This window comes from Xiphophorus maculatus, chromosome 7, assembly GCF_002775205.1.
Source record: "Xiphophorus maculatus strain JP 163 A chromosome 7, X_maculatus-5.0-male, whole genome shotgun sequence".
Classification (NCBI taxonomy): domain Eukaryota; kingdom Metazoa; phylum Chordata; class Actinopteri; order Cyprinodontiformes; family Poeciliidae; genus Xiphophorus; species Xiphophorus maculatus.
This window is the reverse complement of record NC_036449.1, coordinates 21,074,954-21,147,042: the sequence shown is the minus strand read 5'-3', so window position 1 is coordinate 21,147,042 and position 72,089 is coordinate 21,074,954. Positions and strand designations below refer to the sequence as shown.

The following is a 72,089-nucleotide window of genomic DNA, read 5'->3' as shown; positions in this document are numbered from 1 at the left end:
GCTAAATAACAAAATGAGAGAATTCTTTTAAATAATTTAATTTTCTTCAAATTAAACATTTTCAGACTCATTATGTCAAGTTACGTTCATTTGTACAGCACATTTCAGCAACAAGGTAGTTCAAAGTGATTTACATAATAAAAACATGATATGGTAACCAATTATGAAACAAGCAATAAACATTACTTTTTGTTACACTATTATCAAAAATGATAACTGAATTACTTTTGAATGCCAACCTTCTCAATAGTTTGCTGAAATTTAGTCTCTTCCTTCTGACAGAACTGGTTTCAAACAACCTGTGATCAATTCTTTGTGATGGCTTCTCAAAAAGTAAACTTGTTGTTCACACAACAAACAGTATTCAGGGTTTGTCTTAATTATGCATCAACAGGTATGCCTGCATTTAATGCAGATGTTATGAACTGAGCCTGTCAGAAGCATAAAAACTGTCCCCAATTGTCAGCCTGGTCATTGAATTCCCACGCAATTCCATACGATTCTCATTTCCCTTCAGTGCTCCGTTTCTGATTTCTCCCGTTAAGCTTGACTTCTCCAGCTGAATGTCAACCAGGTCCATCAGCAAACACAGAAAGTTATGAATGATGACTCACGTTTTGTGTGCTGTTTTAGAATTGTAGTTTGACTAAATGAGGTTGTAGTTTGGCAAGTTTTGAATGAAGCCATTCAGTCCATGTTGGCCATGCTTCCAAATATTGCATTAATATTAACAGCCATCTTGTTCAACCTGGCTCTTGCCTCTTCACAGTGGAGGACGGATGTTTACCGAAGCTTACAATTTCCCGTAAGCTTCATGGTGTCAAACTGGCACATTACATAAGTTACAGCCAAACATTAGCTATTGGGTGAAATAGAAAACCTTAACAGAGTCCATGCTTTCAGCAAGCAATCATTTCTCAATTTTCAAAGGTCCAGATCCTTTGTGGACAGCAAAGCATAGAACAAAGAGCTGGTTTTTCTCAGGATACCACATTGTCTGAATTTTCAAAATTGTTTGAATGCATAGTTTTTTCATGCATGCAATAAAAAGTAATAAAAAGATTATCTCTCATTATTCTCAAATTTAGCAAATAGAGAGGATCCTATTTGACCCTTAGCAGGAAAAATCTAGTCTGATTCAATGTCAGACAGTGAGCAAAAACGGTTTGTATATATTTGTAACATCTAAGTCAATATCTGGTTTCAACTATAAATGTTTTATTCATATATCCTTTTCATATCGTCCAGATATTACAAGCGGGCTAAAGGCCAAATCTTTCAAAGCTTCCTGTTTTTCTCCAAAGACTGACATCAATAATATTGTTGGACGTTTTTTGAGTTCACCCCTTTTTTTTTTCAGGTCATCTCATTTCCCGTCCAAATAAAGCTCCTGGACCTTCTGTTAAAATGAATACTTGAAGGCCCTCTCATACCAGGAAATGTGTTTGCCTCCAGAGGTTCAATTCAGTGAAAGATGCCTGAAGGTGGTTTGTTCAGTGCAGTTATCGATTCAATTTTGAGCTTTTATTGCAAAGTTGTTCCAATATAAAGTCTTCTGAAGTCTGTTGTTGATGTCACAATTTCCTGAACAAGAGCAACAAATAATGAGACATAAAATTGAGATTATGTCCATGAATTTCAATTGTTTCTTTGAATGTTGCCATTATTAGCTGATCAGTTTCATCATGTACCTAACCTCCTCCACATTTTCCACCTCATTTATAGGCTTTGAGATCTTTGAACAGTAACTGTCAGGTAAAGAAAAAGATTTCTGTATATAACTCAACTTTTTAAATGGTAAATGGTCTGTATTTATGTAGCGCTTTATCAACTCTGAGGACTCCAAACTGATTTACACTCTTTTGTCATTCACCCATGCATACACACATTCATACACCGATGGTGGTAAGCTATTTTAGCCACAGCTGTACTGAGGAAAAACTGCTCAAAAAAATAACACTTATTCAAATTCTGTTGACTTGTGCTACAAGGATTTACTGTAACAATAACCAATGACAGTGGAGAACATTAGCTGGCATTTTGCATTTAAACACAAAACATAATTTATGTATCTTTATGACATATTTTGGCCATTTTAAAATCACTAAAATTGTGTCAGTCCATTATGGTAATTACTTTAGTGGCAACAATATGCATCATCTTAAGTTTATAGTTTAATACTGAAAATTGTACTCCTAAAATATAAAACCCATTTGTATCATTTTATAAGTTATCTGGTTGAAAATCTTTGTTCTTTTGATGAGAGCATCCCTTTTTCTTGTTTCTTTTTCCAGGTGGTTTTGTTGGGAAATTGCACCCTCCTTTGTTCATCCATGTAACCACTGTACATCAGCATTTGTTGATTGAGGTTATGTTTTACAATTGCTTCCCAATTATATAATTAAGGCTACATTGTAATTTCTGTGCTGTTGTGAGGACCAAATGTTAGCATTCAGTCTATAACCCCCATACTGCACTTGTTTTTCATTGTTCCAGTCTCTGTCATGGATTAGTGTCCAGATTTCTTCTGCTGCCCCAGGCCACAGCCTCTGTTTAGTCCTGGAGTTTAGTCCTGCAATCTGGAGGTTGTTTTTCAAGTTATGACATTTCTCCCAAGGCTTGAGGTTAAACTGGAGTTATTTGCTTCCTTGTTGCTGCAATTTGTGTTCCTTTCAGTGATGAAAGCCAACCAGCACCAGGCCAAAATGCGTAGATGGAATAAGGAAGATGATTTTAGGTCAAAGGGCTTTTGGGAACCAGCTGGGGAAAAGGAAATGGAAGATGAAAAGTGGAATCTTGTTTATCTCCAAACCACCAGCGCCACATTGCTTTGGAAATCCAGATCTCTTTGATAATAGCTCTGGTTCAGTGCATTGTTTTATTAGCTCTGACAGTCTGACGAAGTCTCTCGTTGGCTTCCTCTCAGGTAAACTTATATTCCGAGTGGAGATATTTGATGATTTTTGAAATGGCCTTGATATTTTTCATAGTTAATAGCAAAAGAAACAGAGCATAGAAGCCCTTTCCCGGATATTGCATTTGGTCTTTGTTTCCCGTGCATTTCTGACATCCCATATTACATTCTGCCACACTGTGCCAAACTGGAGAACAATTTTTATTCCTACAGCAAAGCTAGCATTGCTGCAGTCCAGCAATTAAAGCCTTTAGACCTTTCAGGACTTTCCCCCTTTCCCAAAGTGGGTGTCATAATCACGTATTCTTTCCAATCTCATTTTTTCTTACATATTCACAGAAGGACACTATGGAGCAAAAATTTCAATTTATTAAAGCTCTAATGTAAGTAGAGCTATGTGTTGAATGTCACAGGATTTCAGCTGTGCTATTAGTGACTGCAGTGATTGTTGGCTATATAATGTTGCAAAATTGAGCTGGATTGTTACTTATTGAGTTCTGGATTATACTTTTAAGAACTTTGGTCATTTAAGTAATAGGAGTATATGCTTTTTCCTCACAAAAATATGTAAAATAAAAGTAAACCTTGTTGTAAATAGTTTTGTTTTATTATTATTTTGAAACATAATGCAAATTATCTACTCTTCAAAACTAAAACATACAACAAATAACCAGGCAATCATAATTAATAAAACAAATTGGAAGAATATTTTCTGCAAAACCAAGGACTCCATTATTACTTCCATCTGACAAGTACCAGCCAGGTTCTCTTAATCAAATGCACTTGATTTACAAGTCATCAGCAGGTGTGCATACTCCAGTAAAAGTAGGCATTTGAGCAGTTTTCTGAAGTCAGCTAGCTATATTAAGTCATTTTCAGACTGTCATATTGTGCAATATGTCTCTTGTGGCAAATGCCATCCATAAGTACTTGTATTGCTTGTTTCTTTCCTTTATCCTCTTTTCAGCATCTCACTCTAATAATAAAAAAAGAAAATACATAAAATCACACACACACGTTAACACCAAATACTTGTTGGGAACTTTGTTAGGCATAATGTGTGTTGGATCTTTATGAAACTGACATTTCCAAGAGGTTGCCAGGAACTCTATGTTCTCATTGTTCCATAACAGGTTGAAAGGTCAAAGGATAAAATGAGTAACTTTACTGTACTTTGTTATGACTTAAAAGTATCAGTCTCTGTCCTGGTTTGAATGAAGAATTGTTGATATCCAGAGATGTTGTAGAAAATGTTGCAGACGATACGGTTTCAAGCAAAATAGCTTCTTACATCACTCCCGTTTCCTTTAATTTCACACCACAGTGATTTTCTTGCAGTAACAACTTCCACACTGAAGAGCATTGTTGATAATGCTCATAGATAGATAGATAGATAGATAGATAGATAGATAGATAGATAGATAGATAGATAGATAGATAGATAGATAGATAGATAGATAGATAGATAGATAGATAGATAGATAGATAGATAGATAGATAGATAGATAGATAGATAGATAGATAGATAGATAGATAGATAGATAGATAGATAGATAGATAGATAGATAGATAGATAGATAGATAGATAGATAGATAGATAGATAGATAGATAGATAGATAGATAGATAGATAGATAGCATTAAGCTTAGATACCAATATTTATATTTCTTCAGTGCTTATTTTATGCTTACTTTATCTAATCAAATAGTGCCAAGTTGTGTACATCTATTGTGTACAAAGAATGTTTATTCTCAAATAAAGATACATGTGGAGAATTGTATCTTAAAACACTGAATAATTCGTCAAACTTTTTGTTCTCTTTAAAAAGAAAGTAGAATGATATTTAGATTAGACAATTAAAGCTAGTGCCCAAGTAATGCAAAGGACTTGAATTCCCCTTTGAAAAAACAGAAACAGAGCCAATTAAATCTGAAAATTTTGCTGTTTTGCAATGACAATTGCTCTTTTCATCTGTTGCATTTTGCTTCTGTATGACTTGACTAATGTTAATATACACAGCTTATCATTGCCTACATTTAATTTTGTATGCCTCAACTATTGTGTGGTTCTGTTAGTCATTTTGTTGGAAGGTCCAGACAGAAATGTTTGTCATAAAATTTCTACAGACAGGTTACTAAACAAAGCCTAACTAAGACCATGAACACGATAAACACACATGTTAAACATCAACATGCTGACACTGTAATTTGGAGCATATTGGAACACCCACTGTTGTACCACCACAGTGTTTACACACTCACTATGGATAATCAAAATTAAAGTTTGGAAACTCACTAGCCCAAGAAAGACATCCCACAATTGCCAATATTGATTATGGTTTGAACTGAGGAAAACCTTCAAAAAAAGTTAGTAATAAGAAATGGAATTGACATCCAGCGGTTTTATTCACAGGGCTTTACATTGGTGCAGCCCAATGTATAGGGCTGCACCAATACATTGGTGCTAAAGGTTTCTGGGTTCAAATGTTGACCTGGAGGGAGTTTGCATGTTTTCCCTGTGCATGACTTCTCCACAGGTAATACAACATTCTCCCCCAGCTCCAAAAATTATTTAAGTTGCTTGTTGTTTCTAAATTATCCTTAGGTGTGGGTGTGTGTGTGCGTGTGTGTGTGTGTGGGTGTGTGCGTGTGTGTGTGTGTGTGTGTGTGTGTGTGTGTGCGTGCGTGCGCGTGTGTGCGTGTGTGTGGGTGTGTGTGTGTGTGCGTGTGTGTGTGTGTGTGGGTGTGTGTGTGTGTGTGTGGGTGTGCGTGTGCGTGTGTGTGTGTGTGTACATGATTGATCTCCTGTGTATCTCTGTTATCATGGACCGGCGACCTGTCCAGGTGCACAATGAGAGTAGGAAATAGGTACCAGACCATTCAATGCAATCCATACTCATCCATATACAATGAATTGATGGGAGGGTTTTATTCACAGCCAGGCTAAAAGCCTTATTCAGCAGCTTGCCTGCATTTACATTTCAAGCCTTATTCCATTGTGAAATGTTGAAAAATGGCAGAGTGTTCCTAGTCCAGATTCCTTTTTGCTCCATGACTGCCTGCATTATAAATCTCAGTAGACTCCTGTGATTCACCCTACACACCCTGACATATTTTATAGAGCCCTCTGCTGTAGTAATCTTCCATATGCTTTCAATACCTCACTTGATATGTCTATATGGACTTTTTTGTTCTCAGGCTACTTTTCAGGTTGCTCTGCTGTCCTCCTGAGGTTGACAACTAACTGAATGCGGTCTAATTTGGAGATGGTTGAACTTCTTCTTATTAGCTGACTTTCTTAAATTAATACCAGGTATAATTTCAAGATGAAGCCCTAGTTCAGACCAAAAGGCAAAACACAAAGTGAAGCTTTGCTTTATTACTTGTCATATACATAAATCAAGCTCCTCTGGATATTTGAGATATTCTGATTTATACAAAACAGGATATAATTTTAATTCAAATAGGAGAGAGTAGGGAAATGGCAGCCATAAGAGGCAGAGTTCAAAGGAGATGGATGAGACCTCATGTGGATTAGTGGATGAGTACCAAAGACAAGGGATTTGGAAGCACTGCTCTGTGCACGTATAAATTTCACATAGCTGCTCTCTCGGAGGTCCAGGTGTACTAGTGCTCTCTGTTGTAGAGGTGGCTTCTTGCCTTTATATAAAAACGAAAAAAAGAAAGTTGTTTGGCAGCACTGCCCTTTAACAATTTCTGCTGCTCAGCATGAGCGAGTGAGATTTCAGCAGATAACATTAGGCGTGAGTGGAGAACCGCACATTTACACTAATCCTTTCATCATTCAACTTCTGTCTGTTATTGAACATCATTTTGGTTAGAATCTACATTGTCCTGGGAATACTCTACCAGCTCTGCTGGTTTTGTAATTCTATCCACGCCAATTACACAATTACAAATACAGGGTGTCAAGCACAAGTTATCTTTATTCAACGTACTGAACAGTCTTGTAAGAATATTTTGTTCTAATAACAGTTAGTATTTCTTTTTTATGATTGTGAGTTTAGGAACATTCAGTACAACGTAAAGACCTGATATGTGAAATATTTGGCAGAGTAATTAGCTCTCAATTTGCTGCAAAAACCCTCTAAACCAAAATATGCCTATCTCGAAACTGAGTAAAACACAGATTCAAAATTTTATGGAGTTAAATGACAACATTTAAAAAAAGGTCTTTACTAAGAAAGAGCTGAAAATTACTCTAAAATGCTGTATATTTTCTTTGGGTATAATAAACAAAATTTAGATTGTAATAGAGATTTTTGTTTTTCACATGTTCTCAAATTTGAGAATTGTCATAAAAAAATGTAAGCAGCAAAAATAGCAAATGAAAGGCACTGTAATGTGACAAAATGTGGAAAAAGTAACTAACTATGAGTAGTTTTGCAAATCAGTATTGGCTGCATAACTACACATATACATAACTAAGTAAACACAATAACTGTTTGTCTAAGAAATCCTGCATTGTTTATAAATGATAATTGTAGTCATGCTAAAACAGCTACAGAACAGTTCAACCACTGAGAAAAATCCAGTTTTATGCAGATCTGCCACAGTTCTCCCACTTTTATTCCTTCAAATTGTGTGCTTCACTTTCTGTGGGGAAATTGTTTGTGAGTGACATCGCCAATGTGTTCCCTATTGCACGTCAGATTTATAGAGTGTCCTGACTATCACTATTTACTTCAATCAATCCCAGCCCCTTTACTGTTTCACTCTGTATCATCCCCATATGAAAACCACATGTGATAAGTAAGGTTTTGTTCAAACTCACATCAATCATAAGTGCTGGTCAGGCAAAAAAAATTGGAAGTTAGTGCCTTAAAACCTTGAACTTTTCCCTCTTTCTGCCTGTTTCATGGGAAGGCTTGATGTAGGTGGATGAGGTTTAGATAACATCTGCAGTTTGTTTTCATGCAAGTTAGAGATCTGAAGGATTATTAACCGTATAATTTTAACAGCTATATGTTAATGCAAATCACAACCATCTGCCAGAAGCAATTGGAGCTTGAGCTGCGTGTTTGTGTGTTAAAGTGAAATCTAATAAAGAGCTTTGGTAATTATTATGTTTTGCCAGTAGTACTGAATGGGAAATTGGAAATGGTTGAGTAGCAAAGGGACAGAGACTAACACCTAAAGGCTTCCAGCTCAACAGAACTCAAACTAAGTCTAAAACTATAAAACTATTTTTAGAAAGTATCAACTATAACACATTTCTTGTAAATTCTACATTTTAACATGGAATAAAGCAGTGGACAACCCAGGATAATATGGTGTCCTACCAGTTTTGATTGATTCTTGGTAAACAATACCTCCCTTAACTGTGAAACTGCTTCATGCTGCAGATTTGACTGCTGGGGTCATTGAAACTGGCCTGTGTGTGTGTTTGTTTGCATTCTTTCCCGGCTTGCAACAGTAGAAACATCTTTGGTTTGTAATAATTATGGTGTAGACCTCCCTGAATTGATCATATCAGGCTTTCTAACTTTTTGTTTTTTTAGTCCCACAACATCCTATTGTTGCTTGTTTGTGTGTGTGTACATTGCATTGAATGGGAAGAATTCAAGGGCCAAACAGGGTATGAGTACTGCTGACCAGCACAATATACCAGTAGCTGTAAAAGAAAATGTATGCAAAGATTGAAGAACATCTTGGACACACTTTTGGATAAATTGAATCTTTTTCTCACTCTTTTCCCACTTTATTAGTCATCAAAGCAATGCATGGATGACACAGCAAAGACCACATATATCTTAATTTATAGTGATATAGTACAAATATTAACAGCATTTCATTCCTGATATGTTTCTATTAGCTTGCGCACAATTGATTTGGGGTATTTCCATCCTTATCTACAGCTGAGGTTTAAGGTTCAGGATGGGTGGTCTGTCCAATTTGAGACACTCTGTAGCATATTTTCTTGAACAATTGCTCTACACTTGGCAGTTGTCATCTTGCCATCTAAGTTGATTGCTCAACCAGTTACTGACGCAGAAAAACATCCTCACAGTATCATGGTGACACCACCATGCATCACAATACAGATGTAGTGCCTATTCATCTCATGTATAATTCTTGAAGTTCTTTCAAAGAATTAAATCTTGGGTTCAGTAGAATTTATTTTTCCCCTGTTCTGACTATCTTTATCGTGTTAAATACAAGCAAGCTGTCATGTTCATTTGGGGACTCCACATGAACATGGTGGGTTTGTGGATTCCCTTAAAATTGGTTGACCTGGGTCATTCTTCAATCTCAACAAACACTGAAATTGTGCCTTAGTTACTATTTAGCCCTTGGTTTCCTCTCTGACCAAAGCCCATTCTTTCCTGATTACTCAGTTGGCTCTGGAAGCAAAATCTTTTGAGATTACTATTTCCAAATATTGAAGACAGTACTCATTTCGGTATTGGTAATATCGTCAAATTAGATTTGTATTCTTACCCAAATTTGATTCTTTTTAATTTCCATCTTTGAGATCTACAGACAGTTCCTTCAAAATGCTTGGTTTACTCTTTTTTATATACAAGCATGAATCTAAAAATCTGTTTTTATCAAAGACATAGACATCGAAAATAATGTGACTAAATTAAGAAAAAGATAAAAATATAATCTAAACTTATTTCACTTGATTTTGTCCCCTCTGTCAAATGAATGATTGAAATAGTCCAGTGAATCCATCATGTGATGGATGAATGCTCTGTGTTGTTGGAGGGGTGACCTCAATACCCTTACGCTCTTAAATATGAGGAATGCCATAGATGTACTCAAGTATACCTTCATTATTTATATTTGTTTTGTTCAAGAAAAATATATAACCCACTTTTTATAATCTTTGTTAATGGGCCAACCTTCAGCATTTTAAATTGTAATAAATTTATTTTAATTTATATTAATGGTAGTTAATTTCCATGGATTTAAAATAAGGATAATTTTGCTACTCTATAAGGAAAAGGAGTGACTGAACTATTTTTGATCCTTAATCATTTTATTCGTTTTCCACATTTTCTCCCCGTTCCATTCATCTGTTGTGATTTGGTGCTGACCAAGCTGCTTTACGAGACTAAAAAGTCACCCTCTGCTCTTCTGAGTGTATTTTATCCCTGACAGGCCTGGTTTGGAGCAGGAGTAATTTATTTCTTAAAAGAGCAGGAATGTGACTTTAGCAGAAACAAATGTTTGTTTATGAGTAACTAACTTTATGTGAAGGGTTCATAACCTCCACTTTTGCTGCGACTGATTTGAGAAATGCATCTACCATCTGTGTGGAATGATGATGCTGTCCCTCTATTTTTATTCCTATGAATGCATGTGTTTGGGCTTAGGATTTGTCGATAGGAAGGTCAAAGTTAGAATTGTGGAAAAACATCCAAGTCCAATTATTGCAACACTGATCTGACCATCTGTGGCACACCTTTTCAGTTTGTTTGAAAAATCTGTCTAAAAATATTGATTTCTACAAATGGTTGAACCGTGGCTGAAAAATGTAGTCTTAGTTTCACTTGACCAAAGCACACAGCTCCAGTTAAATGCTGCAAACGTTATGCATCATGCTTTGAAATGGGGTGACTGTGGCTCTGTGGGTAGAGGAGTCGTCTTCTGATCAAGGTTGTAGGTTCGATTCCAGCTTCCTCCTGCCACATGTCCATGCGCTCCTAGGCAAGGCATTTAACTGCAATCAGTGTTGTGTGTTTGTGAGAGCAAATGGGTGAATGTGACTCTAGTGTAAAGTGCTTTTCTTTGAGTGGTCATGATGACTGGAAAAAGTTTGATCCATTTAATGGATTAAACCATTAATGCCTTCAACCATTAAATGGTTGTTGTTACGGCCCCTGGCCTCTTGAGGCTGTGCAGGCTCCTTGTTTTTTTCTGTTATGCAGGACCAGCTGTGCGGGCACACCTTTCTGATTGGCAGCCTAGAGGCTGCAGGGGAGCAGCCACCCCATTGGATCAGCAAAGCCAATCAGACGTTGATGAGGCCCACCTGCACCATATAAAAGACATCTGAATTCATTCCTCCAGTGGGGCAGCTAGCAGGAAGAGGTTGTGTGAAGCTGGCCCCCACCTTCTGTGTTTGGTAACTGTTTTTGGACAGTTTGAACAATTTTGTTCTTGCTTATTTTGCTAAGTGATTTGAATCTGCTTTAGATAAATCTCAAACAAGCTAGAGGCTTGTGTTTGGGAGGTTTTGGTGCTCCCTTTTGTCCTTTCCTTTTGATTGTTTTGAGTTACTTTAGACTGATGTGTTTGAACATCTTGTTATTTAATTTGCACTCAGTGATTTCTGAATTTGTTGGTAATTTACTTTTGTTTAATTGGGTTAAGTTGTATTGTGTTTTGGTTTTGTGAAAACCATCTTCTTGTAATCATTTTTTCATTCCACTTTTTCTCTGGACACATTTTTATGTGAACCCCTAGACCTTGGGGACGTAACAGTTGTAGAATAAAGGGCTCTCAAACAGCTGGTTGGTCCATAGATGCCTATTATTTCCTTTAGTGAATTAATATACTCAGATTAAAGATTTAATTATCTAAGATTTCCAATATTCAAGTATGCTGCTACAGTAAAAGATTAAATAGTTTGAATTTGAACTATTCATAATTTTATCGACACAGTTTAAAACTGAATATTATATGTCCTAATCCAAATTTTACAAACCTACATGTGTGACTGGTTGCATGTCTTTTCCCGAGCAAAACCATTTCTTGTTTAAACTCTCCTTTCTTTTGTCTATTTTCAGCAAGAATAGCTAAATCAAAAAAATTACCCAACACACTCATTTCCCTCACTCAATCTCACATCCATCCTTCACAGCCTTGGATGATGTGTTTTCTGTTTTGTGGATAAGCCCTTTTGTCTGTAAATGCATGGGCTTGTTTTTTCAAATGACCTTTTTATTTTAAAGTATTTCATTATACAAATGAACTATATGCTGACAATTAAAATATTTTTCTTTGTGTTTTTTTTCTAATTTACCCTTTTCTTACATTTTTGTGTCCTAATATGTTTTTTTTCTGCTGTTGTTCACTGATTAAAATGCTTAAAATGTTAGATTTGTTCCATAAGCAGTTGTGATTGTGAAACTTTTTCATGGCAAAAATCTAAAGATCTTAAGATTGGATGGCATGTCAAGTGTTGAAAAACATATGTTTTTCATAAAGAAAGGGTTTCTTATTTATTTCTTTCAAAGCTTGTTTTATGGCAGTAATCATCTCAATCTGAGACACTCTGCTGGTTGACGAATAAGATTAGAGGGTCTGGAGTAAATATAGTTGATGTTTAAAATGTACTTGTTGAAAACCATTTAGATTGTTCTCGGATGGCATACATCTGAAAATTATGCATTCAGGTTTTTTTTAAGGTTACAGCAACAAGTAAATTGGCAAACTGAACACACAAGTAAGAATCTGGTCAGAGAAGTCTGAGAACGATGACAGTTTATAAAAAATTTTTGGTTTAAAATTCAATAAAATAGGCTGGTTTTTGATGGATTTTTTAATTGTTATACCTTTTTAAGCTTTTTCTTTTAATTATGGGAACTCATTACATGCACATAGATTTTTTTTTCTAAGATCAATAGCATATGAAACCATGGAGAGTTTGATGCAATTAAAGAATGTTCTGTGCTTTAATCTAAAGTGGTAATAAACATTTGCTTTTGCTGGGTTGTCATGTCAACAGTAAACAACTTTCTCATTTAAATTTTTGATCAAACTTCATAGTCTCAGTATCATCTACATTCACAATCTTTAATTCAGAACATTTTAGTGTGTGATGTTATTTGCAATAGTAAAAAAAGCTCATTTGAAGCATTTAAAATTGTGCTTTTTTAAAGTTATTGCAGTTTTTAAAGAGCTTTAAATTAAAAGCTCATGATTTTTTGTTTCCTTGAGGAATGAATAAAGCCCTTTACGCCCATTTGTATTGCCCTCTAACTATTGAGTTGTATTAACTTCATCTTATTTTGCCCTGAGGAAAATGGTAAGAGTAAAAAATAAGAAATACGAAAAAAAAAATCAAAATCATACTATTTTACACGAGTATCAAAGTTCACAACATGTGTTTAAATGGCGAGCGTTACAATAGTTGTGCCATCAAAGATTTACAAAAAAACAAAAGATCTCAGCAAAGTGATTTTTCAAACATTTTATTTATTTTAAAACTTTTTATGTAGAGATGGTGGAAAATGTAATCTTTTACTACATGAAGTGAAAATTTTACACAGAACGCATCAAGTCCAAAACCGAAATATGTACACCAAAAAATTGCATGAGCAGGGATCTTTCATGGCAGATCATAGGATCCATGATTATTTCCTTTGAGTTCTAGCATGGATATTTATGTGCCTACCATTAAATGATCACTTATGGTCGATGCTGAAAAAGTCTAGATGTTATTGTGCTATGTAAAGTTTTTGAATACAAAGCAGAGAACACAATTGACTAATTAAGCAAATTTTATTGCAGTAATTTGCTTGTTTTTTGGAGCCTAAACCCCCCAAAACGCATTTATGTTATAGAAGAGTATGGTTTCTTGTTTCTTCATGAGATGTTTATTATTCTGGGACGTTTTTAGAATCAGGTGAACTTTTTCAATGTAAGTTATGTGTAATAAATCTAGAACTTTTAAAAAAATCTTTTTCTGGAGGCTTTGATGTATGTAGTGAAAGATCTGCCATGAAAGTTCAGCCAAAGTAAATAAAAAACTGCTTTAAATATTTGACTTATAAAGTGAAGCCATATTCTTTCAAACTGTTTGCATATGCAAATAAAAGTTGCTTTGAATAGAAATGGAAACTTGTTATATGTTTTAGATCATCGTACTAAACAAAAATAAGCTGCTGCACATTGTTTGTTTGGTTGATATTTACTTTTACCCCAAATCACTCTGCTTGCATTCTCTTCTGTTGTGCAAGAGATCCACAAATATTTAAAAGAACAATTCTAAAAAATATGTTTATGTAATACTTCAGTTTGGTTCTTTATGGACATAAATAAAAGGTCCCATGGGTCAAAACATTATTCGCAAAAAAAAAAAAAAAAAAAAAAAAAAGAATTAAAAAAAGAGATAAACTGTTGTGGATGTCAACAGATGTTTTGTATATGACTGTGACTGATTGTATTTTGTGACGGAAAACACTTAAAAATTTAACTGAGGTGATAGCTTTCACTTTGATCCATATTTCTCTTACTTTAGAGACTTTATGCTTACAAACAACAGCAATGGTCGCCACTGCAGCCTGATTGGTGACTCCATTAATTATTGACAGAGATATTTAGCATATGCCATATTGCTAGCCAAATGTGGTAATATTGATTGTGCTTTATACAGTCTTTTGAAAGTCTATTGTTAGAAAAGTGAATTCTAAATTTTATGCAAGAAGAGAATAAAAACACCAATTATGATTTATTTAGTTTTCATACTTTTCATATTTTTGATCATTTGTTGCTCTAACCTAAAATAACACCAGTTTGCTTTGTAAACTTTAAAAAGGCCCAATTGACTCTAGATTTGCTTGTCCTCCCACTCTCTAGTCCTCACAGCTCTTAAAATGAGCAGAACCTCATATAGCATGTATCTTATTGCTGTGTTGTTTTTTCTTTAGCAAAATCTAAATAATAAAAAGCGACAAACTCTTCTACAAGGCTCTGTTCTACTCTGAATGGGGAGACATTCAACACAAATCAAATGCACTTGATTAAGTGACCATCAAGTCTTTACCACCTTCTAGTTTCATTTTACACAGTAGGCCTTTGAAACAGACTTGTCTGTATTGTGTCATTTAAATGAGGCGTTGTTACCCATGTGTCTGCTTCAGGAAATGAAATCAGTTGATTTATTTACTTTCACTGGTTAACTTGTGTCCAGGCTGAAGCCTGCATGAACATGTCTGGTCTGTGGTTTTTAATTGGGTTAAATCTGCCAGAGTATTCTGGACAGCATCACAACACAGTGGAATATGCTGATGTTGACTTCTTGCTTGGGTTTCCTGAGTCGACCAGATATTCTGAAAATTACTCTAAAGAGTCCCCTCGTTTTGGTCTAACTGGTACCCTATTAAAATGTTATTAGGTAGTTGGGAGGGGTCTGACGACTGGAAACATTAACGCTTCCAGTTTAGTGAAACCATAAAATCAAGTCAATCAGCAATCCCATATGGTAGACCACCAAATGTATATTATTTTCACCAGCCGCAATGGAGATAAATATGCCTTTTGAGTAATGCAATAAGCATGTAAAGGGTCTGTTAAAATACCTGGTTGTATATGAACAATTCTGTGATGGAGCTGAGTGGAACCAGCTGTTAGTGGTTTTATAGGGTAGAGAGGCTGGGAAATTCAACAGTTTCCATCTACAAGTATGTTTTCACTCCATTTTCCCAGTTGTATTTCTGGTTTGAAATTGTTAAATCAAAGTGTCAGTCTTGATTTTAACCAGGGTACTTTCTGTACCATATTTGATCCTCAAATAGGGCACATTTGAGTATCAAATAGTTATATAGGAATTATATTTTTTCCAACAATTTCAGTCTGTGACTGGAACTAGTTGGAAACACAAATGGATTTTATTTGTGGTTCGTCAAAAAAATGTAAAAGTTCAATCAGTAGCTTTAACATTCAATCAAAAAAAAGTACTTTTTAAAAGTCTTCATAACCAATAAACTTACAAATTTTGTCATGAAAAAATACCCTAATTTCTTTTGTTTTTACCTAACAGCCCAACACAAAGTAATATTATTGCTCAGTTTACAACTAACAAGTGCATTTGGTCTTTAGTCAGACAAGCAAATGCAGGACATTTTTTGTACAGATAAAGTAAATGCAAAAAAAAAAAAGATTTTGGGAAAGCTTCTATCAAATATGTTCCTTGATCTAATAACTTTGAAAGTAACTAGCAATCTCACATAACTGAAAGAAACAACAGCTAGAAAGTAGCAATCAGGTCCAAAATCTGGGTGTTGTGATGGACTCAGATCTGAACCTTCAGAGACTCGTTGAGTCTATCACCCAAAGAACATTTCCAGTATTAAAGGACTAATGTCCCAGCAAGATCTAGAGAAACTCATTAATGAGTTTGTTTTTGGTTGCAGTGATTACTACAGTAGCATCTTCAAAGATCTGCTAAAAGAGTCAGACAGCTGCAGCTGATCCAAAAACGCATTCTCACTAAAACCAGAAAGATAGAGCACATCACCCCAACACTAAAGTCTTTACCCTGGCTCAGAGAACAGACTTTAAAATAATTTTGTTAATTTATCAATGACTTAACAGCTTAGCACCAACATATATTAACAACCTTTTGTTGAATGAATCATCCACACTACTCAGGTCCACAGAACCAAACATGGAGAAGCAGAATTCAACTTCTGTGCACCACAAAAAACAATCTTCCAGAAACCTGCAAAACAGCTGAAACACTGAGTTCTTTTAAATCTAGACTAAATGTTTGGAGTTGCCTTTGATTAGAAGTAAGACCAACATTGATCAACATATTTGATGGCTTGATGATTTTGATGGTGGCATTTGACAAAATTTAATGTTTATTGCTTATTTCATAACTGGTGTTTTATGATGTCAAGCACAACTACCTTGTTGCTGAAACTGTTCTATAAACTTGACTTAACTGTTGTCTCACCACAGAGAGTAGACAAATGTCTGATTAAAGTTTCCAGGCAGCCCATAAAATCAGCTTTATCTGGGCTGATTGACTGACAGGAAAGGTTCTGTGGATATACTGCATGTGTTGCAGCCTGGCAGTTGCTTTTTTTCTTTTCCAGGTTGACGCTCCTTGCCCCAAAGAGAACATAACTTCATCCCAATTGTATAAAAGAGCACCAGATCCTCATGAAGCAAAAAGCAGAGCCTGAAGACATGTGTGTTTTGTGAGCGTTCTTGCCAGGACTGACAGAACAGTTCAAGGGAGAAGAATTTCTTGTGGGCAATCTTTAGTGTTTGAAATTTGATGATCATCAATGCTGATTTGATGCCTCCCAGCATTGGCAAATGTTTTCTTTAGCACAAAGAGCTTTCTGAAGTAACTTTATTATCCCCAGCCACTGCTCACACACTTCATTGTTTAGTTAATGCTTTGGAAATTCTGGCACAATTATAGTACACACCCTGCGGAGTGTGAAAGCTGAATGACTAGGGTCTGTCAAAGGTGACATCTGCCACTGGAGGAGCCGTTAGTAAAATGATTAGTGAGTGTAGAGGAATACCTCACAAAATTAGGAAGATTCTTCCAGAATCAGAACAAAGTCTGCAGAATTATCTCTTTTACTTAACATTGAAACAGTAGGTCATACAACTACTTTTCATTTTATCTGTAATGGAATCTTTGTACAAGTAAGGCAGTGACATAAAAAAGTGGTTTGGTTTCATGTCATGTAGTAGCAAGTTAGTGAATGAGATCAAAGTGTGTTTGACGGGAAAATATAATGAGCAAAATAAATTGTAGTCTTCTAATCTTACTGTGTAAAATTTTTCCTATGAAGTCATCTTCAATCTAGCAAACTATAATGATTAAAATGTCACATTTAATACCCTTTAATTAAATGTCTGATTGAGTAGACATTATCTAGCCATTAGTACTATCTGTGCCAGCAGTAATGGTGGACAAATGTCAGTGATGAAAGACTGAATTTACCATCTGGAGATACTATAAAGGCTTGTCCCTCTTAAACCGTGCATGTGCTGCTGTTTAATTACAGCATGAACATATTTATTATTTGGTCGTAACCAATCACTTGCATTTTAGATTTATATGATGTTAATTACTGACATGCCAGTGAAGTTAGCAAGAAGCCAAGCAAACCAAGTCAAGAAAAAGAGTACTTAGAATATAAACATTTGTATGTCAAAAATAATTCACTAACCACCTTAAATCAAGTGCAGTTAAAGTCAAAAACTACAGGATATAAATGGATCCTTTTTTAACACAGGTCGCAATATATGCTGTCAGTAGTTTCATAATGAACTTTATCTAATTACAGTTCTTTGTGCATTCTTTTTTGTTTTTAATCTTTAACTAAAAGTAATCATGTACTCGTGATTCTGTGTTTAGCTGTGTCTCTTTCCTGGACAAAGACACTGAAGTGTTCCCTGTTGAAGTGAACAGGGTTCTATGTTTCTCTTTCTCATAGAAAGATATTGTTGATTTTCAATAACATAGAAATGGTCAATGCATTGTTTTATCTGAAGTTATTTACTTAAATCCATTAATTTAACATTTGCTTCCATCTTTTACATAACAATATACACTAGGCTTATTCTTCTGTGTTTAGTCTTGTTCTTGAAAGACTCACTGTTGGAGCTTTTCCTGCCATTAACCCTGTGTCATATTTTTGTATTACACATAGTATTCTGTACTCTTTTTTTTTTTTTCAGATAGAAAATATTTCTGATTTAATACCATTGTGTTTTGCTCTTTTTCCTGGACAAACAGCAAACACTTCTAGAAAAACAACCTTAAACGCAGCTTGCTATCTTTAACTCTGTATTCTTCATTTTTCTTTCACAGAGAAAGCACCACTGATTCAATGCTTCTGTGTCCTTCCTGGGAGCAGCAACTGATGGCGCAGTATAAATAAAAATTAATTGAATTGAAACAATACACATTCCACCATACATCTTTAATAAGGTATACTTTATATACAATAATAACTTATATATACACAGTTACAATTTGGTTCTGTGACAATTTTGTGTGTTTCTATACATTGTACTATGCTTTAAGTGCTACTGAGGTAAGATATTCAGGAATGGCTTCTGTAAAATATATCAGCATAAAATATGTCAGGCAAAATTTATGAGAATAAGCTCTAGCAGGCAATGTTTTTCACAAATATGTGCAAAACATTAAGAGATAAAACCAAAATGCTGTCCTGATGTAGCAAAATATTTCAAATGGAGCTTTAGATCAAAGACAAAAACCTATATAGTTGATGTCCATGTGCAGTAATACGTACAGGGAGTCCAGCCCCAGATTGTAATGAAAGATACAGATGCAGAAAAAGAAAACCTCTGTGCAGAGCAGTAATAGGGGCATTATGCAGGCAACATCAGGGATCAGATTAAGATCACTTCCATTTCAACAAACTGAGATCAAAGCAACTTCTGGCACTGCCTGGACTTTGGAACCATTTGCTTGATTTTTGACACAAAACTACTGAATAAATTAGTATTCATGATCGGCAGCTTCCTTAATGGTGGGCTGGTAAGTTTTAAAATGAACACTAATGTCTGGTCTGATGCTTATCAGAAGTGAAATTTCTGGAACATGCATACAACACCTAACCAGCTTCAGCTGCTTCTCAGAATTCACACAATTGCATATTGTTCTTGTTTAGTCTATTGGTCCCATAGGGGTGAGGGGAGCTAAAATCCTGTCTGAGCATGACTGGGCCAGACACTAAAGCCGAATGAGAGGAGACAGTCATAGACAAATGTAACGCTACCTCTACCTCTGAACACAGCAACCCTGGGGCCAGTGAGGCCACTGATCTGTCCTGGCATTGCTTTGGAGGAATTTTATAGCTGCTCTCTTGGGTGTTAAACAGTTAAGTGGCCCTAAATGCTTAATTAGGTGCTGGAAGTCACAGGCACTTTGCACCCGCTCTGCAAACCACAACACATCAGCTTATTAGGGGCATGGTGAGCCACACGCCAAATAATTAGGGATGGCGGCAATGCTAGACCGCAAGATTGGGCTATAAGTAGACTAACAGGCAGTTAGGGAGAATGGGGGGGAGAGGGTCACAGCTAGGGTCACTGTGGAGGAAGTAGGTGTAGTAGGAGAGTGTGTGAATGTGTGTTAGGATTGTAGACATGTGGTCCCAGGCAGAATGCTGTGTTCATCCAGGACACTTAAACGTTAAACTCTCCACCTAAAATGTATCCGTGTGTTTTGAGGTTTTCTTTCCTTTTTTATGAGGTGGTCGGTTGAACTTTTCCATTCGCTACATCTGCGTGTCATCAGCGCCTCCACACTTACCAGACGTATTGTATGTTAATCAGTGGATAAATCCACAATTGTTTTAACGTAAACATCATCCCAAAGTCCTTGCAAGGTCTTAAAGCTGAAAATATCTAATTACACTGTTGGTAGTTTCTGCTTTTTCTTTTTTTTGTTTTTGTTGCAAGTAAAATTCAGCAACAGACACCTTGGCGTCAACAGATGCCCAAAGCAAATTTATCAAGTAAAAGCTGAGCAGAGTGATGTTTTAGCATTTCCATCTGGTCCCAGTGATGGGAAGAAGGAAAGTCATGTTTGCTACTCTCTTCGTGTGATGACAGTATGATCAACGGAGCAGTTATGAATTGGAACTAAGGCTGTGGTCAAACTGGGACAAAAGAATCTAGCTACATGAATTGCCAGATGAAGCACAAGGTCTGTGTACAAATTCAAAAGCTTTTAGCAAAGGACACCTATGGTCAGTTCCAAATATCATTATTATTACTATTATGTCCTTTAATGAATAAAGACCCTCAGAAAAACACATCAGTGGCTGGTGGAGAACCAGGGGTAAAGACAAAAGCAGTAGGTACATCTTAACAAACTTGTAAATCATCAAAAGTGAATGCATTTTAACAAAGTAAAACCGATGTACTGTATGGATTTATTTCAAGTTTTTGTTAATTTTGATGATTATGGTTTAAAGCCCTAGAAATCCTTTGACATAGTTGAAATTTGATGATCAGTCATTGCAAAAGAAACAAACTGTTCTGCTGCATTGAATCAGAAATTCAAGCAAAAGGAGCCCCGACCTAGTACCATATACTCTATGGATACACTTTCAGTAGACTGATAATTCTTTATTAAAACCTCCTGAATTTAATTCTTTGAACAAATTTATTTGACTCTAATTAATTTATACAGTGTACAAGTTTACACTGTATTTACTTATTTGAATTTACTTACTGAAATAAATGAACTTTTTGTTGATATGCTAATTTAGAGAGAGTTGCGTCCAGCGCAAACAATTTCTGGGTATTTGGGTATCATGCAATGCAATTATTTTGTGGAACACAACATGATGATTAAAAATCAGAAAGAAAATTAGATGATTACATTCTTGCAGAGCAGAACCAAAGTGAAATTGAAGATTTAACAACTTTTTTTAAACAAACATCTTTTTCCCCCTCTCACACTTTGCAGCAAAAACATAGAAAAGCAATCTTTTTTTGGTATTTGGAGTTTAGCTTCTTAAAATATAAAGAAATGTGGACAAGATGCCCACTGGCATTCTTCATGTTTTGGGGTAATTTTGTACACATGTATGTAATGTCCTACTTGTCAGGGCAAACGCTGTCCCTACATAAATGTGTACTTAAAGACCTCCTGAATATTCAGACACTGGCACAACGCTGGGAGGGAGAGGTGCACTGGGACGGACACACCAACTGGCTGTGAAAGCTGTTGATACTCTGTCGTCCAGCCACTGCCACCACCTCGCTGGTTCCCAGCACATCCACGCACAGTGACTCTACAGCGTCCAGCCTCTCGATCTGCACCAGCCGAGTGAGGAGGTCAGGGATGCTGTAGCCGGCCGTGCTCACTCTTTCAAAGAGCTGTAGGCCGTCGCTCATGCCGCCAATCTCATCACGCTTCAGGCCGAAACTCTCTGCCAGGTGCCTCCATGTCTTCACCACAGCCGCCTCGCTGCTGTAGGAGGAACTCAGCATGCGGCTGGCCTTCTCTAGGCAGTCGAAGGGAAGCTCTGTAGGGCTTAGGCCTGAGGAGGAGACATGGATTTCAAAATAAAATGTCTGATTATTATGTTATACAGTAACAAATGTAAAAAAAAAAAAAGTGGTTAGTCACATTAAAACCACTTTAATGTATTTTAGTACATTGGATATTGCATTAGAATTGCTAAGTCAAGATCCAAACCTTAATGCCTTGAAAATCTGTAGCAATATTTGAAAATGGCTGCTTACTACTACTCTACAAAAATGGCAAATATATATATACTGCATATACTGTATATATATACAGTACAGACCAAAAGTTTGGACACACCTTTTAATTCAATGAGTTTCCTTTATTTTCATGACTATTGACATTGTAGATTCACACTGAAGGCATCAAACTATGAATAACACATGTGGAAATATGCATTAAACAAAAAAGTGTAAAACAACTGAAAATACCCCTTATATTCTAGTTTCTTCAAACTAGAAGAAACTAGTTTTCTTACTGCTTTGCACACGCTCTGCATTTTCTTGATGAGCTTCAAGAGGTAGTCACCTGAAATGGTTTTCACTTCATAGGTGTGCCCTGTCAGGTTAATAAGTGGGATTTATTGCCTTATAAATAGTCATGAAAATAAAGAAAACCCATTTTAATTAGAAGGTGTGTCCAAACTTTTGGTCTGTACTGTATATCTCAGAGATGAGTAACATTTTTAAACAGGTACCATTTACTTTTAGCCTTTACTCACAAAGGTTAGAGGTCAGGCAGAGTAAGAATAGAAGAGAAGCAGCAATGACCTTGCAGCTAATTCTTTCTGCATATGGGCCAACCACGTTACCCCACACACTGTCCCACCAAAAGACTTTAAAGGGGCAGCATTATGTATTTTCAGGTACAAAGTGGTATTTTATAACACAATCTAGTAACTATGTCAACTTCAGTTATCATAAAATGACTTTAAAGAAATTTGATTTTGTAATTTAACAACTTGAAAAAATGGGACTCTGTCCCTTTAAATAGCATTTCATTTAATTGACAAGCAGCTTGTATAATGAGCTCAGCAGATGTGTAGTTCCACCAGGTGTTTAACTGCTGAAGGAGCTGAGTGGGAGAGTCGTGGGGGAAGGCTGCTCTGTGAGGCGTGGAAACCGCAGCTCCAAAGAGGAGATTAAAGGATATCTCCCCTAAAAAAGGTCAATTTTACATAACACTGCCTCTTTAAAAGACAGCTTTGTTTTTAACCAAAGGCGGTCCTACAGAATCAAAGGCACATCACACTTGAGAGTTTCATTATGCAAAACTTTGTGTTGGTCCATAAAATCTCAATAAATAACATTACAATTTGTAATTGTAACCTGACAAAATAAGAGAAAAAACACCAAAGCGGTCATCCTTCTCAGATGATGCATCGTTCATTCTTGTAAAACAATGAAAACATCAATTACAAGGCTTGGTAGAAAGTTTCTCCTCTGATTGACTTACCCTCGGTAACATTGCAGGTTCTAGCATACAGCTCTAGTATCTTTTTCCTTCGACTCTGTAGCATCTGTGTGGTATTGAAGAAAAAAAAAACATCTTTATGAGATTATAAAAGGATCGTAAGTTATAAGTCTGTTCATAATCATATTCTGACTTCAGTACAGTCCTTAAAAAGCTCTGTCTTCCTACCCCTGGGGTTTTATTGTTGTTGATCCCGTTCATGCTGCTGATGTGGTTGGTGGAGGCAATGTGGTTGACACTGTTGATGTGGTTGGGACTCTGGATGTTAATGGTGTGGCTGGCTGCAACTATGGGGGTACCATTGGATGTGCGGCCGCGGTCCAGGAGTCCCAAAGAGAGCAGAGAGAGGTCAGGTTTGTTGCCCAGGTCCACGAGGCACAAGTTGGGGTTGGGGGACGCGCTCTCGACAGATCCCTGCTTGTCAGATGACGGCTCCTCATCGCTGTCGATGCTGCGGCTCAACAACTGCTCATTCTCAGATGATGCATCATTTTCACTGCATATACAAACAAAATAACACATGATATACTTATATTCATGAATATTTCAGCTATATATATATACAGATCTATAGATATATATAAGCAAACATTTGACATGTTACCAACAAAAAGTGAAGGAAGTTGAGGAAGTTTTTATGAATTTTGCCATTTCTGTCAACCCTTTAAAACAGAAACAGTTGTTTACAGTTGTTAATACTAACTCTGACAATTAGTCTAATTGAGCTAATATGTTGCTACTATAAGTTGCTAAAGACAGATTAAAATAATTTATCATTTTATCTCTGTTTGAAAATCTGTTTGACTACAAAGCTGTGTAACAATGACTGCACTGTTACACAAGGTATGATATCATCTATGCTAATACAAACAATGACTGATCATGACAGAAAGGCTGCCGATTGGGGTCTTTCGGTCATACTAAATGAATAAATGATTTACCATCTGTTGACAATAAATAATTTTTTTTCTCGGATATTGCATTTTATTCCAGCTGCTATTTATTTTGAATGAATCTTTATTAAAAAAAAAAAAACGTTTTGAGTCCACTGATTTTGTGAACTTTGATATTTTTAGAGAAAAGGCGTACAAAAGTAAAGAAAACATTTAGTGGACCAGAGTCGATCTTATCTGTCTTACTGGTTGCTGTTTTAAACATTTTCATATCTCATTTCACAGACTGAAAGGCTTTTATTAATGTAATGTTTCAATTGTTGACTATGACTGTATTTTTTTGTGTTTTTATGATGTAAAATACTTTGAACTGCCTTGTTGCTGAAATGTGCTGTACAAGTCAACTTGACTTGACTTAACTTGATTGGAACTACTATGTGTCAAGTGGTGGTAGAAAATCACAACAAACAAGGCTCCATACTAAATGCTGCTTTTATTCAGCATCTTTATGATCCGACCAGCTCAGATTATACAACATCTCCTTATATCCATGCTCATGACATACAAAGATATACTTGTGTGTTAGTATGAACCATAGTTCACTATAGTTACTGAGTCAGTATTGCACAAACCTCCGTGGGTAGACGGGTCAGAACTGGTACCAAATCAAGGCTAAATATGGCAAAATCATTGTTTTTGATCTTAAAAAATCCAAATTAGAAATTTAAACTAAGCTAAATATCATTGAGCTAGAGACCGCAGTTAATGTAAATAACCTAGTTGTTAGTATTGACTTTAACTTTAACTATGAAATCAAGTTAATAATAAATCAGACTATTACTCTTCTTGAAAATAATGTCACAAGAAAAGCACATCAGTGCTTTTATACTGAATGAAGCCTGGTGCCTTATTCTTTGTAGTTGTTTATATTATTTATAGTTGTTACAATTAACTGGAATCAATACTAGCAAGCATGAGCTTTATAAAATCGAACAATCAGAAATCAGCCTGGGTATCGGTGCATCTCTAACCTTTACGACATGTCTGTAAATCACAGGAAGATGCTATCTTGTTTCCACCTCTCCTGATGTTTTTAAGCAGTTCCTGAAACAACGCTGCCTTTTACAACACAATCCCATATATTATAATTTTATCAACAATCCTCTCTCTGTCCATCTCCTCTGGATTTTCTTGTAAAAGCACCTTGTTGACAGAGATGCACACTGAATGCTATTGTATCCATGTCCTATGCTCTTTCTTCTCAAATACACACCTACACACAAGATGCCATTGTTTCCCAGATACCTAACACCCTTTCTGGCAACTAATGTAGTGAGTTAGCACATCCTCTTGCATCCAGCTTCAATGCGTTGTTGACTGCTGTTGATGCAAAAATGTGTGTGTGTGTTCCATGTGCATGTATGTAGAGTATCTGTGTGTATAATCTCTTCTTTAATTTGCTGTTCTTCCATTAATATTAAAAGACAACAAATTAAAGCATACATACAAAGAGAATTTGAGTAATAAAACAGATTGGTATAAAGACGTAAAAAGTCTTCAAGTTTCAACACTTCTCTGTGCACTCACCAGTGCTGATAAAGCATGACTGTCCTCTCATGAGGTTTAAGGGGTATGCAGAGAGGAAGGAGAGAAAACCTTCACTCTTTTGTTGTCTGGGAAGACATTCTTTCCCCTGATGGTGGTTTTATGTGAAGACTGGAATAAATACCACTGTGCACCGTGACAACTAACGCCTTTTCTCAGCATTTCTTATGCTTCAGGGCTCAAATGTGCTGCCTTACCTCATACCCTACACTAAAGCCACATAATTGGGCTGTCTGCTTTATTCCTTAATTTAAAAAACTCAGGTGATATTATTTTACACATACTGTACATACTCGCAGACACAAGAAGAAATGCCCACAGGGCAACAACATAACTACTGCAAAGGCTGGTTTTGTGGCAGTTTAATTATGGGCAGATTGGGATAAATTAAGTTGTGCTGAGTCTGTGTATCCAGATATACTCATTAATTTAGCATGTGCAGGATCATAAAATACATTTAGATTTAATTTGATATAACCTGTATTTTAAAATGTAAGAACTTTTAAAATCAGAATAGAAAACTTTGTAAATCTATAGAATTTGTAGCATGATTGATGGTTGACATGCTACTGGAAAAAAAAGTTTATAGTTCTTCTATATATCACAGCAAAAAAGAGCAATCAATTGTTACAAAGTAACATATTATCACAAATGATGACAGACGAGTAAAGGAAAAAGAGTATAGTTTGTCTTTCCCATCTATACAGCAGTACACCAGTCAAAGCTTTTGTCTGGATAGATTTGCACCAAACTACATGGGAAGTTCTTTCAGAGGGAATGTGATTTTTTTTGTTTGTTTGTCTCACTCAGAAAGAAAGAATCGGTTATTCCAAAAATACTTAATGCACTCAGCAAAACAGACCATTTTTGGATAAATAATCTTTTGATTAATTAAAATAAGGGTGTTTGGAAGCAAGGGGTAAAGTTACACTTAAAGGCTGAGAAGTATGGGGTTGTCATGTTGGTTTATGTTTTGCTGAACAAAAGACTGGTGCACTTAATAGATTAGGTGAAATTACGCAGCATCTGAAGACATCAAATTGGAAATTAAAGCTTGTTGCCTAATCTCAGTTAGATCAAGAACTGTGTTGAACAAGGCTTACTACAAACTAGCCTTGCTTACACCAGTTCAAGCAAGGCATTCCTTCAGTGTCAGGAAGGAATGGGCCAAAATTCAAGGAAATTATTGTGAGAAGTTTGTGGAAGGAGACAACAAGCATTTGACCAAAGCCAGGCAGTTTAAAATTCTGCCCAATCCCAATGAAATACTGTATATATCCATCAAGAAAGTATAAATAATTTTCTCTCTTTCATTATTCTGACATTGAGAAAATATAAATAATTTTAGTTAACAGCTGACGTAAAACAAAGGATTTTCAATGTCAAGACAGTAACAAGAAATGGTTATCTTTTTATACACAGTATCAAAGTATGTGGTTTCAACAGTATAATTATATCCGAATGTGTGTTTGACCCAATAAGATCTTAAAAGCTTAATTAATTTGGTAGATTTCAATTTTTTATTTCACATGAACACTGAGACATAATTTCTGCATGGTAGAACATTGGACATTTTCATCACCTTTTCACCGTCTTCTGAGGGACTGCTTTCAATTTGTCATACTCATCTTTCTCAGAGAAAATCACCACATTATCTGTGAGCAGAAAAAGCAACAAAAGAACCTTTAAATTCAAAATAGAAAGACATGAACAAAAAGACTATTTTGAATGAAACACACCCATCATATTAAACTTCAACTAATTATTAGGGTGAGTTCAAAGATGAAAAAGAATTTATTCCTCAGGCTAAACCATTTTTACACTAAATAACATCAGCAGGGTCAATGTATAAAACGATTAAGGTGAGTATTATGATAAATTACACTGACATAATGGCTACTGATAGGGGCAGACAGTTCAATGAATGGATATGAGAAGAAGTAAAGGGTAGGCGTGTGTTTGCGTGTGTGTGTAGTTTGAGTAAAAGCGTCTGTGTCTTTCATCTCAAAGCCTGATTATGTCAGTGTCTACATGAGTGACAGCTAGCTCCGGTAGAGCTCCCAGCAATGGGCTATGCTCCCACATACACACACCAAAGTGGATTCACAAACACACACACCCACGCACAACCCAAGAAAGCTATTTAGAGCAATGCTTGGAAATAATACAAACATCTAGACATCAATATCAAACCTAAGAAAGGAACCACAACATTGCGTTACTTTTTCTCTTCCATTTTTGAGTTATATTAAATTTGTAGCTACATTAATTAGCATGTGTGTGTGTATGTGTTTTCCTTCACACCACATGTAAGTGGTTAGTCAGTCAGTCTGCGAGTGAAATTGAACAGAGCATCATTGTGAGGAGAAATGGCGCCTAAAGCAACATATGGCTTTAGCTTTGGAAACTTCACATTCCATCACGATACACTCATCATGTCTGTCAGGATGGAGCACACACACACAGACGCACACATGCATGCATAAGGAAAGTGCAATTCCCACACACAGGCATTTGCAAACATTGTGAGAGAAAATACCAATAAAAACACAATGAAAATGAATTTTGGAGGCTATTTAACTTTAGCCATTAAAATGATTTTAAACATGATTCAAGCATTTTAGCTAGTAAATGTAGTGTTCAATAATGCTTTATTTTGCTGTTGAATTCTACCTGAATGATTTGATTGGACATTAACTTACAATGATGTTTAACTCAGCCTTTGTGCTTGTTCATCAGGCTTACTGTCCAGCAGATACCAATGAGGCTGATATAACAGCATTAACTCAGTAATAGTGTAAAACCCAAACTTACAGTTAAGTATCTCTTTGTATTGAAGCAAGATTCTCAGTTTAGATTCTCCTTTTACTAATTTAGCAACAGCACTACTGCCAATCTCAAAGGTGCTAGAAAATAGAGCTGCTTAACACTGAGGCCTTTGTTGATATGTTTACAGATACTAAATTATTCATAAATACATCATCTCAGTAAAACCTTTTAAATGTTTCATTGAAAGAAGACAGCTATTAGTTTGTAAACAGATTTATATTAATTACAATTTGTCTTGCTTCTGCTTGTTTCTATACTTTAAATTCAATTGACTTTAGTCGCAGTTAAAATCACATCAGTTTTCCTTATTTTGAAGGTGCAGCATTTTAAACTACAAAAATTGTTTCTGATGTATGTGATCTGTTGGATTTCAATAAATGCAATGGGTAGTAAGTTTGAAAAAGAAATATAATCTTTATTATGTCATTATTCTCTTTTGTTATCCCTTGACATCAAAATTAAAAGGAAAAGAATTCATGGGTGGTCTTTCCAGAAATCAAAGCCAAATTTGTCGCTTGTCTTTTTTTCTTCTCTTATCCACAAATGGGGATTTTTCACTTGTCAACCAGTTATTTAATATTAAAAGATGAACTGAGTTTTTTTTTCTTTTTTCTTAATTGGGTAAATATCCCTTTCCTTTTATTTTCATTTTACAAAATATTGATGGACACAAAATTACTCTACTAGTGTTCAAGCTGAAGTCTGAATTATTATTGCAGCATAACCACAAACCTGATTTTTTTCTCTTATACCATAACTATCAAACCTCACAAAATAATTTTGATACTCACAATTTTGAAATGCCTTGCTGCTGAAATGTGCTATACAAATACAATTTGATTTGATTTGAAGTAAGATATAACATATTCATTTGGGCAAAACACACTAGTTGTAAAATGACAAAAATACATGAATATATTATAGCTGCACAAAGGATTAAGATATTTTAGATTCTAAAAAAAATAATTTATTTAATTTTTTATATTCTTTTAAAGTTAAACTGAATTGAATTGTAATTTTTTTTGCATTTAGACTTTTAGACATTTGAATTTGTCTAAAATTGAACAAACTGTAAAATTTTACAGTTTTCAATGTTAGTTAACATAATTTTAAATTCAAACAGCCTCCAAACTTAACTTAAAAGTCAGATCAATTGTTATAAATTACAGCTTTTTTAAAGCTGTGAGAGGACAGGTTCTTCTAGTGGTCCCCTACTAGCCTTTTAGCTGTAAATATTAACTTAGTGTTTATGCTTTGGTTGGCTATGGTAGGACATGTAAAGAGAATAATATTAAATATTTCAGTTGCAATCTGATGCATTGCTGTGGTCAATGCATCAGATTGCATTGTCTTTTTTGTCACCAGTATCATCTCAGCACATCTTTAAGAATCTTCTGTATTATTGGGGAGAATTTATGAATGCCAAATGAACAGCCTTTAGATTTTTTCTATGCACTAAATGGACTAATAAAGGTTAAACTTATAAAATGTGATCAGTGAAGACACCTACATGAGTGAACAACGCCAAATTAACATGTGATCATATTAAAAACAATGAAAGATCAAATCCAAATGAAGATTGTGTCAGTCAAATCAATGAAAGGTACTTTTAGAAAACATATCAAAGCAGATCAAGTCAGATTTAATGATGCTGTAATGAGTACAAAATTGGTTATGTTTGCAAAAATGTGGAAAAGGTTTAAATCATGAACACTTGTATGTAATAGGATTACTCTTTTTTCATGTAAGTATGACAAAGGATAATAAAAGCCAGGATGAGGTTTATAACGACAATAGAAGTTTTCATGTAGACAAGCTCTTTTTTTTTTTTTTTTTACAACTGAATACTTCCGATCAAGGCAAAAGAAAAACAATAAGAGTAAAAACACAGTCTGCCATTCATTCATGGGGATGTTTGTGTAGCATGTCTCACCAGGGACATCTTTCTTGTCATCTTGTTTGATGGTTTGAGCCTCCACAGCTTTCACAACCTGGCCAGAACAACATGCTGCATACACAGAGAGCAAGAGGGAGAAAGAAAGAGAGAGAACAGCATAAAACACAACAGCCTTAGATGTAAAACTGTGCAAATCTGTATTTGCGCTTAACTCACCATGGCCACCCGGCTTGGCCTTCAAGATATAAAACATGATGATGAGAACAATGGCAATAGCCATGATGAAAATGGTTGACATGGCGATAATAAGCGCTGTGGCTAAATGACCCTGTCCAGGTGATTCTAAAGAAGGTAGCCATGAAGAAGGGAGAAATGCAAAATACATATAAATGAAATGAAATAACAAAAACAAACTGATCGGAAAACAAGCAAATGGAGAAAGATTTTGTCAAAGTGAGCTTGTGCATACCTTTAATTCTGTGAGGGAAGACTGTAGTGCTCCCAGGGTTAATTGGTGGGTTTTCTTTGGGTTTGCTGATTTGCATGCCTGTAAAACACATGTGCACACGCCTTCATGTTACATTCCCTGGTATTTGACCGTTTATGAATCATTTGAAATGTTTCAGGAGCCATTTGGCTGCCTAGAAGACCGGGACTACACTTGTGTAATGGATAACAGTGATCCCAATTTGTTAGAAAGGGGACAGTAGAGTCGTTCCAACTATCAAAGGATCACACTTCATAGCTTCTCCTAGAAAATATACACTAGGGTGTTGAAAATTAGGCTTTTTTTTTCTTCTAAGCATTTTGTTGGGCTGCTGTGTGGAAATGGGATGCCTGGATTGATTTGATAGTGCAACTCTCATTACAAAGTTGAACTGGTTACCCAGTGTGGATTGGACTCTGGTGGCCCTGCACCCTGTCACTGATTCTGTTTTCAGGGACAGGATCTTTTTGTATAGTCATGAAGAGGTATAGTCTGTTTTATTAACCTCAGGTTATAACTTGATATTTGAAGTTGATGTGGTTCCTTTGGCCTCTTCAAGGCATCACCTTTAGCGTGCAGTACAGTAGTCTGTAGCCGATTGTAACTCAACCTGGATATGGGAAAGCTGTATTGCACTTTCTAAGCGCAGGGCCAGTTTCTGTCTCAAATGGAGGAGTTCCAGTCTCTTGGTGTCTTCCTTGTGACTGACGGTGTGTGAACTCATCTGCAGTAATGTGAACCCCATTCCAGTGTTTAGTAACTTTGTAGTGAACAAAGAGCTGCAGACTCTTCTTATGCTACCAACCGTTGAATGCAGGTAGATTTTAAAATATAACTACAGTGACTGTTATGTGCCTAAAGCAAAGATATAAACTTCAAAGGAACATTGTTGACATAAGGATTATCTCAAGCCATTTGTGGCACTAAAGTACCGTATACCCAATCTTTTAGAGTTAGACTACCTCAGGCAAGCTTTCTATTATTATATACCTGCATTTATATGTATGGAAGAAAGGGGAAGAGCCAAAGCGACTGTCTAATTTCACATGCTTTCATTGCTACTACATTTGCAATGGAAAACACTATATTAAATCTATCCATTAACAAAATCCCTTCATGTTATAATCAAAGCTTCAGTAAAGATTAATTTCTTTTAAAGAAAATAATTGTGTATTTGTGAAAATAAAAGAAAATTCCCTGCAGTCAAATCCTAGGGTAATTCTCTATTTCTATAAGTTCCTCTTTGACCTTAATCCCCCTTTCTCTACAATGCACTTTGGAAGATTGTGTATAATTTTACTGACAATCAAACAAATGCATTAGTGGCAGAAATGTCTTCATGGCCAGATCAGTGATCATGAAGAATGTGAACTGAGAGAAGGATGTGGGAAGACGGCCTCAGGCCTCTTGGTGGCCAGAAATCATGGGTCAGAGCACACCCACCTTCAAGTTATGCCTTCAATTTGCAGCTGTGTTTACGAACATTTGCAACTGCATTGAGACACAATACACAATGTTTCAGTACTAACAGCTGGCATTTATGAAGCCTGTTTGGAACGACATTAACAAAATATGTTCATAATGGTGTATATAAACTGCAGTCAGAATTGGAAATGAAATTTACAAACACTGATCTCATTTGCTGCACTTTTAAATCCTACATAAAGAAAGTTTCAAAGAACTTTTATCTTGCTGACTTTACTCTGCTTCTTTATCGTTTGTTCTACCACGCTGATTATACTACATACCTCAGCATAAACTTTCTCTTGTCATACAATTTTCAATAGAAAGATTAAACTATATTAACCTCGTCTGTTGTGGTAGTTTTATCTAGATTGTAGGTACATCTGTGTGTAGTGTGTTCAAAATCATTCCTGAATGTTCCTGAATCTCTGCCAATTGGTTCAGTCACCACAGCATTTGTTGATGCTATCATGAGCTTAAAGCCTTGCTGTCCTGTTCACCAATATATTTTCAGGTTGTGTTTATAAGCAGAATTTGTTTTCCAATGTTGTTCATTCTAAAGTAGGATTAGGGAGTTACATGTAACTCCCTAATCCAATATTAGGATTGCTTCCAATATTGAATCTTACTGGACAACCTTAATTTCTCAGAATTTACATATTAAACACCTAGTAATCCTAACTAATTACATCTGTTACAATGTAATTTCTCCCAGATTCAGATTAATATTTTTTCTGCTATTTTAATAACCCTGATTTGCTTATGCAACATGCTGCTAATCTTCTCGCACAACTTTACCAGGGGTTCCAATGATTGCAAAGCATACCCTTTGGGCATATGGGTTTAGTAAACAGTGACTGATGCTGCAAGGTTTTGACAAGTAATAACGATAAAGTTAGATCAACAAGTAAACTCAAAAATATTAACCACTAGAACAAAATGAATGACTGCCACAACAAGAACAAAGGTGATAAAAAAAGTAGCTAAGAGAAGAAGCCCCAACCTTCGTTTTAAATGCATTTTCAAGATTACATGACATGAAGATATTAATATGTTCAGCTACAAGTTCTAGAAAAGTAAGAACAAAATATTTGCTTGCTCTTGAGATTCTGTTTTATCAATAGGCTCTGGCTTATAATTCTTTACTTAAACCAATTTAGTTGAAAACATGCTGTTTTTACAGACACATGCAATAGATCTGACAGTGACATTAATATAAGAAAGATATTTAACCCACAATGTTCCCGAGTTCACATGCCAGAATTCCCTAACGATGGTATGTTAGCTTTGGCATTGCATTTAATTGACTTTTTTTTTTCTCTAAATACCGCTGCCTGACATTATTTCACAACCAATAACACTTCACAGAAGCAAATTATTGGCATTGGCAGCAGTTAAAGTTGATTTTTCATTGTGATACATTCTCCCATCGCAGAACACAAACTTTTTTATTGGGCAGTGTGGATAAAATGCAGACCTCACTACTCCATCTGTCAATATATTGCTCCCAGTCCTCCCTTATTGTTGCCCTTCTGGAGTTTTCATCAGCTCAGCTCCTGCCTCTTTCCTAATAGAGCTGTAAACTCCCAGCAGCTTATAAATCACGCCTTTTAATAAGTCTTTCATTTCACCACGTTGATATACTGTTGGTCTCCTTGGCATGTGCCTCACCACTTCCCATACTTTCAGGGCTTCGTGTTACCACGTACGCACATACAAATGTATACACCAGCGCCCTGTGGTTGAAGGCATCAACTTGGGGTATGTGTTTACACTTTATTGAATGAGGACATGAGTCTGAACTGAAATTCTGTTAGGACTTTGTGGTTAAATCTCTTAATCATGTTCTCTCAGGCTGAAAAAGAACTGCACAATGCTAAGTCTGCCAGTCAATACAGGTCTGCCAATCAAAACAACCTGAAAGAAACTAAGTAGCACTCAAATGTAGAGCTAAAAAACACTTAAAGGCAAAATATCATTTGGAGCAAGAATACCAAAACAACATTAAATGTAAAACAAATCACAATCTTCAAACAAATAAGACACTTTCATATACAAAAGTTACATCACTACCCCATCGTGAAGCCCGTCTCTAAACATTTTTTTTTTTTTCAAAATGAATATGTTGAATGAATGTGTATTCACCTTCTGGTGGCCACACATTCCTACAAATATAATATACCAAGTGATCATACAGATAAATGAAGCAACTTTATCCAAACATGATAACGATTATCATTTTTGGAATGCTTAATTTTATCATGCTTTTTATCTTACGTTTTGCCAAAGCTAAACCGATTAGCTTTAAAGCATATTTTTTATAAGCCATATTATAAGAAGAACATTTTACTCCAGCTGCAAACTTCTTTTCCATCTAACACACATATTTGTTCACACATCTGTTCATATTGAATAACTTATCGTACAAAACATTGGCTCCGGCATTGTATGACATAAACAAAACTTCTGTTTTATTGTGCCAAGCCTCAAAATAATTTCCAAAAACAGTTTATGGAGTGAATCACTAACATTTAATCAAGATTACTCAGTTTGAAAAAGTGCAAATGATTCACTGGGATTTGCATTTTTAGACTTAATATAGTAAAACTTTTTACAACTATAAGCATTGGTTTACTATATTAAGTTTTACTTAATATAGTAAAACTTTTCACAACTATAAGCATTGGTTACTTATCAGCTTCTTCAGTTTTCACCATACTGCACTGAATTGCGGAATACTGGGGGTCTTGTAAGGTTACAGTTGGTACTGGTTTAACAAATGACTAAGTACTAAATGTTTTAGCACATCAGAAGCAAATTTTCAGCCCCAGGACTTTGAAACGATTGCTTAAACAACTTTTTATTTAATAGAAAGAACCAGACATGCTGCGCAGGTCACGTTACTACTCTATCGAACCTTTTTAATATAACGACTTTCTACCTGCAATATTGCGTGTTTACTCTGTCAATATTTACATTACTCTACTAATACGACTGGGTTTTAGTAGTATTATTCTTGTATTTAAAAATAAAAATCTCTTAGCGTGGACATAAAACTCCGTCATATTTGCTCTGCTGCCGTTTCTCTTTTCACTGTCAAACTTCTCCATCTCTCCTCTATGACGGTAGATATATTTCAAAACATCTGTTTTTTTGTTTGTTTTGTTTGGGTTTTTTCTCAAGCTCCGTTTACGAAACGGCTGTGAAGCTACTTCTATTGGCTTTAACAGGCAGCATGTTGATTAGTTTGAACACTGCTGCCACTTAGTGGCCGGAGGGTATTTTACTTCGTCGCCTCACTATTTGAGAAGTACCGCATTAATGTATTGTAGTTTTTTCTTCACAAGTAAAACACAAACTCATTATGTGCACAATCACTGTGCGACCCTGAAATATGACGTGTTCTGGTGACACAAGATGATTGAAGAAATGGGTGAGCTGGTGCCAGTGGTCAAGAGTGACAATGTTGGTCAGAACAGGAGCAGAAATCTATCTGAATGGTGCAAGTATTTTACTATTTCAAATATTTTTTTTATTTTATCTTCTTTTATTTTATTTTATTTTATTTTTTACATGCAGTCATTACTGGCATTGTTATAGAGTGGCTTTATAATACACCACTAGGATGCCAGCTTGTCAGGCCCCCAAGCTGGTGCTTGCAGATAGCATTTCTCCTGCCTTCCTACTCGTCACTGGAAAAATCCTCCATAAACCTTGATTTTATAAACTCAAGCTTAAGCATTAGACTGTGCTATTATTATTTTGTCTTAGTTGGACATATTGTTTTATGCTGAAGATCTAAATTGGCATTTAAAACATAATGTCAACACTTCTGGTATTTTCTGGAGTATTCTTGACTTCTTCGTGGCTGCCATTGTATTACAGATGATCAGGCATGAAAATATTTAACTTTTATGAGCTACAACCACAAACACAATTCGAATAGAAACATTACAATAAATGACTATGTATGCTTTTTCAGAAAATATGAGATTTCTCTTCTTGATAGTAGAAAGCAAGAGTTGACTTTGTAGAATAAGATTATATTGAGTATTGATGGTGCATTGCCTGTGTGTATTCAGCTACAAATTTGTATGTTGAAGGCCATAGAAAATACAGGGAGAAAGTAGAAAATTAGCAGGGCCTACAGCTTTTTATCACAACCTGCCAAAGAGTAGCATCAAGGCAAGTAAAAACATGCTAATCATCCGCCTTTCTCATACCCGCCAAAATTTTAATTATCACACAAGCACCAGTAGGCAGGAGCCAGGGTAATTTACAGATTACATGGCAAGTGTCAGCCTGCCATCACCCAAAGCAAATAAAACTCAGATCTCAGACAATTTTGTGTTGCTTTTTAGGGGAATCAACCTTGGCTTTCTTGTTAAGAGGATTTCAGTGTGGAAGTAAACAGGTAGTCTTCTCTTGACTTTAACAAGAACGTTTAAGATTAATTAATAATTATAATATTTATTCAAATAAACAAGTAATAATTGTGTTTCACCTGCCATGTAAACTCAACAGTAAGCTGTGGAGATGGCATGCAATTAAAATATTATGTATAGACCTTATGTACTAATGCTGTTGTGTAGCTGATTATTCTTCCTTCTCTGCAGGCCCAGACCACTTTTTGGGGTTTTCTTCTTTCAAAACACACATTTAATATGACGGAAAAACAATAAAGTTTGTTTCTGGATTCTTTAATTACACAGCAAGGGGATTTTGAGCAGCTACAAGTCCATAAATATTGTTGCCAAAACAATCAGAAAAAAATGAGAGCATCATTTGCTCAATTTTGTAAATGGATTTAAGTAAAACTCTGGGCAACAACAGAGAACACAGAGAAACAAGGCAACCCCTCAAATTTGTTTTATTTCTTTTGTCATTTCACACAAATTTAATTGTATTTTCCCATGAATTTATTTGAAAAACTAGATTAACATAATTATGGCATGAAAGGAAAATCACATCTGCATTTCTAAATATTTTACAAATAAAATTCTTTAAAGTGTTTGGGAATTTTTTTTCAGCCACATTATTTCCAAGTTTGAAGCATGTTTTATGTAGAACATTATATTATAATTAAATATAATTTTAAAAGGTTTATACATACAACATGCCCTGCATTAGGGGTTGTCAAACTGTAGTGAATTAATAAGCATTTTTATGAGTACACCAATGTCATGACATGGGACTGGAAATACGAAATGTGTCCACAAATCAAGACAATTACATTAGTATGCATTTTAGAAGCTTTAGCAAGTTTGTGCAACTCTTTAAAAACCTGTAAGAACAATTGAGCTGGATTTGCCCAGCACATGGATCTGGATACACCCAGATCCATGTGCAGTTAGTGTGGAGGTATGCAGGATGATTAGTGAGACAGTGATGTTATCGATGAGCTGTCAAATACTCAAGAGGAACTAGAAAAACAGCAGCACCAGCGGCAAAGTGGTGTGTACACGCTTGTTACTGCAAGCCAAACTTGCCCACATGGTAAAGTGACTCCAGTGTCTGGAAAAACTCAGCACAACCTGCAACCTCCGGCTGTTTCTGTTTCCCAAAACTTAGTCAAGCGTTTCAGCAGCTGCTTCCACCTAACCTGTCCTGTTTTATTTCCATTCCATGTGGCAGAAAAGCTTCACACTGAGTAGCTTCTAAAGGAGAGGAAGCCAAATTTGTATTTTGTAATATTGTAATGCAACAGCTTGAATGCAACATTAAACTAGAAAATTCCAACCAGAAGCATTAAACTAGAAAATTTCAACCGGAAGACAATGGCAGCAAGAGAATTTAAACGACAAAAAATAAATTGAGAACATAATGCAAATAATTGTAAATCTTACATTCTTTTGTGTTGCTCGGGGCATTTTGGCAGGAATGGCAAACCATCCCATAAGCGTTCCTGGGTTTGTTGTCCAACATATAATACCTATAAAAGACAAACATGAAATCACATCAGCAGTTTTTTTTATTATTTTATTTTATTTTTTTTACCACTATACAAAGATGGAGAGATGGAAAAAAACATTTTAAAACTGTCAATAAGTATACTCAGCTGAAATGACCTCCAAACATTCTGTACTTAGTAGAAAAGCGACTAAGGTGAAAAATTTGACTTTGTGACAAAGTGCACATAATTGACGCCCTGCAGGCACTAAGAAAATGGCTTAGTACAAATACTGCCATCAGTCATAAAAAGATCACGCTGTGGAGGAGAAAAAAGAAGAAGCAAGGGAGGTAAGAAAGATGCCAACGCACCGAACAGATGAACATTAGATCTTTTTATGCTCAGGGGCATGAGAACAGCTTTTCAGTTTGTACACAGCAGGCGTACAGCCTGAAGGTAATCTGAAGTTAGCTGCTGGTGAAACATATAAGGGAAGCACATCTCAGTGCAATATGACATAAATAAATCAAAACTGATCACCTAACATAAAACAGCTTAAAACATTTGGAACAACCAACTGTGAGAACACATTGTGTAGTAGAACATACAGGTTGTTTAAATTACATTTGCAAAGAAAAATCTAAAATATTCTGCATACATTTTAATCCCACTCTCCTTTATTCTGACACCCCTTAATTAAAATCAGTACAATTCACTAGATACACACTATGGTAACAGATTAAATCGAAAAAACAAAAAAAAGTGAAATTCAAAATGTCTCAGGGGCAAGAATGTTTTTGTAAGTTTCTGTATTGCTTTCTTCCACATGAAGAAGGGGGACCTTTATTTCTGATGTGACTCTAAATTTCTTTGGCATTGAGAATTAGGCTGTGTTAGTTTCATTCTCCCTCAACTATCCCCAATGTATCCTGTTACATTTATCAAACTATAAAGTTAGCAAGATAAGAAACATATTTCTCCCTAATTGGCAAATATTTAGTGAGCTTTGATGTTTTCTTTTGTAAATTATGATGATCCTGGAACATAACCTCTCTGTCAGACCTCTGAAGACCAGAAATCATTTATCAGCTAATGTTTTTACCAGACATTCTTGGCCGAATTCAGACCGAACGTGATCTGGAAGCCGTCTAATCAGAAGAGATGGATGTTAAAGAATGTGCTTTCATCAACCATCCATGTTATGTCCATCAATGTTATGTTGAATGCTGAAGCATTTTGTTCTTTGTACATCAGTCATGAAGCTCAAATTCTCCATCCATTCTGATAAAAAATTTGAATAAATTTAACGATACAGATTCAATATCAAAACTATTCACCAGCTGATTATTGAGTAGAATATGCAAACAGTGAACAGACCACCATATAACTTTAGAGGCAGGGCCCATCCCACTTCTATTTGTGTCATTTGAAATCCTGACTTTTAACTTGAGTTGCAAGTTTCTTTTGCGCGCCAGTATTCATGAAGACACTTTGAAGTCCGATAATCAAATTTTTCTGTCCCTCTGGGAATAATTTTCCACATAAGAAAATGATGGAGCCATGCAGATGGATAGAGTCCATGTAAGTCATCCATAAAGTTTTGGCACATAAAAAAAGTCTATGCTGATTTTCAACTAAAATTCCATGCAAAGTAGAAAAATCCATATGTTTTCAGTCTGTCAGATTTACAAAGTCATGTGTATGCATGAATCTCTATTTAAATCTTCCTTGCTTGCTTCACAAAAGCAGTTAACCTTGTTCAAAGAAAAAGAATGGGCAAAGGTAAAAGGCTGCAAGTAAAACAAAATGAGAGTTCCTAGATCAGTCCAGATGATTATCATGGGGTCCTGGTTTTATGCAAGGATTTTTACGGCACCACAATCAACATGAGTCTCATGGGATTCTCCGATTAAGCTTATCCCTACCCATCACATCAGTTTAGACAATAATATCTGGATAGTTTTGCAGTTGCGACCGTGTTTGAAAACTATGGGGTTTTTTTCTACTTCACAATTGTAGTCTACTTTGGGCTGGTTCATCACACTGATCCCAATACGATTTGAATTGTATGGGATTGTGTTGGCAATACCTTAAAAGTTTAAGGGGTATAAATACCTCTGGAATATAATGTAACAAAGAAAATTCTAAATCATATGGAATCTGTGTTGGCTGCCTCATCAAATCTACAATTCATTTGTAAGGCGTCCTCTAACATTCTAATTTTAATCCTGAGATTTCAAGACGATTCTGCATCAGTGCCATAACTCATCCTGAATTAGTTGTTGGGTCAGAGCATATCCTGTTAATAACTTCTTTAAAGCATGTAATCAGGACAAGTCACGTAAAAGGAAAGTAATGCCAGGATGCTTTTAAAGTTTAAACTCTTAGGTGACTGTTACTGCTTAGGATTTATTTTATTTATGAGAGGGTCATTAAATGACTATGACTAAATGATGACCTACAGATGGCACCAGTGTGTCAAGACACAAAAAGCAAGAAAGGTTATGTTCACATAGCAATCTAAATATGTTTTGGGGTTTTTTTTTCCCCATGTGTGACCCATATCTGACTTTTTCTTAGCTGTCTGAATGGTCCAATTCTGATCTTTTCACCCCCCAAAAATGTGAATTGTGCCACTTCCATTAGTGTGGAAGTTCTTCTCTAAGCATGCTTTAAAATCCCAAAGTCACAGAGACTCAAAATATAAAATATAGTCCCTGCAAAGCAAGCAGAAGCTATAAAAAATGTTTGTCAACTAGCTACTTTCTTCATCTGCAGTAAATAAAATAACAGCTGGCAGAACTAGCAGAGGACATAAACAACTTTCAAAAAGAGTTGGCTTTGCGTTTGGAAAGCAACTTTTTACAGATGTTAGAATCATAAAATACCTGTCTCCTGTGAAGCAATATATGGATAACAATGACCTACATGGGAGAAATTATACATATTTTCCTTTACCTGAATCTGTCACATGAAAGCTCAATTTAGAAATGGGTTTGTTTCGTAGAGAAAACAGATTTCAAATATGTAAAGAAGTGTATGGATTGTGCATTGGTAATATATTGCTCCCAGCAGAACACTGAAAATGTTAATGTTGGTGGAAGAAATGGTTTGAAAAATACAAAAATTGACAGTGAAATATATACAGCAAACGTCTGAGTACAAAAAATATGGGGGGAATCTACAGGAGGCTTTTGAAAGAAAATAACACGCTATATAGCTCACAAATCTTAAAGCTTGAGTGGGAATAATAGCAAAAGAAAACAAGAAACAAATGTGTAGTTGGATTACAATATTCCAGATGTTAACAGGTGAGTTTTTCAGACATTTGGTGTCATTTTGTTTTCTTTAACAGTGGAAAGATACACGTAAGAAGCTGTTATTCACTTTTACAGTTACAGGTACATATATTTTAGAACGATAACTAATTTTTAAATAGCATTGGACCAGTTACTTGAACAAAGATCAAAATCTGTTCTGGGTTTTCCTACTTAGGCTACTGTAAAATCTGAATATGTTTTTTTCTGTTCATTGAATGCATCAAAACTAAGAACTCCAATTTGTTTATGTCCATAAGGGCACCAATCAACAGCAGGTACTTTAATACAATTTTTAAGTTTAATAAAATGAATATAACAGTTAGGGACATGCTGTGATGTATAAATTGTAATATTAATGTAATTCTTTCATTTTCTGTTGAATTCAAAACTACTACCGCTCTTGTAGCACTTCTTCTATGGTGCTTATAAAAGACTAACTTGTCTAAGTCAGATTTTGAAGGTCAGAACTCAATGAAATCTGGAAATTAGTATGTGCCTGGAAAAGCCTGATAGGTGAATTTTTTTATGTTAAATCTAGAGCTTCTTCGTCGATTGTCCCAAATCTAAAATAAAAGTGAACAAACATTCACATGGATATTGAAATTGTTGCAATCTGCAGAGCAATTTGCATGCCTCACCCTGGTAAACATGGCCCACATTCAGCGTCACTTTCAGCAGTTCCTGCTACACGGACAGTGGCTTTGTAGAGAGCATCACAGTCCTTGTGGCGCCTGCAGATCTCGTACTTTCCTTTGGAGTATTTCCCTTGCGCGCACGGTATGCAAGCAAAGTCCTCATCCTTCATACCGTAACCACAGTTCTGCAAAACACATCCGTATTTTAAATACACACAGACATCCTAAATCATTTAGTAATAAAAATGAATTCCTACATCATTCTAAATGTGCTTTTCCCATCAATGGAATTATTCATTACTGTGATGTGGACACACAAATTCGGTTGCACACTGTAAACACTTAAAAACACCCATCTGTTTCCAGAACTGTCTTCAGCACAAATCTGGCTTTGCTCTTCTGAGATGACAGGAGAGAAATCTGATTGGTCACAGAGGTCCTCAGTGTGTGTGTGTGTGTGTGTGTACAGTTTTCCATGCATGGTAGTGTTTAAGATGACCAAGTCATCGTATTGTTTTCTTGCATCCATCTTCTTCAAATGGTGCTTCCTCTTTGTGGGGAGGCCGGATGGCCCACACACAAAATCACACATGCTTGCATTTACAAAAACATACTTTTTCTCTCTTCTTTGCCCCCTCTTTCATCTTTAATTTCCCTCTTACTTTCATCTGTCTATTAAACAGGCCTGTGCCTCCTAGATCTAGGCTACAGTAGGGTGGCTGTAAAAGAAATTCAATATTCTCGCCCTTTCTGTTTGACATCCGCTACTTTGAGCGTGATTGTTTAATGGAAAAGTTCACTGAGCTATCAGCAGGATTGTGTCAGTTTGGGTTAAAGCTAAACTTGGATCTTTTGTCTGCAGGCTTACTGTGACTCTGCTCCTGTTCATTGCCTTAAAGCAGTTCCAGGGTGATTGAAAGCCTTCTTCTTTTCAAAGCAAATTTGTGGGCATTTTGAATGCTTCTTTGAGCTTCGGAGATGGACAAAACCCAGAGAGCAAATCCCTTTGTGAAATTTTTACATATGTTTTCAACATTGGCCTTGAGAGAACATAACATAAAATCATCATGAGGGAAATGACTGATAACTTGTAAGAAAGATCACAGGTGGAATCAAAGAAAAGGTGTCGTGCAGCATCTCCCTTGTTACTTTCAGGTAACAAGGGAGATAGGCAGAGACTTCTAAAAGTAATCATCCGAATTGAACTTTTCACATTTGTCATGATACATCCACAAACTTAAATCTATTAAAATGGAATAGTCTTTAAGTAGCCCATAATTGTTATATATGTAATTTTCAAAATTCTTGACAAAAGAATCTGTAGCCATATGTCCTGTGTACAAGGCCAAACTGTACAAGGCCTGCTTGCTTTGTCCATTGACCACTGGACATAAGAACCAGTCCAACCTGGATCTTGCACAGACAAGTGGGTATTGACACTGATAAATGGACAAATCTAAAGCCTGTTGCAATCATATATGTATGTGTCAAAGAAAACTACCACAGCAAATCAGCTTCAACATATTATCCCAATGACCAAACACGGTGGCAGAAATATCTTGCTGTGGGAAGGACAGTTTAGATCAGTGGCCTCAAACTGCATTTTTGAGGGAGTCCTTTAAGTTTTAGATGTGTCCTTTGTCCAAATACTTGAACTACAGTAAATGGCAAAGCTGAATCACTAGCATGCAGTCAAGCTCTACAAAGCTCTGTGAATGGGCTATGTGCTGAAGCAGAGAGACATCTAAAGGTTGCAGGACAACAGCCTCTAAAACTAATTAATCTGGGGCAAAACTTAAAAAAGGTTATTCACACATCTGGCGGAGCTTGAGCTGTTTTGCAATGTGGAATTAGCAAAATTGTCTCTAGATGTGCAAAATTACAGGTGACAAATCCAAAAACTGCAACGAGTGACATTTCTAAATGTGTTTGCTATAGACCATTGAATCCATATTTTTATATTTGTTTGTAAATAAATGTGGAAAAACATCTGTCTAGTTCCTCCACTTAACAGCTATGCACCCAATAAAATACATGGAGGTTTGTGGTTGTAATTTGACAAAACGTGTAAGATAATGGGAATACTTTGAAAGGTATTGTAGTTCTGATGTTGAGTAGCTTTTATACAGCGTGTCAGCTGACATTTGTCACTCACTAAAATAAGAGAAGAGGACATGTTGCCATGAACTATGCATTCATCCATGTAAACAAGCATCAAAAGGTGGATGCAAGCAACCCTTTGAAAGTGGGACTTCAGTGGCTTTGTCACTGTGTGATCTATCTGTCTAAGGGTGTGTGGGCATGTTCTTTGTGAAGTATCTGCTGTGAGAATGGTTGTTTCTTGATTAAAAGCATGTCAAAACACTCTCACCCACATGCAAGGAAAGCTCAGGGAAATGAAAGAACATGTGAATTACAGGCTGTTCCACCCGGGGGACCACAACGGTGCAGGAGAAAGTGTGAGGGGGGCGAGAAAGGCTCTTATGATTTAGCTTTTTAAAGGAAGATTTCACTTACAAATGGGTATGTTACTCTTTATCAAAGGGTTCTCTGCTTAACACATTTCTCCAAAGAGACAAGTGGGTCTTTATGTTGGAACTCATCACATTGTTGAGGGAAACTAAATATAAGTATACAAGAAAAAACAAGAGAGGAAGAAAAAGAAAAACATGTTTACCCATGATTGATGGAGGACTGCATGGTTGAAGGAAAAGGGAAATTGAGGTTCAAAAAGCAACACATTTTTCCACCATTGCAAAGCCAACAAAAAAATAAGACTGAAGTCCACTTTGAGGTATGGAAATGATGTGTGCAAATCTGAGAACCACTTCACGAGTTAAGTTACAAACATTCAACATCCATAAAACTTGATGGTGTTTATTTCTGTGCCAGTACTTGATTCTTCAGCAAGAGTCAACAGAGAAATGAGGATACCAGGACCAAGAGGAGTCAGAGGGGACAGTAAATTTAACAACATGTGGCAAGTTCAAGTTTATTTTGATAATGCTTGTTTAATAACTTACTTTCACATTTGTGCTTTTGATTTATATTTTTTGGAAAGAGAATATGTCTGATCTGCCAATGTAATTGTCAAACACAATTAAGAACATTTATACGTTGTGTTTTTTATAATAGCAAAAATTGAGCCAAACCTGTCATTGTTTGTTATTGGATGTCTCTTAGAAGATAAATAAATTCTTCACTGTTTTTTTGTTTTTTTTAAGGTGTCATGCATGTTATGCAGCAAGACAGCCTGCACAGGCATGTGCACTTTACCAGTATTCCAACTTTTGAAAAATTTCCATTATTTATTTTTTTAAATTGAATAGTTTCATTTTTCAGGTGTCAATTTATATGATTCCATAAGTGATAATGGGTTATTTAACTAGACAATTTTAAAGTACCTACAGCCTGTAGCTACTTGTCTCCTCACATTAGATTTAGTTTGGAGATCCTTAAATATCTGCACATTTGTGTGTTATGAAAAGACATAAATACATAAAACATCTCAAATAAAAGAAATTATGAAAAATTTGCAGTGTCCAAATAATTATACATCTCTATGTTCACTCTTGACTATCTCTTTGAGAAGGGTGTGGCACCCTGGGGTTCCCAACGAAGCATTTACCTGCTCTGTGTTTACTTTGGCTGTCTGCAGACTGACTGACGAGTCCTAAATCACTGTGTGACTACTGCAAATCATTCAGCGTAATGCATACCTTCACATCGGAGTAAATGGGAGCAATAAACCATAAGGAAATTGTGCATTTGAATTAAAGCACCCTTCACTGTGCAGCTAAGAATGTGTGTTCATCTGTGTGTCTATTGTGGGTGGTCTGAGCAAAGCTGACACATGCTGGGGTCATAATTTTCATATTTCTGGTATTTATGAGTTTAAATTTTGGTCATCTTTCCAGCTTCCTGTCCCCACCTTATGGAAATACTTTGGGTTTAAACTGGAGAGTCTAAACACATGAAAAAACCAAATAAAACACAGTAAAAGCAGCCCGGAAAATTATTCCCTAAATCATATGTGTATTTGAGAATGTCCTCACCATATGCGGTTCTTGCCCTGGCTGGCACTGAGGACAGGCCTGGCAGCTGTTGCTGGTCTGGTTGAAGAACTCGTACTCGCCGCAGCTGGAGTACTCAGCACTAACAAACAGACGAGACACCTGGGGGAACGCAGAGACAGGCAGGTGGAGAGCAGGGTAAGTGAAGACAAATGTGAAAACTCCAAAACAGAGCTTGTGAAGACACAAATGAGACATTCCTATTAATGCGGTCACACTGACAGAATAATAACTGACAAGAACCGCACCACCTAAGGCTGGTAGATCTTCATTAGTGGCTCAGCTAACCTGCTATAAGTTAATTATTTTTTTTTTTATCTAAATGAGATAATCCAAATTAGAAAGGCAGCAGTTATAAAGTGTCTGATCACATCATTTTCAATGTACAAAAATATGTCAGTGCATAATGGGGAACGTCTATACCTGGCATTATTATCTACTATTGCGATCAATTGGACTTAAACTGAATCTGATTTTGTGAGGTGGTTTTAGATCCTGTTCAGTGTATATTGATTTGTAAACAGAATAAACACAGTACTTTTTCATTATATAAGTAAAAAAAAAAGATTAAATTATATGTTGTATCATATGTTCTGTTATGCAAATATTTATTTGATCTCAAAAGGCTTGTTTTTTATGATTCTCTTTATACTTTACTGACACTCCTGCTTTTTGCACATCCCAGTTCTTTCCACATTTTTTCCCCCCAATTCTTGTAATTAGCCCCTTGTTTTTTAGTCACATAATTTTGTTCATACAAAATTATCTTGTCTCTTTTTCTGATTTTTTTTATTCTTTATTTTTACCTTTATGTAAATATGCATGTTCCCCCTTACCTTAACTTGTTACACCTACATTTTCCCACCGTGGGATAGTAAAGGATATTTCTATTCTATTCCACAGATGTGTAAAAATAACTTAATAGTGATGCATCAATTTAAAAATGTTTGTCCCCTCCCCATATTATTTAAATCTATCACAACAAACAACACCTGTTACCTACAGTCTATAAATGCAGTAACTATCAGCATGTTCTACATTGCACATTTTATTTAGTTTAATAACCATTGGGAAAGTCAGAGAACTGTGTAATATCACTGGTTCTGATGGTCAGTGCACATATTGCATTATTTAACTTATTTTAAAAAGATTTTTCAGGGCACTGTTCTCTAGAGCATGATGATGCATATCACATTTTAAAGATGAACACAAAGTTTTCCAGTTTCTGGCTTTGTACATTTAGGGTTCCCTAGTTCCTCCTTCTCCATATATTTTGCCTATAATACCAAAGTTATCTGTAGTTATCATGAAACGCATTTGCTTTTTAAAACTTCAACATTTAAAAGATAATCTTAATAAAGAAACACCTTTCACTAGATTCAGCATGATTTACCAATTTAATTTGGATAGCCAATATCTGAAACACAAGATTAAATGGCACATGTTTTGCATCTCAAATTATGAAGCTTATCTGTGCATAAAATGAAGATACAACACAAACCTTGTGCTAACTACTATTTTTGATTTTGATTTTGTGTTATTTCATCATGAATAAAAATCTCTATTAGTGTATATAGTTTTCTCTAAGATAAGTTGAACATTACATGGACTGGCATATGAGCAGAACTAAAAGCACAGGATGAATCATTTAATATCCAGTAGAACTGGAGCTTTAATAAAAAAAAACTTAACTGGCATAAAATTTAAGTAGCAAAGAAAATAAAAACCAATAAAATGATATCCCGATGTGATATTTACTTTTGTAAAGATCAATTTAAATGTTTGCTTTTGTGATTTCTACATGACAAGATTGTGCAATAGCATAACTTTTTTGTGTGAACACACTTTGTGGGGTCCCTTCACAGAGAAATCAATGTTTTTACGCTGTTGTATGGTGGGAATAATATAACATTTGAAGGCAAAACATCCCCAAAAACAATAATCTTTAACTTCCTTGTGAAGATCGGATGATAAAGGTTGGGTTTTGGGGTTAAGGTTGTGGTCACAATAGGTTTATGCAAGTTGTGGCTTTGGTTAGAGTTGGGGTACATTTTCAGAAAATTTAAGTTAATGAAATGTCCCCTGCAGTAATGGAAATGTGACTGAAAGTGTATGTGTGTGTGTGTGAGAGAGACGTGTGGTATTGTGTCATTGTGGCCCAATGTAATAAGTAGCAGCTGGTATTTATAGCTTTTCCAGCATACTTTGTCCTTTTCCAAACAAACTAACTGACTTTTAACAATCATCTGCTGTCCAGAAAATGATAGAGGGAAAATAAATGAGTCCATGACTAAGACTCTCCGTCTTTTTCTCTGTTGTTTTAATAACATCTCTCTCTTTCTCGGCTGTTCCTCCCAACCATATCCTGTCAGTGAGCTGAAGACCTGTTTGAACAAGTGCTCATTTATGTATATGAGCCCATTCCTCTCTGGCCAGATAACCTGATAATAATATAAACCAAATCCAGAACAGATTGACCCATTGTTTACATGCCTGGAGTGCAGTTGGTGTAAATACAGCTTCATGAGCAATAAAACAATAAAGTGAGAATTGGTGGCCTCTGGTGGCGCTGCAGCAGATTGCGGGTGGATGAACGTACCTCATCTCCCCATAAGTCTCTGCCTATAAATGTTGATAAAATTTGATAATTGCAACACGTAAAAAGAACTAGAAAGTAGAAAGCATGCCAAAGCAAAAAAAAAAAGAAAGAATTAATTTAACTTTTCCCACATTTTGTTGTGAATTAGTTCTAAGCTAGATTTGATCTCAACACAACAGAGGGTGTCAGCCACTACTTAATCTAGAGCCAAAGTTTAGGAAAGCTGAATCTCCTCTCATTATTTTTTTTCTAGTCAATTATAATCTCTCTCAGAACAAATATTATGATAAAGACCAATCATAGCAAAAGGAAAAGGAGTAGTGGAGGCTAAAAAATGTTGCCTTTTGGAATGAAGTTACGATAATCTCACTGCAATGTCTTCTTTCTAGTACATACAGCACACTTATACTAAAACAACTGCTATAATAACAACCAACTGCTTAAAACTACATTTTTGTTGCAATTCTTGTTGCATTAACTCGCCCTAAAAATGTGTTTCATAACTTCTACTTTCTACTGCAATAAGATGTGTGGGGTTTAATAATGCTTCGTTAATTTTTTGTATGCTTTACTTCATTTTGAAGAAAATGAAGACTTACCAAAAGCAAGTGATGCTAATACATTCTCTAATATTACTCCCATTACTACTTTCTGCCATTTTAACACCATGTAGGGTCATTTTAGAATTCAGCAAGCTGTTACTGGAAGTCTCTTTGCACACACTGAAGAGACTTCTTCACTGCAAAGAGGTAAAGAGACTTCTCTTTACCTTGGGTGCCTGTCTAAACTTCTTAAAACATTTTCAAAGTTGAAAATTTGTGTCTTCTTCTTATCATCTTTGCACATGTCAGAAGTTCTGGAATATACCCATTTAGACAACAAAAATATACTATATTTCCGTACACAAGTATCCTGTGGCTCAGACTTTATGGGTCTTTGTTGCAAACAAGAGGATACTAGAGGAGGGAAGAAGGGAGTGTGAATCCAAGGGGCCTGTTGGGAGTCCTGCCAATGGCTTTCAACATTGAAACAAGCAGAGCATCAAATAATTTAAAGATAGTTGCTCCCTACAAAACTCAAGGATTAACTAATTGCTACAAGTGTCTAAGAGTTATGCATGCAGTTGGAACAAAAATGCCACAAAGTCTGGACGATAAAGTGCTAACTGTGGAATCAACTTTAGGTATGATCAAACAAGCGTTTCTACCGCCCAAAGCCTGACAAGGCAAGAGGAGAATGTATGGGAGTGAACATCAGAGCACAGGATACAAGAATAACAGTGGGAGGAGTAAGAGAAAGGTGATTAAGTGTACGTTCAAGTCCTGGGGGAAACAAACTTACCAATATTAACGACAGGAAGACAAACTTCTTCTGACCTCTACTCTGTGACATTTTGTGTCTAATCCCTGAAAGACAAGAGAAATGCATGAAATGACAGCAAATGCTCATTTTTTTTCATAAACTTCTTTTTCAGCCTGCAGCTTCCCGCACTTTAACTCCTATTATCAATCAGTGAAGTCATGAATTGAAACATTGCAGCCAACAGTAGCGTTGTCAGCAGGAATGTTGTGCATGTGTGTGGCCAAATGCACTGAATGGCTCACTAGCATCACGTCACTGCCAATAAACAAGTAATAGCAGTAGAACAACCTGTAGCATACTTCTGAGTCATAAATATGAGCAAATATCACCTCTGGCCAATCTTTGGTATACTTCAGTATAAATGCAGATCATATCATTTAGCAAAAATACCTGATTAGTCACCAATATGTTATATGGTTGACCTTGGTTATGAATGTCTATTTTTAGATATGCATGTTTTTGAAAAAAATTAAAAAATGACTTGTTGAAAGCTATTTTTAATCTACATAACAATAAATTATGACATAACAGTGACGCAAAATATATATAATTTAACTGCAAATAATTATCTTTCAAAATAGCATATTATCAAAACTAGAAAAGTTATTCTGTGTCAACTGAAAGTCTGATAATGTTTTTTTCAAGCTCATATAAAACAGTATCTTCTCTACAACCAGCCACTTCACCTTTAAGATCAATACTTAAATGCTGGGCTGCATAATATTAAGAACCTGAAATGACATCACTTCCAAAATTTACTGGGAATTCTTTCCACCTTGTCCACTGCCATCTGTATCAGAGGGGCAATATTTGCCATAACAGAGGGCAATCAATTATTTGAAAGTTTTCTTAAAAGTTCACATTTTGCATTAGCTACACTCTTAGCATTAGCATTGTCTTCCTGTGCAATTCTGCTTGAATTCTGCTTGTTTACAGATTGTCTCTGGTCTTTCATCCCAGAAGGAGAAGTTGTAGATGATGGTGTTGATGGTTTCTGCGCTGTTTTGGAGTTGTAGTCTGCCTGTAGTTTTAGCAATGGCAGCAGAGGAAGTGAACAAAGCAGTTCTGTCCATGTTGGCCACACTTCCAAATATTGAATTAATATTAACAGCCACCTCCCTTTGCAGTGGAGGATGATTGTTTACAGCACAGGCAATTTCCGGTAAGCTCCATAGCGTCAAACTGGCACATAACATACGATACGGGCAAACATTACCAATTGGGTAAAATTATTTGCATGAGTCAAAACACAGGTAGGTGATAATGGAGGTAACCAAAGAGAGAAAGACAGTTGTTGACTTCAAGATAAAACACTATTTTTTCGTGACAAAAAAAACATTCAGATTTGCTTTCAGAAGAAACACTGACTCGTTTTTTAATTACAAATTTTCTAATCCTCTCTGCCGGCATATCGTGAACATCTAAAAGGCTGGCAGGGGCTCACAGTGTGGAACATACCAAGTCAATGTCAAATGCAAACAAGATGTTCATGTAAAGATACATCAAATAGCAGCCTGACCATTGCCTTCCTACTCAATTCCACTTGATTCTTGATTCCCCTGCAGTGACCTGTCTGGGATTTCTCCCAGTGAGCTGGATTACTCCAGATGAACTTCAACTGTTTTCCATATAGTGCAACGTATGTTATGTATGCTATAACCTGGTCATAATCTCTTAACAAAACCCATTTCAAAATAATCTGAACAACTGCTATTTAAGGCACTGTACACCTGTGCACCACTGAGAGTTCATTAAGTTCATTCAAGCATAAAGGAAATTACTTTATTAGCATATTGCAACTGTGAATAAATTGATATGGTCCTCATATCATGTATCATCCCTTATTTTACTCTAGAAATTACAATTTAGAAATATGTGTAAATACTATTTTATTAATCTGGTCATATATAATTTAGAACTGTACTAAAAATAGTTTAAGTATGCAAAAGAATAATGAGCCATATCGACTTATTTCTCATTGACTTGCAGAAGATAAAACAAAATGTTTGCAACGTGTTGCCCCCTGCTGGTTGTGGCGTAGAGTGCAGTTTTAAACCCCAGTTGAGTTCACCTAATTTTTTCATACAATCGTTTTTTGTTTTGTTTTGTTTTGAATAAAAATCTCTAATCCAATTTTATAAAGCATATTAAAACAAATGATACACTAATTGTGCAATTTGCTGCGGAAAATTAAACTACTATGCTATTTTAGTTTGAAAGATACCAGTGAAATGTTCTTAGAAGTAAGCTGAAGTTTGAGGTATCCTTCAGATCTCTCACTAAATTCAAATCACATTGTTCATGACAGCTTTTTAAGTGTCAAATTATCTATCTAGGGTGTTATGTGGATGGTATGTATGTTTGGGAAAGCTATCCAATCTCTTCCTAAAAATCAAGAAAAAGTAATTTTTTTCAGCCAAATTCAGAACATCTGGATTTACAAAGGCTGACACAATGGTATAAAGCTGTTAATAGTTTTATGGATGCATCCTTAGGTAAAATTATCTCACATTGACAGTGTAACTCTAAATCCATCCCAAGTTGTGTAGAACATGTGCGTGTGCATGGGGTGCGTACGTGCGTGGAGGCATGTGTGTGTGTGCTGCAATTAAGCAAGATCAAACCGCTAGAGTTGGAGAACTAGCCATCAGAGAAGATCTGAAGTTTCCGACATGGAAGAGTGAAATCCGAGGTCTGGAGCCAGACAGACAGATTTTGACCTCAGATTGGAAATAATTGCAGCTTTCTCTCTTTTGTGTCTCAAAAACACACACACAAACTCACCCCCACACATATTAACACATAGACTGACTGTACATGCAAGCAGCATTCACTTCTGAGGGCAAAATAGGCTTAATTGTGCAAAACCTTGTGGTAAGACCACTACCGGTATGTACTGTGTGAGTGCGTGCCTGTGTATGTATTTTTGTGTCACTGCTGAAGAGATAAAAGACTTGATTATGTTTTGTTTTTTCTTAAATCAGGAAATGAAGAGCTGCCAAATGGCTATGGACCCCCTCAAGGCTACTCATTATGGGGTTAAAGTGATGAACACACAAACTCGTGCGCACACAAACATACACATACCACTTAACTGTGTTTGAAGACGATCTGTGTCTTCTGACAGTCTGCTTACTTCTTTCAACCCTGTCTCTCTAACCTCAGCTCTCTCTGTTGGGGCAGGTTTGAGATGAAAGTCAGCCTGAGCCTTTTTAGCCTCCCAAGGGGTATTAATCTTCTAACGATTGTATAATCTCCAATAAATAACCTGTCTGTTTTTAGCTGTGCCCTTAACAGGTTTTTGTGTGTGTCATTTGAGCAAGCGTACTGCACAGTTCGCAGCATAGTAGTTTGTTTATTTTAGGATTCTGTTTTTACTTTACAATTGCGAGACTGAATCACATCGGAGACATCTTTAGAACCCCTGTCTCTTCATTAGCTGTGGTTTCAAATGTGTTTTTAATTTGCTTGGGTTTAATTACAGCAGAATAAATCCAGAATGAAATGGCGCATAGCAATGGAGTGACAATTTACTCTTGGAATCACAAAAAATAAACAGGAAAAGCTTGTAGACCACAAAAATTTACACACCAAAATAATAACAATTAAAAAAAAAAATCCAATAAAAAAGGCCTAAAATCATCTTTGACTTAACTTGTTACAATCTAGGAATTTGCCATATATTGGCATTTTAACTGGATGGACGTAAGGACAGTAAACAAACAGCAGAAGACGTGACAAATGAGTATGAACATTTATTTGAATGCATCATTTATATGCAGTACAGGCAAACTGTTCATCCATAAATAAGAACCCAAATAAGCAGCTTATATTTATATATTGCAATTTTATTCTATAAACTTGGATAGTCCTATCTGATCCCAATTTGATCAATTCATTATTTAATTTGTTTATATTTGAGCTTTTACTTAAACTCATCTCATGATCCCTGTCTCATAATTTGTGCAGAGATACTACCATTTTTAAGTATTTACACAAGAATTCTAAATAGAAAGTATAGCATGACCCAATTTATTGTTTTAAACAAACTATACAGTAATCAATTGCTAAAGTGATTAGCAGTTTTAATGCCTGACATTATTTAATTATTATCATATCTTTTTTTTTTTCCATTTTGTTTTTATGGGCTCTTTGCACCTCAGCTTCCGCGTTTGGGGAAAAGCGGCTCAATCTTTTCCGATCTATTGAAAAAGGCTCTTTACACTGGGTGTTTGCAGGGCTTGTCCAAGGTAACAATTAATGTTGTACATCCAGCCGAAGCCCCGACAAGTAAGCTGGAGAAAAGTTTTAAGATGTACGCCTCGTTATACACAGATACGAAGGTGAGTTTTACTTTCTTTAAACTTTGTGGCTAACATTAGCTTTAGCTTATGCTAGTAGGCAATATTCTAGGACATTTTTCTTGTAAAAAATGTGCTATTTAAGTATCTAAACATTTTTCATCCATTCTAATGGACAATGTTTTTACCTTGTTTTCAAGTATACTACGTGGTTTATTGTCGTCAGTGTCAGAGACCAAGTAACAGGGATTTTACTGTTCAGGGTTTTTGCTTCTGAAGCATGAAGCACAACAAGCCCATAGCTTAACAGTAGAGCAGCTCTGGTGTCAGAGTTCTAGTTCAGCTGACTGTTCGGGTTCAAAGTTGTTGCTTTTAGAAAAATATGGCCGTGTTCCTTAAGGTCTCCGTGTTATTTCGCTTTATTCGTTTTGCATGCTTCTTGTGAAGCAGGTCGGTGTTTACAGCGGTGTGTACAGGCGGATCAGTAGCTCGGCTGTCTGGCTCTGGTCTGCTCTCTCGTTCCCATAAACTCTTTCAGGCTGAATACAGAAGTGACTCCATGGAAATAACACAGGAGGCTCCTTTACCTTCTTCTTTAGGCTGAAGAAGTTGATCCAGAGTGAAGTGAAGGCTGTAAACTTTGCTGTGCGGCGTTAGCTTTAACTGGTAGCGACGAATATTTACAAGCCACCGTCTTCTTAATTCAGGACCGCTTGGAAATCCATGAAAACTTAAAAGCCCATTATATTAGGAAGACAGCAATGTTCATACTCAAAGCGAAATTGCGCATGCGGTTGTGACGTCAGCGCAGCAGGTGCAAAGAGCCCATTAGACTTAAAAGTATAAGAAGTTAATATATCCTTGGGTTAATTAGTAGAATCTTGGGTAGCCAGCCTGCAATCTACAAATGAACAGACATGCCACTCCTACTTTGCCAGCTGTAACTTTCATTGTTAAATAAGCCCTTTCAGATCATCTTTGCAATCTGTGATTTACACATGTGCTTTATTTCTTTTAAGCAACTGCAACTCAGAATGGGGGATTGAAGCCAATCCACCAGTAGTATTTCCCTGATTGTGTCACAAACCACTTTTTAACTGGCTTACACTGATTTACATTGGCTCCATGTAGCTTAGAGAATAGATTTTAAAATACTTCTATTAGCTCATAAATCACTCAATTGTTGAAAGACTTGTTGTTGTATCAGGTCTTCTGGTTCTGGCCTGCTCCGCATCCCTAGAACCAGAACCAGAACTAAACAGAGAGAAGCAGCATTCAGCTTCTATGCACTAAATATCTGAAGTTACAAAACTACCAGAAAACTACAAAACAGCTGAAACACAAAGTTCAGTTAAATCAAGACTAAAAACCCACCTGTTTAGAGTTGTTTTTTAACCACAATAAAATATTTGATCTGTTCTGATGTTTTTAATGACAAAACTTGACAAAATATAATGTCTGAGATTGGCTTTAACAACTGTTGATTATATGATGTGTTTATGATGTATTTTTTTTTGTTTTCATGATGTAAAGCACTTTGAACTAATGTGATGCTGATATGTGCATTACAAAAAACTGATTGATTGATAAGGGTTGATGTGGAATAGTGGAAAGAAGTGCAACATGATTCTACAATACAAAAGACTGTTTTAAAGTACTTTAATCTGCAGAATATTATGCAGATAAAAACATGTTGACAATGATGTGCAACAACTTATTGTAATTAAATCACTAAATTCAATTGGGCAGCCTACATAAGGATCAGTAAACAGAGCTTTGCCCTGTGGGGAAATTCCTCCCACATGTTCTACCCTTACTGCCCAAGTGAATGCTGCAAGTAGCAAGCTACACCCATTTGGTTTAGTAATCTTGGCTGTATGCTCTGAAAGCACACAGGGATCATGATCTCTGCATAATGATCAGTATGTTGTGAAAAAAACAGGTTCATAAAGTGGGGTTCTGAAAGAGGCTTTACATTCAGCAAGGTCTCAGAAAATTAATGAATTTAAATAGGCAGTTGCTGTAGATTTGTCTCTTGCTCACGTTTTATATTGGTTCTTTTACATCATTTATGCTTCTACCATGTAAATGTTGCAGCTAAAAACTAGACTTGTCATACCAAGCAACATTTAATCTAACCTGTTATTGTCCAATTGTGATGAGCCTTGTGAATTGGAGCCTTAGTTTCCCTGTTTTCCCTGTAAATCTGCAGTTTCCCAAATACTCAGAGCAGCTGTCTAACAACAACTAAAGCCATGCTCAGAGTCACTTAAAAAAGTCCACTTTTCTCTCCCATTCTAATGCACAGTTCTGTTTTTATTTCAGCTGCACAACTAGATAACCAGATGTGGTGACCTGATTGCCTGATTCTGTATTTATTAATAAGCCTATGAACAGATGTGATTAATAAAGCAGGTAGTAAGTGTACATGGCATTGATTTTGTACAGCATCAGTTTGGGAGTCAATCTCATTAAATACCAATATTAAAAAATGTACAAATGTAGAACTAATAATTTTAATTAAGTATCCATTGCTCACCAAAACCTTTCCAATCAAATATCAACAGGCATTTTCTTGCAGATGTCTATTCCAAGTTAAATACATGTTTTTACACTGCTTACTCAGTATCTGATTAAACAATACAAAGCTAAATATCTTTTTAATGTCTTTTCCAGTTGATTTTTCTTGACACGAGCTTCATTGGTTCCACACTAATGTTTGAATATAGCAAATAATTTAAGAGGTCTGCTTGTTCAGACTAGCACTGTAACTTTTACATTTTTAAGTTTCATTCTCCCAGGCTCTGAGTTGTAATTCACTTCATCATTTCTTGTGGGAAAAAAATTCTCTACATCTCTCTACCTACCAGTAACAATTGTGGAAATGGCTTTTCCCCATCATTGCTTAATTGTATAAAGGGTCTTTATTACAGAGTCAAACAATGATGACTTGAATATGTATTAAGCCAATTAGTGGCCAGTGAAGTCATCCAAGAAACAATACAGCATAGATGATGAAAAAAATGTGGTTAGAGGATGTTTTGTGATCGCATATGAAGCACTTAATTTCTGATGACAATTCTATTAGCACAATACAGACTCGCAGCTTTTTAATCATTTTGGATTTTGGTATGTCTGAAGAGAAATGTCTGTTTCTTATCAACAATGTTTTCTTGCTTTTCTTCTTGTTTTTTTCCTTCCCAGTGTTCTCCATTCTTGCTGTCACATGACAATTAAACTGGACCTTAAAAATAACAGAACTTGCAACATGCAGCAACTGAAAATACACGACAGGTCTAAATTAACATGCCGTAGACCTAAACTGAGAAAGGCTGTAAATGCAAGAACATTTTTCTACATAAGTGAGATTTTACAATGCCCATTTAGATCAGTCACTGAACTCAGCTTACCCAACAACGATGATACTCTCAATTTTACCACTGGTCTTTCTACCTCATCAGATAAACACAATCTTACACACATGCAAACATAATCCATTCCAGCCGTGCACGGGTCCTGAAGTTAATCAGTGCACTGGTAAGGAGCTCAAACCCTAAAAAGGCAATTACTTTATTCCTTTACAGACTAGGACTCAACCTGCCAAATCTGCACAAGATCTCAAACAGATGTTAAACAGTTTAACAACGCTTAAGCCCTGCCTGTTTTTCTGTTCATGCGCAACACTACAAAAAGCAATAAGTCTGAGCTGGTGACAAAAGATGAAATGTCACTATGACCTCTCAACACGTATAAGAAAACAGTTTCATGATTCAGTGTATGTTTATTTAACTAAATCCCACTTCATTCTAGTTAAACCCTGCATGGTGTTGTAAGAGCGCACAGTATAAACTGTAGTTGTGAAATATTACGCAGGTTAATTATCTGAATTTTCACCGGCAATAAAACTTCAATGAAGTGGGTTTGGAGCTAAAAAGGAAAGAAGACACAAACTTTATGGATTTCCCCTCCATCAAGTTCGTATAGTCTGTCATCTAAACCTGGTTCTGGGAAACAACACACCAGGAAAGGTAGAAAAAAACTATTTATCTTTTTAATTGCAGACCTTGCTTTCTGTGTGATGCATGAAAAAAAGGGAGTCTTCTATACATCTCTTGAAAGAGACTTAGCTTACCAAAACAATATTTTAATATACTATCTCTATAGACCAGTTCTCAAGAATTCTCAAGGGAATTTTTGTTTGTATTTTAAATTCTTAATAAAAAATTTCTGCTGCCCAAGTACCACCAATGGTATTTTAAAGGTTTAATAGACAAAGGTTTCACTACTGTATCCAGTTTAATACCATGTTATTACCTCCATAATGGTAATAATCATCTTCCCATCCTCCTAATTACTAATAATGTTCCAAACATTATCCACATTATGACTGAGTGTAAGAATATAGCCAGTCCAATCTCATTCCAACTGCCCTTGCTGTCTTTTGATGTGAGACAGGTAAAGGAGGAATGTGCTGCAGGCTCTCTGTCTCTCTACTATGATGAAGGGTTGGTGGGGTGGCAGGCCTGTCAGTCAAATCACATCAACCGCTTTCACCCTCAGTTGAGTCAAACTACGAGCACATCTCAAAACCTCCTCAAATAAGAGTTTACTGATTGGGAGACAATATCTAAGGAGGGACATTGCTGTGTATGTTTCAGAAAAGCCATCCTCTGTTTTTAAGAAACCCACAGGAAGTCAAAGCTCACTGAACAAAGTAGCCACCATGGTTCACTTACAAGGAGCTTAATGAGCTGTAAATAAATATATCTGATTTGCTGCATGATGTTTAATGTGAAAATAAACCCACAATTAAAGGTCACTTCCATTACTGGAGACAGAGCCAAACCTCAGACAGCAGCTGGCCCTCGTCTCCTTGCTAAATATCAATTTACTCCCATACCACCAAGATGCATCACAAAGCTTTATAAGACCGAGCTCAACTCTTCAAGGAATTAAATGATGCATTGATTAATCTTGAATTTGCTCAAACAAATCATCCTGGAACATTGGCTCTCAAGCATTTTTTGTTTTTAAAGTACCACTTCAGGAAATACTAAGACTTCCTATTTCCGCCAGACTGTCGCACAATTTGAAAAGAAGAAGAAGAAAAAACAAGCAGTACAGCTGGAACTATTTTTTGCTAAGTACAATTTCCAAGTTTAATTTGCAATTAAACAGAAAGATCCCCTGAAGTCGCAATTCAAAACAGATGAAGTCAAAGGTTTTCCATTAGTCCTGACCTGATATGGCTGAAACTTGTTTAAAGCTTAGGAGTAGCTGACATGTCTGACCCCTCTCCCAGCATAAGTATATAATGACAAGAAAGAACAAACACAGAAAAACAGAAAGGCTACGCAAAAATGCTTTCAGCACTCTTTTTATATCTTGTTAAGCTAAAGATCTTGAAGCTTTACAAAACACGGCGGACTGGAAATCTACACAAAATTCTGGTCAAAGCAGCTCTACGTAAAAATCAGTAATGCATGTTCATACATCTTAAACGTCTACTCTATTATAGTAGACGTTTTATCCATTGCATAGTTTTTGCACTTTTTCTAAAAATTTTTTTTTTTTTCTCATGAGAGAAAAACACCACACATAATAATTTCCATGCCCTAAATGAAACAAATGTTTTTGCACGAGACTGTGTGATGTTTTTTCTTCTCTTTTTATCTTTTAATTGCTTTAATTACAGACTTACTGTCAGCTTTTCACTCAGTGCTCAGGAAAAAAACAAACCCTTAAGGAGCATGAAAAGAAAAAGGTAGTGCCTACGCAGACTGCCTCTCATTCTGTCTCATATCACACACCTATGGCAGTCCCAGTCAGCAGGCTCTTTGATTCTCTGCCTGCTGGTGATCAGTCTTTCATCGTCTCGTCTCCTTGATCCCTTGTTTCTCTCTTTAGCTCAGCTGGAGCAGAACGTCTCTCTCCTTGTCTCCTCGTCTGTCTCTGTTTGTTTTGCACTAACTGTAGGTGGGAAGCCTAAACTGCAACCTGGAATTCATCTGGATTTATGATTCCTTTTCTCTAGCTCACGCCTACAGTACAGCAATTGGAGAAATAATGCAGATCTTTCAGCATTTACGTTGCAGATTATATATCCTTTGTGATGTTTCCTTAAACATATTCAAAGAAAGTAAGCTTTTAATAGTTGTACACAAAATTAACCAGCTTGAAATATGCATTGTTTGCTTCTGCTTATTTGCACTGGACATATTCATCATAATACACCACAGGTGTGCAGTTTCACACCTCCTCTAACAGCCCTGAAGGTTTTCCAATTGCTTGTCATTGGAGGGTATAATTTAAGTCCCTTAAGCGGTCATGATGGATGGATGTACATGCAAAGGAAGGAGAATCTTCAAAGCTAAACTCTAAGTCAATCCATTAAAAAGCAACGACTTTAAAGAGTTTAAGTAGAAAACCATTAAAAGCATCAACTGTATTGTTTAACCTGCCACCAGGAGCTTAACTGCAGAGATCTGAAACTCATTATTCTGAGACCAGATTCTACATCTGTGCATATCCCTCATCTGGGAGCAACAGTAACTATATCCCTTGATTGTTTCCAAACCCACTAACTGTCTCACCGCATGATCGATTTAGCCTTGTCTTAAGCTCTGAAGTTACTTATCTCTCCATTATTAAAAACATCTATCAATTTTCATTTTTTGAGCAGTGACTGTAAAACAGGGATTTACAGGTATTTGTAACCAAAGACATATTTATTACAGAGTCAGTGTTTTGGATGTCTTTAGGATCTTATGCTAGTGAGTTAGCCATATTAGTCCTGTTACCATTATGGAAAACATCAGTCAAATATTCACTCTGATATTCTCAAAAAAGTGTCCAAAATGTCCAAATTAAGCACGTTCTGTAACAGGCAGAGGTATTTTTCAACAGATTTTTTTTCAGTAAAGAAAGTCTACATGTTGCATTTCAAATTAAAGCACTGTAAATTCCATGCAGAACGGGTATTACACCAACAGGTGGTGATAAAGTTGATATTAAAATTCAACTGAAGAAAATCCTGTGCGTGATTAAAGCAGTGCTGGACTAGACAATCTCCCAAAACTCCTGCTTTATTAGACCGTGTTTATGCTTTCTTGTCAGTCATTAACTTCTTTAGCTCACACTTCTTGTTAGAAACAGAGTAAGAACAGATGGACAAATCTGGAGTAATTCATTAGAAACTGCTTCAATGTTGTTGAGTGTTGCAGCACAAAATGCACATAAAGCCTGCACACATGCAAAACTGGCCAATGTGGAATCAAGTTTTATAATCAAGAAATATCCAGCTGTTCTTTTCCCAAACAGAGGAGCAAACAACTTGTAAAATATTAGTTTCACAAAAAATGTGGGTTAGTGTAGATAAAGCCACAGATTTAATGCATTGAGTTTTTCTTGTACTTGTGGAAGTTGGTCGATTGTCATTGTCACCAATTTGACAGAACTTCATGAGCATGAGTTGACATCTATTGGCCGATGACCTAAACTTCAGTTAAACAAAATCATAAAATCCAGCTGAAATCCAGCTCTTTAATGGGCAGCCTGAATGAACAGCCTTTGTGTCTCCATTGAAAATATGAATTTATTTTCAATATATTTTGTATTTCCTCTAAATATATTTATGAACACCTTACTTATTCTGAAAATACCTTAGTTAGTCTTTTCTCTTCTGTAACAACTTCTGCTGTCACTGTGACTTGGCAGTGCTTACATTTAGTGTTTTTGCTGATCAGAAAAATGATACATTTTGGAGATTCCAACCTGTCAGGGCTGGCCAGAAAATTATGGTCAAAACAATTTTTTTGGGTAAATCTATAAATATACTCTGAATGACTCCCACTGCTAGTTATGCTTAAAAGTGATGCATTTGATTCTGGAACATAAAAAGCAACAAATCCTGACCTACTGCACCAATGTTCTGCACATTTCATGGGTGACATGATAAGTAAATCTTCTCAGAAAGCCACGAGTTGGCTTACCTACAGAGAAAATCTAAAATAAAAATATCACAGCACTATGACCTCCATCCTGCTTTACATTTATAGAGAAACAGTTATCCACCATATGTTAATGTAGGCTTCTGCTGACAGTTGCAGGTCCTCTGTATTATCTGCATAAAAGTTAGCAAACACTAGGATGTTTTCAAGCTAATGCACAGTGACTACTACCGGCATTGCAGTTTAGGAAGCTTTGCTGTATAAGCCTTTGCTGGAATCACGAAACATAAATCAGAAATTAATGAAATGCAGCTATCCCCCATGTTTTCATGAGACTTCCTGGAAGCCCCTGAGGGAGCTCAATGAAGAATCACTGCTCTATCTGGAGCTGTTACCAACTGGAGACTGGGAATAATGAAAGTTTAGACCCAGCCAAGGAAACAAAACACATCTATGTAGGTTTTTGACAGCTTTAGCTAAACATGCATTAATATTGTAATATATTCAAACAATGAAAAAAAAAATGAAAGGGTTGTTTTATTCCAGTCACAAAAGAAAAGCACTAACAAATCAAGTGGTGATGATATGCGAGAAACTTAGTTTGAAATAAATAAGTGCTTAATTCAAACCTTTGTTGCTAACCAAGTAGTTTTCATCACTCATTCAAAAAACTAGCAGACAATAAATTAAGTAATAATAAATTACACAGTGTAAAGATAAAACAAAAATAATAGCCAATCTCTCAAGTAACAATTAAGTTTCCCACAGCAGAACAAATCAGAATTCTGACAATGTTAAAATATACCTCCATCTTCCAAGCAGATTTTCAGACATTCAGCAGACAGAAAATGACAAACTTCTCCTTTCTTTTGAAATATTCAAATAGCTAATACCTAAAGGAGCTGCTTAAGAAAAATCAATATTTTAACCACCCACTCTGATCCTATAGGTCATTGTGAGAGACTCAGATTCAGAATCCCAAAGTTTTATGTTCAACAAACCAATCCCTCCGCTCCACCGGGTGAGGCTCGTCAGAACTTGCAATCGGATACAAATTAACAGCAACAACACATTATTATCTGATTGCTAACAACTTAAGCGTAAAGACTGCAGAAGAGAGTGGGTTAAGTGTAGCCAGATGAGAAATTAGGACAAAGCCTGAACTGACTTCCACACTGATGACTGTTCAGGCTCAAATAAATAAGGCTAATTGGTTTTAAAAACACCTGTCTTTAATTTTAATTACTTTTGCTTAGAAATGGTTTGTGCTGATATTCATCTGATATCCTAAGCACACACCCAAATTTTCACAAACTGAAAGTAATTTCTTTTCAGAAAATGTGTTTGTGTATTTTTTCCTATATTTGATAACATGTCATTTATTAATGTATAAAGAATCCAACAGCCTATTTGTTAATTTATCCTCTGTAATTTCCTAATGAAACTCCAGAACGCAAGTAGTACCTTGCAAAACTATTCATATTAACTGAACCTTGATTGTCACTTTGCAAACATAAACTTCAGCATATCTTAGTGGGGTTTTAGGTTATATATAATGTACATTATTGTATAAAGGAAGTAAAATTATATTTGCTTTTCAATTTATTTTTTTCTAAAACTAAAACCTGAAAATATTGTGTTGTGCATTTGTGTGCAGTACCTTTACTGTGATACCCCCAAATAAAATCCAACCAATAGCTTTCAGCAGTCACTTAAACAATAAATAGGGTCCACCTGGCACTTTAATTGAAGCTGTTCTATGAAGGCCTCAGACATTTGTTAGAGTACATTAATGGACAATCTACATCATGAAGACCAAGAAACAAAGCAGACTGGTCAGGAATAAAGTTGTGGAGGAGCAGGGTCAGCTTATAAAACTCTATCACAAGCATCATAAAAAAGCATAATCAAAAACCACTGTTCATCCAAAGATGGGATGAGTGTTAAAAAACTGAAAAACAAGAAAGAGGTCATTCATGTACAAGGAAAGCATTTATCAATAAAGCAGCCAAGAGACCCATGGTGACCCATGGTGGTAGTATCATGCCATTGAAATGCTTTTTGTTAGCAGGCACAAAGATTGTGAGGAAAAGGTGAGAGCTAAATACAGGACATCTTCAGCAATGCCACCATGTTGGGACCAGGGAAGCAATGGCAACTCCACTGCATCCCTCATTTGTTTATAGCAGGTGGGAAGGCCTGAAAATTGAGATTGTAGTGTGACAAAATTTGAAGCAGTTCATAGAGCATATTTTTACAACAAATCCTGAACATTAATGTAACCTGTCAGGATTATGTAGGGATCCACAAAATTATCTTCATGTAGTTTACCCCATTTGGCCACGAGCGCCAATCAAATAGCATTAGAGGCAATACATTTCTCAACTGAAGTAAAATAACTTTACCTCCATAAGTAAACGTTGTATGATGTGTTAAGTGGAAACTTCCTCTGAGATGTGTCAAACATTACAAAAATATTTAACCCCAGCAGGCCCCCAGAGCTCCATTTGTTTTCCATGGGGTAAATGAACACACCGACTTGGATTAAAATCAGCTGTGATCCAACATAAATCTCAACATTCACTTTCACAAGAAAAAACACTCCAAAATAAATAGAGCTATTGTGTGAATTCCAACACTGAGCAGCGTTCAGTGATGGAGTGGCGAGTAAGTAAACACATTATCAGTTCACTTCTGTCTGGTATTGGATGATCATGACTACAGGCACCGGCTTTGTTAGCTGTCCTCCCTTCATCCCTTTAATCCCCAGAAACCATATTAACGTCTTTTGAAGATGAGTTACACTCCCTCCTGTTTTTCTTTTTCCTTTCCTCTGTCTCCTTTTGACTTTCTACTCGTGAACTTGAAAGATCATTGTGGCAGCAGTGATGGGCTGCGCTGGGGGGGCTCCAGGGGGAGTCAGTGAGGCAGTGTGAATAGAGACGGATTGATTTCCTCCTCCAGGAGCTCCAGTTCAAAGCCAAGCAAGCAAGCAGACTTCAGAAGTGCAGCAGGACCTGACATGTCCCCCAGCCGGCTTGAGCTGCCTGTCTGCGGGCAGGACTTCCCCCGGGGGGCCCGGGGCCCGGGACAGTCAGGCGGCACCATGAAAACAATTATGTAGACAGAACAGAAAGCTGTGCAACCGGCTCAAATGCATAATCTTAAAAAAGTAAAAAAAAGAAATAATAATAAAAAGAAACTAATAAAACAGTTACGACCTCATGTATACCAAAAAAAGAGATCATTAAAATCACTTTCTAACAAACCAAGAAACAAAGATAACATCTAGCTCTATATTTTAGGATCTTAAATCACAACCTTGTCACAAAGTCAATGAGGCCTATAAACTATACAACTAGTGATGTGAAAATTATTCTACCTCCTTGGGCTAAAACTTTTGTACCAACATGCACCCTCCACATACTTCAGAAGTGTTTAGGATGCTTGCTTCACACTTTTCAAAAGATTCACTGTGGATGATATTGTGCAAAGAAAAACACTGCAAATTAATTTCTGTATTGACTTCACAACAAAGCCTCTTCAAATTTTACTTCACATTTACAAAACAGACAGACCCAGACCTGTAAGTAATTGAATAAATTGTCCTTTTGAGGATGTTGCTGATTTATCAGTGTTAATCAGTATTCTGACAGACTCCTATTAGTTTGCTCTAATGTATTTGTTTTCTATGAGGTCATTTTACACTAAAGCACATGTTTTTCTGGCATAAAAAAAGTGTTGCTCAGGAATTTCCCCGAAGTCTGTAGCAATCTGTCCGTGCATTCCTCAGAGTGGAGTTCTTACCTGGAGCTGCGTGGCTTTCAGGGCACCGGCGTGGTTTCTCCTGCTGCTCTGCGCTATCAGCGGACCTGGTGATCTGTGTTTAATCTCCTGCGTGGCGTCGGGTGAGCATCGCCGACCGACTGGTTGTGTTCATAGAAGTTAAACTCCGTGCAGCGATAATGCAGCGTCTCAGCCTCCACTTTGGCGCATGTCGGCGTGTCTTCAAGCTCCTCCTTGGTGAGCAAAAAAGAGAAAAAAAAAACAGAGTTTGTGATTTGTTTTCTCCGCCCTGAAAGAGAAACCGATTAACGTGTGCCAGGTAGACTGTCAATTAACATGGTGCGAGTTACGATTCGACTCTGCCATCTAGTGTTCGTTTGAATGAACTGGCTCTTCTTTTAAATAGGAAGGAGTTAAATTCAGGGAAATACATTTTGTATTGGATACAACGATCTATGAACAGCCAACTTCTTTAGCAATGGTCTTTTGTGATTTACAGTCATTGTGGAGGGTGTCAGTGACTGCTGAAAATCTATAAAGTCACGCAGTCTTCTCCATGATGGTTTATGCCAAAATATTTCTGTTTTAAAAATCCCTTCTGTTGGGTTTATATAATGTTCTTTTTTCAGTGTTCTTACCTGTAAGCCATAATCATCAAGGTAACCATTAATAAGCACTTGCAATGTGTCACTATGTTATCATACATTTAAAATGTTATTTAATTATTGAAATGAATGGACTTATTTATCTAGCATATATGAATTAAGAAAACAAAACAATTTAAAGACACGGGCGAGCAGACCATATTTATTCAGTTCTGTGATTCTCTGTCCATTCTTAAAGATGTAATGAAAATAGATTTTGTTATATATACAGCTACCAACCTCGTGGACAAATGATGTCTTTTAAAACGTGGTATTGATTCATCATCACATATTTCGCAGGCACAAATTTCAGTAGAAGCGTTTTCTTCTAGGAAGACCAGGAAAAGCTTCCTTCTGACAGCATTAGTTTTATCTGTTGTAATTTAATAACAACTATGGTTCAGTTCAGTCTCAGCTGCTTTATTTTACTCCGACAGTAATACTGCATCCTGGGGTTATTACTGTTTATACACAGCAAAGCATGACAGGTGCCAAACAACACCCCAGCTGTGTGTCGCAGGATAAACAATAATCACAACATTTCTCATGCATTATCACCATTTAAGTGCTTTACGTGAATCGCCTTCCCATCCACTTAAAGACTCACCTTCAGATGATAAATGCCTTTGAAACAGAAGGCATCAATTAGTTTGAGTGAGTCTTTGATGCTGCCGACACAGTGCCTGGTGTTTGAATTGGAATAAAGCTTGGACTTTACTCTTCCTCCTCCTCCTCCTCATCCTTCACACCACTTCCTCTTTTCTCATCCACAGGAAGAATTAGATAAAAGGAGGGCTTTGAAAGCACTGGGAGTCCTGTAATTACTTACTCTTTCTCTTTGTGTGTGTCAGTCACCTTCTTTCCTATTGCTCTGACTTTTTTGTTTTTATTTTTTTTCTCTTCTCAAAAGATTCTCTATTTTTTTTTACTGACAATACCTCACTCTCAGTTTCAATCTTCTCTCCTCCAACTTTTCTCCATCTTTCTCTCTTCCCCCTCCTGTTGAGCCCTATTGAAGTCAATCCCAAGCTTCCTTACGATAAACGATAAGAGAAGCCAAAACAAGATGAAAAGAGAGGATGAGCAGAGGATGACACGAGAGATGAGTTCCTCTTAGGAATAGGGTGTCTGAAAGCTGGACAGAAACACACATTAACATGTAAACTTTAATAACGATTGAGTGATGGTATCGCAACACCAGTATTAGACTTTGTAAAAGAATGTGAACAAAGGAGTTTGTATGGAGACCAAGTGATACAATTCACAAACAACAATGAAAGAGATACAATTAAAGACTTGTACCAGTTTTGATCCTGTTTACAGTTGGGCCACACTGATCCTTCACCATCCTCCAACATCCTGCCTTCTGCATTCCTCCAGCTGCACCTTTTTAGCACTGACCACCAGAGACACTATTGCATGCTGCCTTATGGAAGCATGCGTGGCTCTTGAGATGTTTTTAAATTTTGTAATGTTACGATCGCATACACTAAAATATTTTATGTAGATTTATGTGACAGGTCAATAAAAACTGCAACAAACAGTTGTGCAATGGAAGGAAAAGGGCTTAAAGTTTTAAAAGGATTACACAAAAATTCTGAAAAGGTGTGGCATGGATTTGTATTCAGCCCTTTGAACCAAGACTTTTCAACTTCTGTTTCAATATACACCTTCAAGCCCTCTTGGTATGTTGCTTTGCTTTAAATCTTGTTTGCCCATTTTTCTTTGCAATATAGGCTTGCTACACATATTTTCAAGTGAAATTAGGTTTAAAATTTGGCTGGGTCATTCCAACGCATAGATATGCTTTCACACTATTTTTGAATTTAATAGTTCTATGTCAGATAATCAAAGCTTGGGGTATTGTTTTAAAACTTAATCATGCTTTCCTTGAACTTCATAATTATGTTTGTTCACCAAGGTTCTCCTACAAACATGTAAAGAATTATATTTGATAATTAGATGACTTCTGAAGGCAGTTGGGTAAAGTGATTTTTCTTTTTTATTTATCACAATCATAGAGGAAAAAATAAAAATCTGTGTCAAACTTTCCCAGTTATCTATGTAAATAATTTTGAAAACCCATGCTTCATGTTCTTGTCATGATCCGTAGGTGTTTGGGTTTTGATAATTTCCCTGTTGTTCTACATGGTTAATTTCTCCTAGATCTGTGTGGGTCTTTTCCCATTGGTTTGTAGATCTCTTTCAGACTTAGTTCAGCTCCCTTTGTGTTAATTAGTTTCTCTCCCTGAGATGCCCTGCTTTCCTTCTGCTACAACTCTTTGTCATTTTCCACCTCTGCCCAAGTATTTAGGCTCCTGGTTTTTAATTCATTGCTGCACTCATTCATTACTCTACTCATGGTTCATGCCATGTTCACCTTGTTCCAATTTTCTAACTTGCTGAGTTTATTATTATTATTATTAAGGGAATTCGAGATTAGTTGTAACAATAGCGTTTATAATATTTAATTTAGATGTAAAAAGAATATAGTAATAACACTGTAGCCTGTTTTATAAATTGTAATAAAATATTCTCATACTTTGAATTTTAGTTATCCACCAGGATTTATACAGAACATCAAAGTTTTTCACAAGGAACATAGCAGCTGCTTTTGAATGGGTGCTGCAGTGGGGTCAACATTAACAAAATCCTGTGGTAAATGTGGTTTACCTGTTAATAAAACATATATATAGAATAAAAATAAAAACATATATAATTTTTATATTTGCCTGACACAACAAGATGTTTTTCTTGTTGTGTCAGAAAACACAAAAAGAAGAGCATCCCTCAGCCAGTCTTCCACAGACTCTCTGACCTTGTTATTACCCTCTTTAAGACCAGGCCACACAGAGACTGTCTGTGAGAATGCACACACACAGAGACTGTCTGTGAGAATGCACACACACACGTACACACCCACACACCCCACACACACACACACGTACAGCTGCTAACTACCCTTCAAAGTGGAAGCAAAAACGTGGTTGCCATGGAAACTGTCGTGTCACCTAACCTACTTTTGCATGAACGAAAGACATTGGTGAATGAAAGAGAGGAGGTGTCTGGTGTTGGCACCTGAAAACGGAACCATCCCATCCCTGCCCTTTCGTAGTTATCACACACACATGCATATTATATTAATTTGTTATGCATTTAATTTTTCCCAAACTCTTTGTAATGAGAATGATTTGTATGCATAAAGACAGACAGACATAAAAAGTGTATTTTTAGGAAAAGAGAGCTTTTACTTCATTTCTTATATGCATACATTTCTATTATTTTCCTTAGCATATTTCTTGGTGTTTGATATGTACTTTTTATTGGTATTATCTTTTGAACAAAAGCTTCCGTACAACTAAAGCTGTGTTGCTTTGCCTGAGAAAACTGACGAATAGCATTAGATATTCTTGCTAATTTTCTCTAACAAATATTTCCCAAAGGATAACTGCCATCTGACGAATAATGAGCAGTTGTACAAACAATGATACCATTTCAGTCCATTAAGCAACACAATTTGGAACAGAAGCTTTAAAACTCATGAGACTACAACTTTATTATCTTGCCAACAGTAGAGGACTATGTGCGGCACTCATTAATCACACTACAAGATGAAAGAAAACAAAATTAAACTGGAAACATTTTAGCACTTTGAGCAGCAAGAGTGATAATCATGCATTGTTTTGACTGGCAATGGCAAGTTTCAAGGAGTTCACCTGGAAACTGGTGGGTCGCTGGTTTGATTCCTGCTCTGTCTGCCTCTGCTGGGCAAGACATTTCATTGACCTTGCCTGCTGGAGTTGGTCAAAAGGGCAGATGCCACGATTTGACAGCCTTGTTTCTGTCAGTCTGAATTTTACTTAGTTGTGTCAGATTTTTGTGGGGAAAACCAGATTCCCTCCACTTCCTATTTATCCAGCGCTGTGTTGATTTATCATGATAAAATGTTTAAAAATTCTTTGTTAAAGAACATTATGTTCAGTGCATGTTCTGTACCATTAAATCATAATAAGTGCATTAACAACAGATGTTGGTCCAACCTCAACATGTGTGCCAGTTAAACAGTATGCATCATTTTATAATCGCATTGCATCCTACGGGAATCCTTTTGCTTACCTTTGCTGAAATGGACTAAAGGGAATTTTCATCCAGTAATATTTTTTGTTGTCCACCTCTCATCATAGCTGCACTCTAATTCTGAATCACTGGCCGTGGAGAATTGTATTAGACAGATGAAACATTGTGAGTGCAAAGACATGAGTGGGAACGATAAAGAGAGCAAACAGAGGAGAACGATGCACACCGTGAGTTTGGGCCTGCTGCCAGCGTTCGTAGGCCGCTGCAGCAATGAGCGTTCGACAGCGAGCTCTGACAACAGTAACTCACATGCTTTTAATGGTTGATTTGTTGTCATGTTGCTATATTATGCAGCTAAAAAGAAATTTTAAAAAAATCCTCCCCCAAAAATGACTGGTTTCTGCAGATAAAATCAGAGAGGTGCTCTTCTTCCAGGTGAGATGGAAAAGTTCAAGGAGTATTTAAGTCCCCCCTGCCACCACTGGCTCTATTACTGTAATACATTTGTAAGTCCAGTCTCTGTATGGCTGTTCTGTAATTATGCCTCAGCATTGCTGAGGCATAATTTAAGTTTAGAACTGAAATAAAGGTAAAACAAGTATCTGAAAAGGTGCTGAGCATGTGTTAAGGTACCTCAATCACACTGAATTACAGACTTTGAGTAAGGTACTTGAAAACATTCTTTTCTTTAAGCCATTCAGAGATGGATGTTCTGGTATGCTTGTGGATCATCATTTTGCTGCATAATCCAAGTTTGGTCTAGTTTTATGGCATTGTAACAATTTCCAGACTGATAGATACCATAGACTTTGTCATTTCTTGTTGAGATCTTTCAGCATTTTAATCTACTTCAATTTGTCAGGTAGGTTTTATTCAAGTGATGAGTCAGGCAATAATTAAGCCTAGGTGTGGTCAGCAAAACTTAACCATAGGAATGTGCAAATAACAAGTAATTCACGGTTTAATAAAGGGTGAATTACGTTATATTTTCACACTGGGACAAGTTGGTTTGGATAGCTAATGTTTCTTAAAAAAATGAAGTCATAATTTGAAAATCAGTTTTTTTCTTGTTTGTATCTTTTTTTAATACATTTGAGGATTTAAAACATTGACGTGTGACAACAGAGAAAAAGATACAAAATCTGTGAGGGTA

General features: G+C 36.1%; 1 protein-coding gene across 2 annotated transcripts; it reads right to left on the bottom strand.

The window, feature by feature from the left end:
* Positions 1 to 18,544: 18,544 nt before the first annotated feature.
* Positions 18,545 to 66,478, bottom strand: edar (ectodysplasin A receptor). 2 transcript variants are annotated; one of them, XM_005800715.2, is made up of 12 exons: positions 66,237 to 66,477; positions 50,159 to 50,223; positions 46,201 to 46,320; positions 42,149 to 42,330; positions 38,147 to 38,232; positions 30,819 to 30,896; positions 30,566 to 30,691; positions 30,386 to 30,460; positions 27,206 to 27,278; positions 23,294 to 23,621; positions 23,108 to 23,171; positions 18,545 to 21,665 (listed from the first exon to the last, which is right to left on the bottom strand). In XM_005800715.2, exons 2-12 carry the CDS (start codon positions 50,207 to 50,209, stop codon positions 21,280 to 21,282), a joined length of 1,569 nt encoding a protein of 522 aa, XP_005800772.1. In that variant the 5' UTR covers positions 50,210 to 50,223; positions 66,237 to 66,477; the 3' UTR covers positions 18,545 to 21,279. The 2 variants fall into 2 exon arrangements, with proteins under 2 accessions (XP_005800772.1, XP_023192092.1); XM_023336324.1 differs by lacking the exon at positions 30,566 to 30,691 and having other exon boundaries at positions 66,237 to 66,478.
* Between the last annotated feature and the right edge of the window lie 5,611 nt (positions 66,479 to 72,089).

What these genes read in the sequence shown, in the direction of transcription:
- edar (XM_005800715.2), bottom strand. Translation starts at nt 50,209, where the DNA reads ATGTCACAGAGTAGAGGTCAGAAGAAGTTTGTCTTCCTGTCGTTAATA. An exon ending in GGCCAAGCCGGGTGGCCATG is followed by an intron (nt 30,461 to 30,565) that starts GTGAGTTAAGCG and finishes CTGTGTATGCAG; the next exon opens with CATGTTGTTCTGGCCAGGTT. An exon ending in AACCTGCAATGTTACCGAGG is followed by an intron (nt 21,666 to 23,107) that starts GTAAGTCAATCA and finishes TCTCCTCCTCAG; the next exon opens with GCCTAAGCCCTACAGAGCTT.